Source organism: Sciurus carolinensis, chromosome 2, assembly GCF_902686445.1.
Source record: "Sciurus carolinensis chromosome 2, mSciCar1.2, whole genome shotgun sequence".
NCBI lineage: Eukaryota > Metazoa > Chordata > Mammalia > Rodentia > Sciuridae > Sciurus > Sciurus carolinensis.
Genome location: NC_062214.1, coordinates 3,751,593 through 3,822,259, shown reverse-complemented (window position 1 = coordinate 3,822,259; position 70,667 = coordinate 3,751,593). Strand labels below are relative to the sequence as shown.

Below are 70,667 nucleotides of genomic sequence, written 5' to 3'. Positions count from 1 at the left end.
TAGTCAGAATGGCAATTATCAAGAATACAAGTAACAATAAATGTTGGCAAGGATGTGGAGAAAAGGCACACTCACACTTTGCTGGTGTGACTGATTATTGGTGCAACCACTCTGGAAAGCAGTATGGAGATTCCTCAGAAAACGTGGAATGGAACCACCATTTGACCAGTTATCTCAGTCCTCAGTCTATACCCAAAGGACTTAAAATCAGCATACTGTTGTGATGTGGCCACATCAATGTTTATAGCAGCTCAATTCACAGTAGATAAGCTATGGAACCAGCCTAAGTGGCCTTCAACAGATGAACAGATAAAGAAAGTGTACACAATATACACAATAGAATATCACTTATCCACAGAGAAGAGTGAAATTATGGCATTTACTGGCAAATGGATGGATCTGGAGACTATCATGCTAGAGAAATAAGCCAGTACCCCAAAAAACCAAAGGCTGAATGTTCTTTCTGATATTTGGATGCTAACCCACAACAAGGAAGGGTGGGGAGAATGGAAGTCCATTAGATTAGACAAAGGGGGATGAAGGGAAGGGAAGGGGATGGAAATAGGAAAGACAGTAGAATGACTTGGATATCATTTCCTGTGCTCATGTATGAATACATGACCAGGGAAACTCCACTTCATGTGCAACCACAAGAATGGGGTCCTAATTAGAATAGGTTATATGCCACGTAGGTATGATATGTCAAAATAAGCTCTACTGTTACGTACATCTAAAAGGAACAGATCAAAAAAGAAGAGCAGCACATCTTATAAGAAGTTCTGCATCAAGGTTTGAAAATATCGATGAGTTTCTGGTTAATTGGAAATTACCTTGATAATCAAATTATCCAGACTCCTCCACCTGCTAAATGTTCCAGTTAATCAAGGTTTGATTGTGTTTGTTTTGCAAAAACAAAACTTTTCTCCTAAGACGTTTAGACTCAAATAGATGAGCACGGTTCCTATGTGGTCTCTTAATTTATGCACTGAAGTCGCTGTTCCACGGGCAATTTGGCAGGGATCACAGGCACAGACAAAGAAGACGTTAACAGCAAAAAGACATCACCAGAAAGCCTTTGGAAGACAGGCACTTCACATCTTCAATTATAAGACAACCTGATGCAGAAAGAGAATAAATTAATTTAAAAACCTCCTGCACAAAGAAAATAATGGAAAAATACATCACAAGTAGTTATCCCTTTTGTGCTAAAAACAAGTGATTTGGAGAAAATAACTGCATGGGGCTGAATGTGTTCATCTTATTATCTTTTTCTGGTTTTAAATTCTTATGGGAGAAACAGAGAACAAGAGAAAAGAAGCTTCATTGTCTCGGCAAACACTTATTGGATATTTGGTATGTCGCCAGGCACCAGCTATACTTTCTGTGACTTTTCCTGTTCTTAAAGTCACTTTCACTCATGTGAGAGAAACTTCTAGATGTCTCATTGCTAGTTCCAACAGTGGTCCCAGAAAGGCCATTTTCTTCGGTGCCCTTCCCAGAAGTGTTGTGGTTCAACTTAGGCACAGCCGGGAATGTCATGTGGAGCTTCCCCCTGAAACCTGACTTAGGGCCTGGGTTATCCCAGGCCTTGCGGAGCACCCATTTGTCAGGAGAGGGTCCAGCGTTGCTTGGGTTTATGAGTGTTTCTGGTTGGGTTCTCCTGCAAGCCGACGGAAGCAGAGGTCAGCATGCATGAGGTTACTTAGGGAGTACCACTGGTCTCCTGTGCAAAGGAGGGAGCCAGCAGCACGGAAGGAGGGCGAGGACAAGAGAGGCAGCGAGTCTGCCACTAAGGGGCCTGGGTGGCCCATTTCAGATTCACAACAGTGAGGAGCCACTGAAGGTCCTTCCCTTTCTTTCCCTCTTCCTTCCTCCATTTCTTTCCCCTTCCCTTCCTTCCTTCCCTCCTTCCTTCCTTCCTTCCTTCCTCCCTCCCTCCCTCCCTCCCTCCCTTCCTTCCTTCCTTTCTGGAATTCAACAAATATTTATTGAACATCTGCCGTCTGCCAAGCACAGCCTGGTAAAGAAGATGCCATTAAGCAGATATCACATGTGTTTATTTACAACTAGAAATAGAACATACTGGCTAAGAAGAGGGAACACCCCTGGGGAAACCACAGAACCAGGGAATCTTTAGGCTGAACACCAAAGCATGAGCTAGGATGAGGGGACGGGTTTCCCAGGTGGAACACACTCTGTGTTGGAGGAACGGAAAGGAGGATGGTGTGGCCCAGGTCTTGTGTAGGTGGGAGAGAAGCAGTAGGAGGTGGGCCTGAAGGGATGTCAGGTCAGGAGGACTTTGTGGGAGGAGCTGAGATGGGTTTATCTTATTAACTATGGCCAAGAAGTCTTCTGGGGATCCCAGAATAAGGTCCTTCTGAGACTGGAAAGTGAGAAATTGCCTTAAAATTTATTGTTATTACTATTCATGTTGCTGGGAATGGAACTCAGGGCTTTGGGTATTCTAGGCAAAGAGGTCCATCACTAAGTTACACCTTTGGCCTTGGTTTAAACCTAAATTCACAGTCGTGCCTGAAAGGTTGGTGTTGTTTCTGAAAATAGGAAGTAACTGATTAAAAAAAAAAATAAAAGGCTAGGTCCAATGCTGCTTGGGAGGCGGAGAGCTGTTCAGTATGACACAAAATTCCATACGACCATTGATGTGGACCCCTGTGATTTCACAGGAGCTGATCTTAATGGGATAACCTAGCTGTGAAAGAAATTCTGAGGGGCTCATTCCACTGCAAGATTTGAGACGTGGTCCATAACTCTCTGATAAAGAAGCAGACGGCATGAATTGACTTGTGATTTGCTTTTATCTGAATGGACAGATGAAAGAGGAAAGTCACCAACATCCAGAAGATTCCAAATGTCTGCTGCCTCCTGTGTCTTACAGGATTCATGGAGAAAGATGCTTCTCTTTTGGCATAAGAACAGAATCTAAGAGAATTGGGATCTGAGAAAACTCCAGAAGCTGAGACCTGCAGTCTTCGTTCCCGCCCCGCCCTGCTCTCTCTCCAGCGGAGGGTGGAGGAGCGCTAGGCTGGAGGGAAGCCGGCTGTGATGGTTGAGGTCTCGCTCAGGGGCCTCTCCTCACCCACTGGGTTGAGCCGCTTCATCGTGTTCTGTGCTCTCCATCCTTATTTAACATAGATTTAAAGTTTGAAAAGCTTAACCTTTTCAATTAGTAGCTGAGCTCTCCCCCATAGAGAGCGTCTAATTAAAAAACCAACTCATGGGTCAGTGTGTATTAGTTGTCTTTTATTTGGTACTTATAAAAACAGTCCACATCCGCCGAGAGCGCGTGGGGGAAAGCTCTTCAAAATGTGCTGTCTTCAAAGTGTCAGAGATGACACTTGAGGCCTCTGTGTCTGGGAGCGAGAGGTGCACACTGGTCTTTAATTAAGGAACCAAGAACGTTTAACAACGCAAACCACCAGCCGCTTAAAGGCAGCAGGAAGCCCTCGGGTAACCAGGATGGGCTTGCTATCCCAGCATCCTGCTACCTGCCTTGGCCTGCCCAGCTAACCCTCAGCTAGCTGCTGCATGGCCACTCTCATGCTGTGACAACTCAATTTTCACAAGTGGCAAAGAAAGTAAAACTGTGGTTCCCCCGCCCCATGGGACCTGTCTGCCACAGCACATTAACGGAGCTGGAGAAGAAGCAGCCCTCTGCCATGTGAGACCCGCAGACACGGGGACACATGAGCTGCCCTGAAGGATCAGACCCTCTCTGATCCTTCCGACTGGGGAAGAAAGAGCCTCTGGGAAGACAGAGAAGGAAACCTGCACAGATTGGACTCTGATTTTCTAACCAGAGTGTTGGAAATTACTGACAGATTGAATGAACTAATGTGCTCTGGAGCATCAGGGAACTTAAAGGTGGAGATTTAATTGACTTCTACCCCAAACCTAGGAATGGGGGTGGGGAAAGCTATATTATGAATTGCCACCGTGTCCACTGCTTGGTGGTTTCATGTGTCACAAGAGGGAATGTAGCTTTCGATTACATACAGATGGATTTCAGATGACGGCCTGGTGCACCCACGAGAAGCACGCAGACTGCAACTGCACCGCGTGGGGGTCACACGAGCACAGCCTTCTCACCCTGGGAAAGATGCAATCAGGGAACGTGGGGTGGTGCCATGGCGGGGCGAAGCCTCCATCCACATGGCCCGGCTTGTCAGGGCTCCGTGAAAGCACGTGCCAGTCCCCTCCTGGAAGGCCTTTGCGATAACCCTGACTGCAGTGGAGTTTAGACCTGCCCGGAATATGAAGTTCCTCTGGTTGCATTCTTCCACCCCGGAAGGCAGAGGGACAAAAGGTAGGTTGTGGCTGGCTTCAGGTGACATTCTCTAAATGTCAAGATAAGATTAGGGGTAGCATAGGGAGTCTCTTCCTGATTAATATGGACTCTTAGCAGATAGCCTTGCCGGAGTCTTCTCTGTGAAATGGCCCCAGTTTTCCTCAGGTATTCAAACAAAAGGCCAGACTTTTATGATGGGGTTGTCTATAAGAACTGGTGATGGCTTTCTTTAAAAAGAAAGGCTTCTGCTGTCAGGAAAAAGAGACACCCCGCTCTACCAAAAAATGAAAATAAATAAAATGCAAATCTAATGTTAAAAAAGAAAAAAATCTCCCCTGGGCTTGCTTAGTTGCATATTGAGTAGCTACTGCGAGTCCTACCTGTGCTGGGCTTGAAAGCCTCAGAGTCAGTAGAGAAGAGTCCCTATTCTCAGGAAGTGTATGTCAGCATAGCATAGAGCCTGTCTTGTGGTAGGCACACAAGGGTCTGCAGACTTATATTGAATTTCATCCACTTACTGATTCATTTAGCAAGCCTTCTCTGAGACCCTAACTCATGCAGGCTAATAGTCAGTTAGCCACCAGATGGAACAAGGTGTGGATTGAGAATAAACTCGATGTCTTGCTCAGCATGTGGGCTTTGGGCTTCACGGACCTGGGCTTGAGTCTGGCTCTTCTCTGAATCTCTGCCTGGCATTGAATCTTCTCCTTGCCTCAGTTTCTGCTTCTGTAAAATAAGGACAATACAAACACCCTCTCTAGGTTTATTGCTTTCAGTGAAAATCCAACAGCTCATGTTGGTACTCTTCTGAAATGCTTTGTTATTAAGTTGGTAGTTGTGATCCTCAACACTCTGAAAAATTATTGAGATTTCCCCAAAGCCTATGTTACAAAGTCTTGATGAATTCCTATTATAAATAGTCATCCATATTTGTTGTATTGTAAATTGGAAAAAAAAATTTAAACTTGTGTTTGTTAATTCATTTTGAAATAACAATAATAAACCGGTTACATATTTTTAAATAGAAAACAGTGGTTTTCAAAAGAAACATTTAGTGAAAAGAGCGTATTGTTTTCCCTGTATGCACAGCTCTCTTACTGTGTGTTGCAATGTCATTATCCAGGTTGTTTTGGAAACTCCACTGCGTGCTCCTTAGAGGCTCTGTCTAGAAAAGGCCAACTGCATCTTAGCATGGCCGTGGAAGTGGTGTGTCAGGAGTCCTGAAGGCGGTAGGCCTGACCACACCTGGAGGACCCACTGTGTCAGTCGCTCCTCTGCCACCCCCAGGCGAACCCCAGGCACAGGAAAGCTTAGGAACTTGCCGAGGTCATGCAATGAAGAGCAGCAGAGCTGGCATTTAACCTAGTTGTTGGCTCCAGGTCTGTGTCCCCATTTCCATGACTCTTGCAAGGAACCCAGAGGGGTGGCAATGGGGAAGCTCTGTGTTTGCATGAGCAACCAGGACCTCTGTGCAGCACTGTGACGTCCTTTTGTGAAGACCCTACCACCCCATCCTCCAACAGCCTCTTCATTTCCCACCAAGGCCCTGGGGCAGCCCTTAGGAATCAAGATCAGAGCTTTGCAAAATAGTCATGAAGATTCTGAACCTTTCTTTCATCACCTGGATCCTCACCCGGCAGCTTCTCCAGGGGCTAAAAGTCATTCACAGAGGAAGAGTGTGTCCATCTGATCCTCCAGAAAGCTTGAGAAACTCCTAGGCTTCGGGCGGCTCCCTCCTCAGATTGCAGAGTGGTGGGGCCCCTCCCACGCACACCGTGGGGAACAGAGCAGGTTTACTGAAAGGCTGGCCCGGAAGTGCTCCAGCAGCTGTCTCTTGCTTTGCCTCCTAGGACCAAAAAGGGCAGGGGGATTATTCAGATGACTCGGGTACACTGAGGCCACGCAAAACCAGGACTACGACTGGCTTCCTCTCTCTCTTAAATCTATAGGCCACTTACTGTTTTTGGCTCAAAGTATTCCACAGACTTTGCAAGTTACTATTCCCATTTGCCAGTTAAAAAGAAATTGGGAAAGGGAAAAAAAATTCCATTTGTATCATGGGAAGAAATGAGATTGTTTTTGAGACATAGACAACTGAATTTCTTTATTAGCATAGTGAATTATTAATTCAGCACAGATTTGTTACATAAAAAAATCATCAGTACCACCAGAGACCTTTGCACCCCAGGATGATGATAAAGCCATACTTGCATTTCATAGTGCTTGGTATTACGAGGCCCTGCCGTGGGCTCCTCGGCTTCAAGTTTGATAACTGTGTGGAATGGAGTTTTGCCCTGACTGGAACCAGCAAGAAAGCATGGGAATTTTACTTCATTGATTACCACCATGTCCCAAATCAGGGACAAACACTCCAGATTCAATCAGAAGCACCTTGGGGAACATCATTCTCACTATTTGACATTTTTTTCTTTTTGGCCTCCCACACTCAATCTAACTTTTCAGACAGGTCTTGGAGAATCAAGCCACACAGGATCAGCTTTGGGGATGTTGCATAAATGTCCTTGTTTTTAACCTCTGATTGGGTGGAGTCATTGATTAGGGTGACCACCATACGAATAAATGCATTAGCCATTTGTTGTATGATTGCTTTGTATGCCCCTCCCACACACTGTGGATGTATATCTTTTTAAAAATTTTTTTGTTTGTTCTAATTAGTTGTACATGACAGTAGAATGCATTTATATGTTTTGATAGATCATACATAAACGGAGTGTAATCTCTCATTTTTCTGATTGTACATATTGCAGGATCACATCAATCATGCAGTCATACATGTACATGAGGTAATAATGTCTGTTTCACTCCACTATCATTTCTTCCCCCATGCCCTTCCTTTCCCTTCCCTTCACTCCCCTCTACCTAACATAAAGCAACTCTATTCTTCCCTAGAGCCCCCTCACCCTATTGTGAATTAGCTCCTGCATATCAGAGAAAACATTCTGCCTTTAGTTTTTTGGGTTTGGCTTATTTCACTTAACATGATATTCTCTAACTCCATCCATTTGCCAGCTAAAGCAATCACCGGATGTGTACCTTGATGGACTTCACGGGGACTACACTCACAGCCCCCACTTGGTCGAGACACAGAAAGTTCTCAGAGCTGCAACGTGCTTGCTCTCAGTACGCTACTCTCTCCACCTGAACTAACCACTCTGACTTCCGTCACCCCAGATGAACTCCTGCATGCATTTACCATTCACATCCGTGGCCTTGTTCTGTATCTGTCCTTCTCCTCAATTGTTTCCTGTTAGGATCCAGCCACGGGGCCAGGTGTCTCCCTTGCTCATTGTAGCTCCAATGTGCCATTTCCCTGGGAGCTCCCACCTGCTTATACTCATCCACCCCAGGGGGTCTGGGCTCCTGTTGTGGCATGGCCATGTCCTGGGTTTGTGCAGGGCAATCTGCTAGATGTCTCGGTTTGCGGTTTAGGAGGTTCAGACTCAGCCTGGGAGAGGGTGACCGGGCCTTTCGTGTGTCGTATCCTAGGTTTTTGGTTTTGTCATGGAACCTCCTTGACCAAGCATTGACTGACTACATGGTGCAACCAGACTCTCTGCGCGCAGGACCATCCTCCCCACTCCTAATTTGGCTCACAAAGTCTCCCACTGCCTCCCAAGTGCCCCAGAGGACAGTGATGACTGCTGGAGTTGCTGTTGAAGCAGGATCTGGAGGTGCAGCCTTCATGCACAGAACGGGAAAGTGGAGTGTGTCTGTCAGTTATTCCCTTGAGGGACGGCTCCCTGCTGCCTCTCAGCAGCCCAGAAATGCTAAGAGAAGTTTTCAAAGGAAGACACAGGGAGGGGAGGCCGGGAGGGGAGCCCTCCAGCCCTGCAGTCTTTGGTTGTTCCTATTGTGTGTAACTGTCAGAACGTGTGACTGAGGACTAGGGCCACTGCCCGCAAGGACACAACGGGTCGTTACTGGCTTCAGGTGCATCTAGCCGTGAAAGAGTTCCTGGTGGCCTGCAGATGAGGGTGTCACAGAAAGGCGGCTTCCGCTTCCCACCCAGCCAACATCAGGGAGGAGGCAACGGAAAAGCAGACTCCTGCTGGCGGGGCCGCCGCCCCACCCCCGCAGAGACACTGCTTAGGAGACAGCAAATCCTCCGCATCCTGTGCAATTTCAGGACGATCAGGAAGGTTATGCTGAGGAGGATTTAGTAGCTGAAGTTGATAGAGAAAGAAAATAAATGAAAAAAGGAAAATAATCACTGTCTTCTAGTACAGTGGGAAAAATATCAACAGAATCCTGATTTCATGTAATTCAAACCAGATGAAGAGAACTTCACATCCCACCAAATCCTCCGTTTTCTAATTGATCCTTATGGGAATGACATTAACGGGGACGCTGGGGGTATAGTGGACTGTGGCAAGCCACCTGGCTCTCGGCACACAGCAATAGAGTTGGTGGTGACATGCCCAGGTTGAGGAGCCAGCAGAGCAAAATCCGCGTTTTTCCACATCAGTTGCATGATTTGGGATAAATTACTTACCGTCCCTGACCTTCGGTTTCCTCATCTGTAAAGTAGGGGTGATAGCTGCCCTGCGCCAGAGTGACGTAACCCCAAAGCCTTGTAGGACTCAGGCTGAGCCCGCCCAGCACACAGCAGGTCCCGCTAGACGCCAGCCCCTTGCTCTGATTTCACAGGGCCTGTCCCTCACCCTGCAGTGACCACTCTCAGGGGAGCAGTGCTGGAGTCTTCCAGGTTCATCCACAGTGATGTGGCCTACCTTTTCCCTTCCCTAAAGTGTCCGCTGCTGGACATCTGACCTAAGGAAATACTTTAAGGTACATGGAGACTTTCTTGCTGGAGTATGCACCGCTGGCGGCAGTGACGGAGAGGGAAGAATCTGAATGTCCCTGCAAAGGTCAGCGCCACACGAACCACAGTACCCCCATTCAGCAGGACAATCTGCAGCGTTTGAGAGAAGCAGCAGATTGACGAGTGTGGCAGGGAAGGGCCAAGACCTAAAAGGAGAGCGTGCAACAGCACTTGAGGACGTCTGTGTGCTTGGAGTGTGAAGAAGAAACAATCGCACGCTCAGCTGAGCACACAGCAGAGGCCAGGGCATCTGGGCACCAGCGGCTGTGAGCTGCTCAGGCCCCGTGGTCATGTGGCGGACAAGAGGGGCACCCCTGGGGGCAGAAGGGGCAGCAAGCACAGTCTGCCTTCTGCACAGGAGGTGCTGACCTGAACCCCGTGGCCATCTGGGACGCGTCACACGTTAGTGACAAATCCATGGCCAGCCTGCTCTGCTGATGCCCCTGTCCCTGAGGTCAGCACTCCCTGGGACTGAGGTGAACCAGGACTGGAGGGGAGGTGGGAGCCTGGGCCAGAACTTGGGACCCGAGCCAGCGCACGGGTGCCGAGTTGCCCCAACTCCAAGGGAGGGAAGACAGGGAACGCCTGGAAGACCACAAGTCTCCTGTGCAGCCCTGGACATTTGTAAGACTGGTTGTAGCTGGGGGCAGTCTGGTGGGCAGATGCCATTGCTGGTCGAGAAGCCTTCTGAGAAACCCCTGTGGATAAGGCCGGGGCGTGTGGGGACGCCACAGCGTCAGCGGGGGAGGCGGGAAGGAGGGCACTCAGGGATCTTGAAAGGGTATGTGTATTTTTCCTTGCGCTGGGCTGAGGGCGCTGGCTTTGAAGAGCCAGCGAGGGGATGTGTGAGAATGTGGGGCTCTGGACGGGAGTCGGCTTCCCTGATTGGAAGCAGCTGTGGGCCTTTGACTTTCTGGAGGAGCACAGAGTTTGGTGTCCTTATGGTGTTAGGGGTTATTCCAGATGATTCCCTGCCACCCGGCCCCGCTGATTGAAACCATTTCCTACCCACTCGGGCTCCAGGACTTGCGGGGGCTCTGCGATGGCGGTGGCACCACCTTCCACAGCAGCCTCCCAGCCTCCTCCCCGGAGCGCCGCGATGATTCAATCACAGGGGCTCAGCGCCCTGGCCTTGCAACCCCGCTTCTCCCCTCCCCTCTGAGCGATTTAGGTCACTCATGCTTCCGAGCAGAGAAATTACCTCTTTGAAATCTTCTTTCGTGATCTAATTCTCTGGAGCCCTGGGGTAAACAGGAGCTTGAGAGCAGGGTCTGAGAAATTGCTAGAATGATAAACGGGTTAGGAGGCAGTGATTGGAACTCCTCGGGACAGTCTCCTCACCCATCCATTAGGGCAAACGGTAGCATCTACTCAGAGGGTTATATTATTTAGCAAATGGATTTTATTGAAATTAATTTTTATTTTAAAATCCTTTTAGATATTCAGAAAAGATGTGAAGACAGTGCAGGGAATACCCATGAGCCTTTCGCCCAGTCTGTGCCCTCGCCAGCTCTTGTGCATTCGTGGTGTGGCCATGGCGGCCGTCACTGAGCTGGCCTTGGTACAGTCCTGTTGACCAGACTCCACGATTTAATCAGATCTCACTAGTTTCCTCCTAATGTCCCAGTTCCGCTCTCTGATCCCATCTGGACACCGCGTTATATTCAGTTGTCACATCCCCTCAGGCTCCTCTGGTCTGTGACAGTTTCTTAGACTCTCCTTGATTTTGATCACCCAGAGAGCCTGGGGGTGGGGTGCCATCAGGAAGTTCATGGAACATTCCTCATTGGGGTTCATCCGATGTTCTCATTAGACTGGGCTCTTGCGTTGGGGTAAGAAGATGGAGAGGTGACGCACCCCCATCACACCACAGTCAGGGTTCCTGCTGTCGGGGGATGTTGACCTTGACTCTACAGGGTCACTCTGAGGATTCGGTGATGTTGTGCAGGTAAGATGCTCAGAAGAGCAAGCCCAGGAAAATAGACCGACTCACTGTGGAGTAGGTGGTTAGGGAGGGTTTTTCCTGGGTCAGTTTCAGACGTGGGTGAATCAGATCAGACTCCTGGACAACCCCCCCCCCCAACACACACAGTTGGAGTGTCCGTGGCGCCCAGTGCTATGGTCACTCTGCTTTGTTCAGTTCAGAACTCTCCCCTGCAGAGACCGTGGCTCCATTGTTGGCAACAGGACATGTGGGAACCAGAGTCTGAGCTGACACGTCAATTTCTGCCCAGGGATGAACAGCCCAGGAGATGAAGAGACAGAGATTTACAGACGGCAGTGTGCCACAGGAAGGGAGAAGGGCCTTTCACAACAGCAGAACAGCTCTCTTGGGGACAGTGTGGCCAGGATAGACACCCACTGCAGTTGTTGCTAACTTTTGTGCAACCATGGAAGACTCCCTCCTCAGAGGCACATTCTTGGTTTTCTTGGGAGTAAAGTGGGGACAGCAGGGTTCAACTGGCCTTTCCCAGCAAGTCATTTTCAAACTAAGTTGATGTAAGACCTTTGGGAAAATGTGGGGACCAAGGCAAAGTCCCAGCCCCCTGGAAGCTCACAGTCTTCAGCTATAAGTCTTGAAGGGCTTTGCGGGAGTACAGACTTTAAAAAATAGAGGCTGGATACGCATGTAAGACATTTTGAATAAAAGGCAGAAAGGGCCTGCTTTTCTCACCAGGATGGCGATTCTTTTGTCAGTGTCATCTTTGAATATTAGACACTCAGCAGTGGAAGGTGTTCTGGGCCCGATGGCCGGAGAGGCAGAATGAGCAATCTTCACAGCCATCGATGATTTTTAAACGACCGCCCTCCCCAACCAAGATGCAGCATGGTCAGTGACTCTCTGAACCTTGGGTCCACCATGTCCTCCTTCTTCCCTGCTGAAATCTCCCAGGAAACAGTTCAGTGACTTTGTTCCAAACTAGCAAACTCTGTAGTTTCAAAGTGCCCCATACAGATGCTCCTGGACTTGTGATGGGCTGACACCCTGGGAAGTGCATGGTGAGCTGAAGACCGCTGTCACACCTGGAGGATGCACTGGACACCCTGAACCCCCAGAACATCCTTGCTCAGCTCAGCCTGACTGGAGTGTGCTCCCAGCTCTGACAAGAGCCTCCCGCGGAGCAAAGCCATCTGACACAGAGGCTGTTTTATAGGAAGGTGTCAAAGAGCTCACGGGACTTTTTGGATATTGTACTGAAGTGGAAACAGAATGACCCTCTGGGTACTTGAAGTACAGTACCCGCTGAATGCCTAAGTCAAAGTGTCCCCCTGGTGGGACCCCAGTGGGGAACCTGTCTGTGTTTTATCTCCTGGGTCCTTACTCCAGCTCAGAGGCCTTTCAGTTGTTTGGTGAGGAGCAGCCATGATGCCCACTCTTGCTCTTTGTAATGCTCTGAACGTTTTAGTCCCATTTCCTGATTGTTGAAGAGCTCTTGGCATATTTGGGACCATGGTGAAAAAAGATATTAGGAAAAACCAATTATTTTTTCTTCCAGGAGATGAGAGGAAAACGCTAGCTTAGCACTATGCTTGGCTTGGACTCTTAGGACTTAGAAACGGTTGAAAGCTCACCAGACACCCTCCCAGAGCTGTGCTGATCAGCGGGGCTGCAGGAAACATCTAGAAAGAGGATCACTTTGCATGTGCATGTGCTTTAGCACCAGGAGTTTTAAATTATGCCGTGTTTAAAGTGAATCTGTATTTGCCACGAGTTTTCAGGGACAAGTTCACACCCCAGAGGAATATTCACCAGTCCTAGAAATGGTCTACAAGACAATAGAAAAGCAAGGAGCCCCAATGCATTGTGTCCTCCCCATCTGTTGATGTGATGGGAGTTCTCTGCCTGGGGCACCTTCTTCCTCGGAAGGACAGTGCGCACAGACTGGAGATGCACCTGAGTTTTGGTTTGCAGTTATGGCGGTAGTCCCAGCAGAGTGCACACAAGCACGCAAGCTATGATTGGCTCATGGAGGCTGCCGCCATGCATGGGAGTTAGTGGGGCCAGTGGCCTTGCTGTTCTGCAGAGCCCCGGAGACTGGGGTTTAGTCTCTTGTAGCCCAGAACTCCCTCTGGCTAGTGTGCACAGAGCCTGGAGTGCAAACACTTGCTTAGTAAGGGTTTGTTGTCTGACCCTTTGACACCCTAAAACATATGGTCCTATGGGTCAGGGTCTCACAACTTGGGCAAATAAAATCCAAGTTGGGATGGAAGTCTTCATGTATGTATCTATTGGTGTTTAAAATTATAATTCCCCTCAAGAGACAGAACCTGGTCAAAGAGAGCTTGCTTCTGTTGAAAGGACAGAAAAGTTTAAAAATTATTATTTGAGTAATCCCCCTCCAAAAGGATGTGGAAACTGTTGAAAGAACCGCAGTTATGGGTTGTTACGAGTCCTTTTCCTTCCGAAAGTGAGGATGGACTGGGTAGCATCTTTTGTCACCACAGAGACTGGCCCCCAGGAGATCAGCCTCACTACACCCGCGAGGCCAATCTGACTCCGCGTCAATGTTCCCAGAGAGTGAGTTTATTCTGTAACGAAATTCCATGTGTTTGACAGTGAGGACCACAGCCACCCTGCACTGTCTCTGCTTCCAGTTCATGGAGAACCAAGGCCACTGAGCAGCACTGGATGGAGGAAAAGGAGTTGGCACCGGGTGTGCCCTCCCGTTACTAACCGAGGACCTCTTGGCTTTCCCCTTCCTCCTATTTTTAAGAGATTTGGAACGTTTGTTGCACTTGAAGGAGACTTGTCTCATACCTTCCTAAAACTCCACTGGACCCTGCAGCCGCGCTGCCACATTCACCAAACAGCACACGGACCAGATTCCAAGAGCCTCTGGGCTCAGCTGGCAAAAGGAACAAGGGTGGAATGTTAGGGGCATACCTGGGGTCACAGCTCAGTCTCCCCTCCCCTTTCAAGAGACAGCGGGAGGAAGATTTTGAGCAGATCACCACCAACCACTTACGCCTTGTGGGGAGGAAGTCATGAGTTGCTGTCTTATTTCAAGGCTCACAAAACCTCCCTGGACACCATCTGGCTCTGGACCATTAAAAACCACCTCAGCCATCACCGCCATTCAGAATTTTTTCCTTTTTTTGTTTTGAGAAATGGGGAGCTTCCCACTTTCCTCCTTTTAAAACTTCGGTTTTTAAAATTGTAAAAATGTGGTAAAACGCAGGAAACACAGAGCTTATCACGGAGCCATTTCCAAGCGTGCAGTGCAGCAGCATTGAGTCCACCCCTACTGTTGTTCCCCCCAGAGATTTTCATCTGAAAATCTGTCTCCATTAAGCGCCAGCTCCCCTTTCTCCTCCCGCCTCAGCACCTGACACCCACCAGGCTCCTTTCTGTCGCTACGAATTTGCTCTCAGTGCCTCCTGTGAGTGGAGCCATACAGTACTTGTCCTTTTGGGACTGGCTATTTCACCTGAGGTCTGCTTATGCCAGAATCTCCTTTGTGGTATTTTATGCATGTGGCACATTTGGTCCATACCCCTGTCCAGGGACATTGGGTTGCTTCTACCTTTGGGCTCTGGAGGAAGAATGTTATTATAAACATGGGTGCATGTCCCTCAGTGCTTTGGGGTTTAGAGTCAGAAGTGGAACTGCTGCACCACTGGACAATTCTATTTTTATTTTTCTAAGGAACTAGTAGACTGTTACCCACAGTAGCCACACCTTGTACGTCCCACCAGCTGTGCATAAGGGCTCCAGCTTATCCAGATCCTCACCCACACTTTTTTCCCTCCATTCCTCCCTCCCTCCCTTCCTTCTGGCTTTCCTTCCTCTGCATGAAGGATAGGAAGGGATATTTCATTGTGGTTCTGATTTGCATCTTCCTAATGCTTAGTAATATTGGGCATCTTCTCGTGTTTATCGGCCACTTGTTTATCTTCGAATAAAAGTCTATTCCAGGTGTTTGCAGCTGTTGGTGGGTTTCAGGAGTTCTTCGTATATTCTGGATATTAATCCCTTGGCAGATAACTGACCTGCAAACACTCACTCCCATTTTGGGCTCTGCCCTGTTACTCTGGGGATAGTGTCTACGATGCATAAATATATTTAATTCTGATGAGGGTCAAGTTGCCATTTGCTTTTTCGCCTGTTTTTGGTACTATAATCAGGAAGTCACTGCCAGATCCATGTTGTGAAGCTCTCCCTGTGTTTTTTTTTTTTTAAGAGTTTATAGTTTTAGCTCTTATGTTCAGGTCTCCAATCCATTTGAGTTACTTTTTGCATGTAGTATTAGTAAAGGTCCAGTTTCATTCTTTTGCACCTGGAGACCCAGCCCAATGTTTTGAAAAGACTGTCCTTTTCCCATGGAATGATCTGGGTACCTTGATGAAAATAATTTGCCCAGCTATGTGAGGGCTTAATTTTTGGTTTGCTATTAGTGACTTTTGTGGTACTCAGGCATTCTTTGGATTTGCAATGTTTTAACGGAGTCTACATCATTTCTGTGCCTGTCTACTTGCTTCACTATATTACAAACACTTTGAGAATGGTGCCCAGATTTTCTCATTACTTTGTATCTTGGTGTTACCTAGGGGCTTTCTTTTTCATTTGCTAGGATTAATCTGATCAATGTAATCAGGCAGGTCTTATTGACTCATGTGACCTGTTAAGTGAATTTACATTGATTCCTGTTTGGTATTTGCCACCCCGGGCATGTCGTAGGCAAACTATGAGTACCTACAAAGATTGGCTCCAAGACTCCCCTCACCTCTGAGACCACCAAACTCTGGATGTCCAAGTCCCTTATATAAAACCATGTGTATTTGCATATACTTATGTAATTTATCCTCCTATATACATTAAATTCTCTCTAGATGATGTATGATACCTGTTACAACATAAATGCTGCATAAAAATCCATTACACTCTATTGCTTAGGGAACAACGACAGGAAAAGAGCCTGTATATGTTCAGCATGGATGCATTTTTTTTCCCAAAATATTTTTCATCTATATTTGGTTGAACCTGTGGATATGGAACCAGGAATTTGAAGGTCCAACTCCACTGTAATGACTCTGTTCTTCCATCTCCTCCTCTAGCAAGTGAGCAGCTTGGTGGTGCTGGGCCCATTGCTCACTTCTCAACAGGAAAACAGGTGTGGCCACTGGTACCAGGATATGTAAGCCCCCATTGTCAGGGGAGCAGTGACCCAGTGGGGTTGGATCACAGCAGAATTCTCTCTTTCGGTCCCATTTTCTGGATCTTTATTCTCCTTCCAGTCTAAACTCTGGATCGGTACAGATCTTAGCCTCAGCTTGCCCCTGGTCCCATGTTCTTGCCAGGTGAGCATATTCTGCAGCTCTGAGTGGAACTCACCTCTAAGGGTGCCCGAGGGAACATCTTGAGACCCAGGTGATCAAGTCGTGGGGCCCTTCTGAGCCTCAGCTTCCACATCTGTGAGCCGGGGATAAAGTGCCCTTCCTCGTGGCTCTGCATGGTTGATAGTGGGTGTGGATGCCTGGCTCCCAGGAAGGAAGCATCATTTCAGTGTGCATTGTTAACAGTGAGCTGAGGAAGCCCATCAAGACCACTCACGCCATCGGGCTTTCCTTACTGAAAGACTTTTCGAAAAATCAGAGCGAGAATTAGAGGAGGGTAGAGCCCAGCATCTCATGGCTTTTCTTAAAATCTGTAAGCCGAGTAGGCAGCTCAAAGCCACCCCAGGCCCCTCCAAGTGTGGGGAGTGTGCACCATTTGTGCACTTTCACAATCATCTATTCTTCTGAAGGATTCGATTTTCACTTCCTTTGGATTCAATCAGTTCTGAGCAGGAAGTCAGTGTATGTTAAGATGACTTCAAAGCATGATGACATGTGACTAGAGACGAGTGGCCTGGTGTTCCTAACCAATGCCCAGCCCATCTGGGGGCTGGAATGGCATTTCCAGGGAGTGGGTGCCAGGAGGGGTGCAGCCGTCTGCAGCAGCTGGAGAGAGCGCCCGGGCGATGGGCTAGGCCTCCCAAACTAGCTCTCTTTATCCCTGAAGCTCTTCTATGTGAACTGGGCTCTGCGCGTTTGAAGTGGAGAAGGTCAGAATAAAAGAGAGGAAGTGGTTGGGTGCTGGCGAAAGGCCTTCGGGACATGACCTTCTGACCTTGCTTACCCAGGCCCCTACTCTGTAGTAACAGTGGCCATAAGAATGTGGCAGATTCCCTGCACTCACACAAAACGTTCACTTGAAAACGCTTCTCACATGCCTGACTCACAACTTTCCACCCCAAATCCTAGAAGGCATTTCGATTCCTTTCTAACACTCCTCTCTGCCTCCCGGCATCAATCCATCACAAAACCCAGTTGGCTCCACCCCTTAAATAGTTTCTGAATCTGATCTGACTATGATCCTTTGTTCCTGCCACAGCGCCCCCCACAACACCACTGCCAGCTGCTGTTTGGTCTACATGGGCATCTCAAGTGGCTTTCTGTGTTTGTTCTCCATCGATACAGTCCATTCTCCACGCCCACAGAGGGCTGAGGAGGTGGAGCTGAGAGCCAGGAGGACCAGCCCTGGCCCTTAGGGTGGAGCCCCAAACCAGAGGATTATCTGCAGGCCTCTAAACCTAACAGAATTCACCCTACTGGATTTCTAAGTTCCCTGGGGACTAAGTGTCCCCTTTCCTTAGCACGGGTGTTTCCCCTTTGGATTGCCGCTGTCTATCTTTGCCTTCTCCGTTGTATTTTGGAAGCGGACACTTTGTTTTCTAGGTTTGCAAGTCCACAGCTAGAGGGAAGTTTGGTCCAGGATGGATGACACCCAGGGGCACGAGATTTGTGATGGTATTTGGATGAGATTTGGGACATAATGTTGATGCTGTAATGGTTTGAGGCTTTGGGGATGCTGGCATGGGTGAATGTGTTTTGTACCCAAGATGACCATGAATTTGGGGGAGCCAGAAGTCAGACCGTAGTGAATTGAATGGTAGTCTCCCCAGAGATATGTCCACCAGGAACCTATAAACGTGACCTTATTTGGAAAAACTACCTTTGCAGATGTAGTTCAGTAAAGAGATAAAATCAATCTGGATTAGAGTGGGTCTTAAACCCAGAGACAAAAATTCTTACAAGAAAAGGGAAGAGAAAGGACAGTGGGGACGGGAGCCCAGAGTGATACTGGCCCACGCCTGGAATGGCCAGCCTTCTCCCCTGGGACCTTCAGAGCAAGAGCAGTCCTGCTGAATCCTGGGCTTCAGGGTTCCAGCTGTGAGAGAGCAAGTTTCTGACTTAAAGTACCAATTCTGTGGTACTTAGTTATGGTGGCCCCCAACACTGACATTAGCTTTCACCTTCTGCCCCTCTTTCTGTCTCACTGCTGAGCTTGATTCGCCCCTGCTGGGTCTCTGCCCTTGCTGTCTCCTTTGCTGGGAACACCTCTCCTGGATGCCTGGCTCCTTCCCATGTTCTGGATCTGCTGGAGTATCTGCTGCTGAGGGAGGTCTCTGCTGACCACCCAAGGTAGATGGCCTCCCCCAGCGGCTCTCCATTGCCTCATCTGTCCCTTCCTTTGTCACACCGTCACAGCTCATGGCTTCGTCTTCCATGTCACTTGCAGGTTTGCTGTCTGTGTTCCCCACTAGGACTGCGAGCAGCTGGAAGGCTGGGGCCAGCTCCCTTGTGGCTTGAGTGCCTGGCTCATGGTGTCTCCACTGAGTGAATGGGAAGCAGGAGAGCGCTGTCTTTCCCTGGACTTGGTGCACAGAGGAAGAGATGGTGTGAGGTGTCAGCTCAATGAAGGCGGAGCTTTTCATGTGTCCTGGAGGCACTTGGGAGCTGGCGGGGCCTCTGCCCCCTCACTGGACTGTGCTCTTTTCTCTTCTGACTGGGGATTCTTTTTCAAGGACCTGGGTGTCCCATCTTGCCTTCTACCTGTTTTCCTTTGCCCCTGTGACCTGCAAACTCCCCTGGACTCTGGCTGTAGGGTCTGTTGAGGTCATGCACCTGCCACTTGCTTTCACCCGCTGCCCCCTCCCAGTTTCTTTGTTCATCTTCTCTTTCTTCTCCTCTCCAGGAACAGGACCCCTCCCCACAATGCCATAGGCCTGATCACCCTGTTCGTTCTCACAAGTAGGAGACAACTGAGGGCTAAGGCCATACGACTCCGTGTTGGGAGACCGTTGCCCGGCACCTGCGTTGAGCTCATGTGTGAGTGAATGAATGAGTCCAGAGTTCCACAAGAACCAGAGTGCCAAATCCCACAGCCGTTCACCAAGGGAGTGAGTGTGTTCTAGAGCCAAGCTGTGCTTCATGCTCCCGCCCGTCTCCTAGGAAGGCTCAGGCTGCAGGAGGTTGAGGAGCCCAGAGACGCCAGCTGCACTGTGGCTGTGCCCTCAGCTCCCGGCGTGTGGGGCTGCTCTCTGGGAGGTCTGCCTTGCTTCTGAGCAAATGCACTTGGGGGCACTAGCAGGGAGGGTGACGAGAGACCCTGACATCATCGCAGCATTGCCAGGAGTCTTCCTGTCCCACCCGAGTGGTCCTGGCCTTTGCTCCTGAGATGGTGCCTGTGATGAGTCAGCTCCAGGTGGAGAGAGGGATGCAGGTCCCAGGGCCAGAGTTCTCCTACCTACAGGAAGGGATGGATTCCCTTCCAGCGAAGAGGCACCAAGGCCTTAGAGTGCGTCTTGCCCCCAGCCACTCCTGGCTCAGTTCGGCAGACCCATTTGAAGAACTTCGATTGAGTACCAACACCTGCAGGTGCTGTAAGATGCTGGGGACATGAAGGTGACAGTGTCATGCACCTGACCCTCTTGGATCTCCCCTCCCATCAGAGGGGACATGGTGGGACAAAGCTGTGTGACCATGGAGGAGGACATATGAGAGAGGCATGAAATGGCTGGATTTGGCATCAGGAAGACCCCAGCCCTGGCCCCGCATTTCATTAACTTTATGACTTAATTCCCGTGCCTCAGTTTCCAACACAGGGACAGGGGACATAAAAGTCCCTACCCCGTGGGGCGGACATGAAGTGACATGGGATGAAGCACAGGCGCGCTCAGTGGAATCGGGCTATGACTCCTCTATGCCTTGGCAGAAGCCCACCGTCCCCACCTGGCGGAGAAGGGAAGGTCAGACGCTGCTTTCCGTGCTGCCGTCCGTCACCCTCAGTAGCACTCAGGTGGAAAGCTGCTCCTCAGAGCTCTGTCCGGAGCCACAGTCGACTTCTTTGAGATGGTTTGGAGGAGACTGTCTTCTAGGGCTGCCTGCAGATGCCTCCAGTCTCCTTGAAGCAGATTTTAACATAGTAAATAGTTTTTCGACTTGGCAAAAGGACGAATTTATTGACTAATTTAGTCAAACTAGTAGCTGTAGACACACAGGGTGTCTGTGGAGCCCGAGGGCAGCTCTGCTGCTGTGGCCAGCAGGTCAGCAGGGAGTGCTTGCTTGAGGAGCGATGTCCCCTGGGTGATGGGAACAGGGTTGGTGGCACTGCACTGGGGCAACTGCGAGGCACACCCAGACGGCCCTTTGGAACCAGCACAAGGCAGGCCTGCGCGGCCACACCCTCATCTGGTGAGTCCTGCTTGGCCTTCGCCCAGAGTGGAAGGGCGCTGGGTGGAGAGCCCAGCCTGAGACCTGCCTGGGGGCAGCCCCACTGGAAAGCCTCGCGTCTGGGGCTGCTCTCCCTGGGCTGCTCGGCCCTGCTCACTTGCAAGGCAGGATGTTCCCTCTTCCTGGCTCGCTCCATCTTTGGGCACCAGGTGGACTTGTCAGGGCTTCTCTGAGTAGGTTGGGTCGTCCTAAGTCCCTGGACTTGGCCTTCCAGCCATTGGCACCTTTGTCATTTTGCTTTGGCTGACGAATGCTGCCTTCCGGCTAAAGTCTAAGCTCTTTGAAGGCAGAGACAATGTCTAATCACACTCTCACCGACGCCAAGGAGCAACTCCTAAGAGTTTGTGGATAAACACGGAATGAAGCGAGGGCCCTCCACTCGATCGTCAGCACCGTTACCACAGTCATCGTATCAAAAATGGCAGCTTATATTTGTACAGGTATTTTGAGGTGTATACCATTGTACACAAAATCCTCCCAACAATGCTGTGAACCAGTGAGGGTGTCGTTATTGTGACCCTATTCCTAGGAAGAAGCTGTGACTTGGAGAGCGAGGCCACGTGCTCCCAGCCCACACTGGAGTGGCATCTGAAGCCAGGCTGTGCGCTGAGCCCTCTCTCACAGCTGCCCTGCAGGCGTGCTCAGAGTGGCGCATGGCGTCTGCCTCAGGCTCGTGGGCCTTACCCAGCACTGCAGCCTGTGAAGTCCAGGCCGCTCTCTCCTGTCCTGGTCACCGCGGGGACAGTCTCCCTCTGTGAACACGGTGTCTTTAACCCCTCCAAGCAAAAAAGGAGAATTTCAGTCAAGAGCTGAGAGTTTTTGGCAGACAAAGTATCCAGGTAGATGGCTGATGACGGTCTGCGTGTTTTCACCACCTTTAATTCTATGATCACTTTCTATTTACCCCACGTGAGCCTGGCTTCCACCTGTGTAACTGCTACTGTCTCTTCCTATGGCAAAAACTTCAAGACAAAACGTCATGGAGTAAAAGATAAACAGAGAGTGGATAGTGGTAGGGGAAGTGCCCAGTGGGGCAGGAGCCCTGGGGCAGGAGTGAGCCACAGCAGTGGAAGGCCCAGGGTCCCAGGACTGCCCTGAGCATGGGCTTTCCCTCCCCTGAATGGTGCCTCTGTCTCGCATTGTTCTCTGACAACTCCCTACCTTTCCCTTTATTAGCCTGGAAACACACAGGCTTTTAAAGTGCAAAGAGTATGTCACACTGGGGCCGGGCACAGTGCTGGGAGTTGCTGGTGACTGATGGGTTCCTCTCTCCTTGTCTCGAGTGGTCCCTGGCAGCACCTCGGCCACAGCAGCTGGCAGGAAGGAATCACTGGTTCACAGCAGTGAGGAAAGGCTCAGAACTTGCTCATTACAAGTGTCACCAGGCACCTCTATCCCTTCTGTCTGACTTGGACCGTGGTGACCACAGCAGGGAGAGAGGCTGGTCAGGCTAACCAGGGCACAGAGCTGCTGAGAACTGTTGAGATGGCTAGAGAGCGAGAGGAGGGGATGAACCCAGGAGGGAGCTTTCCAGGAGGGAAAAGGTGTGTGCCGGGGGGGGCTATGGTAAGGGCTGTACATCTGTAATCTAACTTACTGTGCATCTTCACTGCTTCTGTTGAAACAATGACCCTAGGAATGGTGGGGGCAGCCACATGAGCATGGCGCACTATTTCAACATAATGATGCTGCAAGCATCCCATGTCTGAAAGTGCTCAGACGTAAGGATTGGGGTGTCCCACACACATCCGGTGAGGGCCTTAGTCAGGAATGCTCTCTGGGTGTGGCCTCCTCTCTTCCTCTTGGGGTCTCCATTCAAATGGCATTCAGATCGGTGCCCTCCCGGCCTGCTGGGCTTCCTCGACCCCTTCGTTCCTGTCTCTCCTCCATAGCACTTACCCAGACCTGCCGCCATGTTGACTCTTCATTCACTTTGTCTTCTTGTCTTTGTGGCAATAGGCACAGAGGCGCCATCTTGCTGAGTCTCAGTATCTAGAACAGTGCTCAGCTCCAGTAGGTGCTCAGTGAATAGTGAACAAATAAAGGGGCAAATGTAGGACCCCTTCAGATATATTTTCATGGAGACTCCATCTGACATCTCTGCAAACTTAAAGAAAAAAAAAAAAAAAAAAACCAAACCATTTCCATTTCCTCCCCGATCCATCACTGTGCTCCGGCAGGAGATTGCTGTCTCAGTGTTCCACGTCCCTGAAAAGGTGTCAGGTCAAACCCTGCCCTCCCTGGGCTTCTGAACTTGAGTTATGACTTCCCGACTCTTTTGCATTACTCCTTTGTTTGACTTGCATCCTGCTGAGGCGGTTCCTCTAGTCTTTTTGAAGGAAATTGTTTTCACACGAGAAAATGTGGAGCTCATTAAAAACCCGATTGTGAAATTTCTTTCAGAAGACAAAAATGTTTGTGCCACTGCTTGAGAAATTCTGGAGTCCAGTGTCCAGGCCACGTTTGAGCAGGAGGTTAGGCTGCTGCTTCCAGGTGGTGCGCCCCCACCCCTCCTGCATCCAGAGGGCTTCCAGGTCCCTGTGGCCCTTCCTTTCCTTGCCTCTCTTCCGAGTCTGAGCCGTCCACCAGGTGTGAGGGAGACCTAGTGAGGAGGAAAGGAGGGAGGTGGGCACGTTCGGTATCTTTTCGCTCCTATCCTGGGAACACAAGTTTGAATAGATCCAATGTAAGGAGATAAAGGTAGCTGTTTGGGAACCCACAGACTTCAACAACAATGAATCACCTAAGGACTCCATAAACGCCTGTGTTTTAACCACAGACTCTGAAGTTTGATACCAGCAATTTAGGTGTGGAGCGCGAGTCCATGTTTGACTCAGCCAACATTTATTTACGAATGGATTCTTCGAGTTCATTTTAGGCATGTTGTCGGACCTCTTCCCACCTGTGCTGGATTACAAGTGGTCCCAATTCTTCAAACCTCCCTTTCCCTGCCCTTTACCTCATGACCTATGTGCCCTCCTGAGTCACAAGGGCTGGGTCAAATGATGGCCACAGACATGGCGCTCAGACAGGCTTATGAAGGGCCGTGCATGGGACTTTCTGACTCTGGAGTCCCTTCTACTGCCGTGGGAAGGACATCCTGGCTGGCCTCCTGGATAACGAGGGAGACACGGAGCAGAGCATCCCTCGCTCTATCAAGGCCACCCTGGATCCTCCGGCAGCCAGTCCCCAGACAGGTGAGTGAGCCCAGGACATCACAGGGCTGCCCAGCCAGCAGGTGCCTTGTTGACCCTGTGAACTGAGGGGTGTGTGCAGTGCCCATGGTTGTGGCAATGGATGACTAACACACCTCCCTGAGAGGACTTCCAACCTACAGGGAGAAGAACGCCAGCACGCTGCTGTGACGACCGCAGCTGCCACCATGGCTGGGTGACGTTGATCAAATGCTTGTTTTGTTTCAGGTCCTACATTCAATGCTACATCTCTCATTTAGTCTGCATACCACCCTCCTAGGTACATAACTACCATTACTTCCATTTCACAGATGCAAAAACTGAGAGAGGTGAGGCCTTGGCCAGGGTCACACAGCTCGGCAAGCCGGGGTGGGGGTGAAGATTTGAATCCAAGTCTGGTTGACTTCAAAGGCCACCAGCGTTACCATTATGCTTTGCCCCATGTCTCAATGTTTGAGCAGCAATGAGGGTCATGACATATTCCTTTGAAACAGGCAAATCAGGTAGAACTTGCTAGAAGGGGCAGCGTTTGAACTGGCCTCTGAAGTGGCTTTAGGCAGGATTCCATTCTGTGTGGTAGGAATGGAGAAGTCCTTGAATGGATGTATTTTTTTTTTCCCCCCGCAAACAGAGCAAGGTGTTCAATAGCTGCTGAAGTCAACTTTCCAAATCTAGTCAACGGTCACATTTGGTGACCTCAGGAACCCATTGCCAGAGGAATGTTACGAAGATGCAGTTAGTGAAAAATTCCTCTGATAACAGTTGAGGCTACTTCAAGGAGGTCAAACAGGCAGGTGCATTTGTAGCATGTTGACTTAACTTACTCAAAAGCATCCTCCCACGAATCTGCTTGGATGCCTGACCTTCATTCCCACCTTGAGCCCAGGCACTGGAGGTGCCGGTTAAAATGCACACATGCTCTTTGAGATAAGTTGAGAGGAGGGCCGGTCTGTGCGCCTCTGCAGGGAGGCACGTTGTCTGGGGGCTCTCTGCAGGGTGGGGAGAGACACTGGAGGCATTGCTGAGGAAAATGGGCACCAAACACTGGCCAGAAATTCCAAAAGCAAATCTCAAGACGATTCCCCAGGGTCGATGCTGATGGGAGATGGATTCTCCGTGCCCTTCCATCAGGCGACAGCCCTGTCCAGGCCTGTCGCTCCTGCCAGGCAGCCTCGGGGCTCTGGTGAGCACCGCGTCTGATGGGTACAGAACAATGGCTCCAGGGCTCAGGGAGACCCTGTCCCCAAACTCCTGTGTCGTTTCTACTCCCACAAGATGAGGTTTTGGACAAGCTTTTGTCTCACCTGCTAGAAATGTAGAACCTCAGACTTTCTCGACATACTTCAAGTACTCGTGTGGGTAGCTCTTCTCACAACGCACGACTGCTTTGCTGTCTCCCTGAGGACTGCCATCAGGGCAGCCACTGTGTGTGGCACCTGCACCCAGCACGGCTTTCTCCACAACCAGTGTCACGACAGGTCGAGATCAAAACCACGTCAGGATGGTTTTGAGTGCAAATGGGAGAAACTTAATGTGTGAGCAAGGACTGGCCGACCGGGAGCAGTCCAGCAGAGCCATATCCCATCCAGGGACTCATGACGTGGTCCCACCTCCCTCCCCACTTTTCCCTTCCAAGTCTTCTCTCTGTGTCAGGTCCACTGGGGACAGTCTGTTCACCTCATGACCTCAGTGGCTGCTCGCATTTCCAGGTTCCCACCCAGCTGATCCTCCCAGAAACTCCACAGGGAGGCAGAAGGTCCCCTCTTCTAAGTCCCACAACCAGATCTCACTGGCTGGCAGGGCTTGGTCGTATGGCTGCGGCCTATCCCTGGACCAATCACCACATTTAAGGAGGTATTAATTTCCCATTGCTGCTCTAACAAATGACCACCAACTAGTTTAAACAATGCAAATGTATTATCTTACAATCTGGAGGTCAGAAGTCTGGTAAGCAGGTGACTGGACCGTGTTCCTTCTGGAGGCTGTGGGCGAGGATTCGTTTCTGTGTCTTTTCTGGTTTCCAATGGCCGCTGCTCTCCTTGGGTGAGAGTCCCTGTCACTCTGACCTGCACCTAGTTGTCACATGTCCTGCTCTGACCAGTTTCCAGTCTCTCTTATGAGGACATTTGTGATGACATTGGGGCCCCCTGAATAATACAGTAAAATCTTGCATCTCAAGGTCCTTCATCACAGCTGCAAAGTCCCTTCTGCCACATAAGGTGACATTTTCACAGGTTCTAAGAATTAGGACGCAGACACTTTTAGGGGACCATTATTCTGCCTATCTCAGAGGTGATCTGATGCTCCAATTGGTTAGTCCAGATTCACAGGCCTGGCCCTGGAGCCCCACCCAAACAGTGTGGGCAAAGGATCGGAGGGGGTGGCTCTCCAGGAGAGGAGGAGGTCCATCACCAGACATGCAGGGACGGGATACTGAAGAGCCAACAGTGACTGTCCAGAACAGAAAGCAGGGGAAAACTTGGGGACTCTCTTGAATGATTATTGCTAGATTTGCTGCCAGGTTTCTCTTGGGGTGAGCTGGTTTCTTTTAGGCCTTGACAGGTAGTTAGCAGAGCCTAAGCTCAGAATGCATCATGATCACTTTATTTCACCAGAAACTTTCATTACAATTAGTGTCATTTTTAAAGCAATGAATTTGGAGCGTGGTGCCTCCTCCTGTGACTCATAGTGAGCCACGTGCTGATCCGGGGTGCATTGCTAAGACAGGAGAAAAGTGGAAAAGCACTTAATTGTTCTTGTTTCTGAGGAAGTTCAGAGCGTCTGCTGGTCAGGGTGGGCAGGAGGAAGAATTCTGGGGTAATGGAAAACTACGTCATGTATTGTTTCTGCCCCTTAAATCCCCTAAACTTAAGAGAAAACAATCTTCAAAAGAGTCATAAAGCACATGAAGGGACGACTTGAGGGGATGCTTAGCTGAGCTCAACTGCAGCGGTCGGTCTTCGTGGCTGGGTTTTGAATCAAAATATCAGTGCGAGGTGCTGTCTTGAAGCAACAGACGCACATCTGCTGACTTGGAAAAAGTGGATGAAAAATAAACATGGTGACCAAGCCATGCACTTGGTGGGGGCTCACAAGGTCCTCCTGTCTGGCTCCTCTTAGGGCATATTTGACAGCAGATGCAGCGAAGGAGATCAAGGAATATCGGTGGGCTTCGGTGGGGAGGAAAGGCCATAGTTAGTGTTCTCTGCAGGAGGAACCCGGGTCCTGGCTCCTCTGCATGTCCTTCCATCAGGGACGGTGGAACAGTGAGATGGACAGGCGATGACCCAGGAACCGCACCCAGGAGAAAACGGGAACCACTGTGGACGCGGATCCGATCTCGAGGGGCAGCGCCACCTGATGGTTTCCAACTCTGTCCCTGGAATGAGGCAGAGATGAATTTGAATCCACTGAATAGCTCTGCCATAGCAGGTCGGTTCCTTTAAGCTTTTTGAGCCAAACAATGATTAAGCCCCGCGTTACCAACTGGCCACCGAATCATGAGAATCGTGTTTCCTTTGCAGGCAGCTTCGCCTGGAGTCCATGAGAATGGGTGTGTTCTGAAAGTCACTTTTCCAGTGGGAAGGACGGAATCTCACATAAGCTTAAACAAACGAAATTATGAGCTGCTAGAAACGATGCATCAGGAAGCCAAGCCAGGCTGCATCTCCTGACCCCACTTCTCCTATCTTCCGGTCATCCTCAGCCAGGGCCTTTCTCTCAGGGTGGCAAGGTGGCCCTCAGTAGTTTTGGCCATATTTCCTCTCCCCTCAACAATTCTAGTAATTAGAGAACCTCTTTCTCAAGGGTTGCAGCTCAAGTCCTGAGACTGACTTTGATTGGTCCAATCTGGTCATGTGCTCAGCCTTGGTGCTAAGCCAGTAGCCAGGAGGGCGGAATGTGTCCCCTGGTTAAATGTCAGTCACGAGCCTACCGTGAAATCCCAGACTCCAGAGGCACTGAGGTCCCACCCGAATTGTGGCTGTGTGGGCAAAGGGTGGGCAAATCCTCAAAGAAGAAGCCAAGAAGGTCTTTGCTATAGGCTGGGAGTGGGCACCAGGTGCAAAAGCAGCCCGCACCTTCCTCTGTGGCTTCAAGGTGATGGCTGACAATTCAGAAAACGCAGAGCTGGAGGAGGGAGCTGCCCAGGGGCTGAACCATCTGCTTCCCTGCCCACAGCCCGCCAGGTAGATCTGCCATGGCAGAACTGGGCCAATTCTCTGAATCCTCAATCGACAAGGTGGAGAGGGATGGCCGTCTGTTTCCTCTGGGCCTATTTCCACACTACAGTGGAAGTCACCAAAAGCCATCCCTGATTTAGAATTGTGAAGTTCCTCTGTACCTCTAATTTGCCAAAATATATCCCATGTGTCTTATTAATTTCCACAGGCTCTGAAGGTTATCCTCAAGAACAATGTGACTTCCCTCCTGGTGCCCATTCTCCTCTGCCTTAGGGATGTTGCTATCAAAACAATCACTCCCCACCCCCGGCTTAGTTCAAAGCCCCCACCCTTCAAATCTTTACTCTCCAGGTTTAAGTCATGGGAAAACCGCTTTTGTGATTTTTCTTAGTCTGCAATCACCTTTACGACGAATTTTCATATTTTAATTCAGGCTACTTTTTTGATGTAAGAAAATTAATTTAGAAAGGAATTTTCTATCTCTACCACATGAGGAAAGTCAGTATTACTTTCCACAAATAAAAGATAAACATGAAAGTAAGTGCAATGAAAACAACACTACAAAACCCTGGCTCGTCCCCAGCCTGCTGAGGGCTCTAAGCCTGTGGCCTGTGGCCCCACTTATGGTAGGAGCTCATGGGCCTGACTGTTATGGCCTGAATGTCCCTCTCACGTTTATCTGATGAACTCCTAACCCAAGGGTGAGGCGTTAGGCATCGAGGGCTTTGGGAGGTGATGAGGTCACGGAGTGGAGCCCCTCCCTGTGGTATTAGTGCCCTCACCCCTTCCACTCTGGGAGGGCACCATGAAGAAGCAAGCAGAAGGTGACCCTCACCAGGAGCCAAGCCTGCAGCTCCGGGACTCGGAATACCAAGACCCCAGAGCTGCTGGGTGCTAGCCACCCCTGTTATAGCATTGTGTTGTCACTGCCCAAACACATGAATCCTCAGTTGGAGTTCTTGAAGGCTGAGCGTCCGATCTTCTCACCTGTCCCCAGTGGCTGGCCTTGGCTGCTGGCTGCCAGGCTGCTTCTCTCTGTGCAGGTTGCTCTGAGTGGTCTCTCTGCAGGGCTGGTCTGGGCTTCCTAATGGCCTGATACAGTGCTTCCAGGTGGGGCCAGCTGGGCAGAATTTGTAGCACCTTTTAGGACTCACCTTGAAAGTCCCTCAGGTCACTGCTGGCTTAGAGCTTTTCAGAAGCTGGTCATTGGATCTGAGGGCAGGGCAGGGTTGGTATTCAACTCCACCTTGTATCAGAGGAGGTCAAAAGATTTGCAAATGTTTTAAATCTACTCCAAGCGCCTTGAAATGAGAGACTCTGGGGTGCCAGATGTGGGCATCTGAGATGGAGCTGGGGAGAGGCTCGGCTAGTGGGCCTTGGATAGCCAGGAAGGAAGGAAGGGGCTTCTCTGGGCCCCCATGCTGGGCGAGCATGACCTGTGGGGAGGAACCTGCAGCTCACTGAAGCCCCCCACTGTGCGGGGGCTGTGAGGAGTGGGGCTCCCTAGGACCGCTAACTAACCTGGAGTGTTGTGACTTTGCTCCTGAACCAGGCCGCACCTACCACTCTGAACTGCCGAGGTAGGGAGCCAGCTGCGGTGACTCGGTGCACATGAGTCACGAGTGTAAAGTACGCCCAGCCCCTTGGCAAGGCCACCCCTGTGCAAGGGTAGGGAGTCATTAGGTGAACATTGAGAAATGTTTCCCTTAGACCCTGAGATAAAAGATAACAGCCTTTATACGCAGCCTTTTTATCCCCTTATTGCTCTTGGGGCGGGGGGCTGCGGGTCTCGGGACAGCAGGCCGGCGGGGAGGGCGAGTGTGAATGTATGCGCGCGGGCGCGTGGCCTTCCGGCAGCTGTCCCGGCCCCCGGCCCAGCCCACCCCACCCACTGAATCGCGCCGCCCCTGCCCCTCTCTGATTAGGGTGCGCTGGGGCCGCTGCGCTCCAAGCAGACTCCCCCAGTGCCTGCGAGGAGACCCCCGGTGCGCCCCGGGTTCAAAGGCTCCGCGCCGCAGCTCCAGCCCCCTCCGGGGGGCGGGGAGGCGAAAGGGGTGGTGCGGGAGCCAGAAAAGCCCGAGCCCACAGCGGCCAGCCCTGCGCAGGGATGGGCAGCGCGCTCTGAAAGTTCGTGACCGCCGCAGCCAACTGTTGGCCCGAGCCTGGGACGCAGACAGTGATCCGCCCGACTTGGAAGCGGTGCCCGGCCCCAGTTCCCTTTCTAGGCCTCAGGCGGCCCTCCTCCAGGCAAGGTGCTCCGGTACCTGATGGGGTTCATGGAGCCCGGGCTGTGGCTCCTTTTCGGGCTCACAGTGACCTCAGCTGCAGGTAAGCAGGCGGGGCGGCGCGCCTCTCCTGGCGCGAGCACACACAAAAGGAGCAGGGGGCGGGGTAGGGGGTTCTGTGTTGCAGAGAGCTAGCTGCATCCCTGGGAGGTGCCTGGGAGCAGGCTGGAGGGCAAAAGAGGAACGCAAGGACTACCTCACAGGCTCTGGGGGTTGCAACTCGGGATGAATTGGTCAATTTTTCATGAAGTGGGGAACTTTTCATAAAGTTTGCAAACTACTCAGAGACTGTAACAGAATGTTTGCAAAGTTTTCAGAAAGTGCAAAAATGCGTGCAAGTTTTCAACCAGTGAAAATAACTTGCAGATTTTGCAGAGTGAAAATAGCTTGCAAGCTTTTCATGAAGCATGCACGTAACTTGCAAACTTTTCAGAAACTGTGCGTGTAGCTTTGCAAACTTTTCAGAACGTTTGGTGTAGCACGGACACCACAGAAAATGTAACTAGCCTCTGTACCTGCAGCTCAGGAGCCCCTCAATCTGCCTTCCGCAGGATTCACTCCTTGCCTCCAGCCTGGGGGCTCTGGCAGGACCAGTGTGCCCCAGGCTCCCCCTGCAACCAGATCTGAGGGGGACTGTGAAGAGAATGTGGCAGAGCCCAGTGAAGGGACAAGTCCTGGAAGTCCTGGGCAGAAGCAGGGGCCCAGTTGGTCTGGAGAGCAGGCAGAGGGGGTCTCTGTGCACCACCGCTCCCGGCGCTGCACATGCTTCACGTACAAGGACAAGGAGTGTGTCTACTATTGCCACCTGGACATCATCTGGATCAACACTCCTGAGTGAGTTGCCCTGAGGTGGGGGGCACAGCCCTGGCTCAGCACACATTGCACTTTCCCAGGAGGACCTTGTCCGACCACAGCCAGGGCCCAGAGGCTATTCTAGCACAGCCTTCAGCGCCTGCTGAGGTCCCCAGCAGCCCCGGGCCTGTCTGCAGGTCAGAGGACTGAACCACATCCTTTCTGAGGGCTGGCCGGGAGAAACCTAATCCTGGGTTTGTGATCCTATAGATGGCCAGTCTATCTCCCAGGGAAATGAGTGAGACAGGGGGATTAGATACCTGAGAAGTCTCTCTGAGCCTCTTTTCTGAGCCAAAGAAATCCCTGAAATTTTGTTTCCTGCCCCAGAGGTTAAGGGAGCTGTCCCTGCTCCTGCACCCACTGAGCTCCAAGGAGCTGACAGTTCCTTGAGAGCTGCCTGATGCTCCCTGGGGAGAGCCGGGTGGGCTTGGCGGAGCCTGGCAGAATTGCCCTTCCAGGCGGAATGGGTTCCTGTACTCCCTGCCCTCCTGGATGCCGAGGCCGTTGGAGGCTGGACTGCTGACTGCTGGCCACCTCCTGTCCATCTGGGCCTCCTCTCCTCAGCCCTTAAGATCCCTTTTAGCTAGCCCCCAGCAGCACCTTGCTGAGGTGGGACCACCCCGCAGGGAGGTCCAGCCTCCCCCGGGATAGGGGAGGATTTGACTTCCCCCCCCATTCTCTCATTGAACACAGGCTTTGGGGAGCCCCTGCTATAGACAACATCATGCAAACAATAGAGGGAGCTTGAACCTGACTTTGCTCTGGTCACCACCTCCTGGACATGGCTCTCCAAATCTGTAGAAACTGGACCCTGGACTAGATGCTGCTAAGGCCCATTCCCCTGGTGTTCTGGGGGCCTCCGGGGTCCTGCTTGCACCCTGCTGAGAACCTGGACTTGGTTGTACACACAGACTCTTGGCTGCAAAGATGACTTTGCACTAAGTTTGGAGGCATCTTCATTCCTGTCCCTCATGGTTTCCTTTGTTCCCAAGCCAGCCTTGATGCCCTCTGGGTGGTGTTTTGAGGGGCTCACTTACCCACCCGGACGCCTCAGGGATGGAGTGCAAGTGTGGGTAACCTTGAGTGTTCCGGTGGCATTCAGCCAGGTAGCAAGACTTCTAAGCATATCCAGGTAGGTCTGAGAAGCACCCCACTACGCCAGAATGGCAGATAGGGCTGGCTCCACTGGTGAGCTACCTGGCTGCTGGCATGACCGGAGCTCAGAAGGGCCCCACCCACACTGAGGCCCTGCTGTGGTTCTCACAAAATTCCTCATCCTCTCGGATCAAGGGGTGCACACTCACCTTTGATTCTGGTTCCCATAGATACTGTGGCTGATAAGCTGTGCGGCTGACAGCATGGTTCTCTTGTCCAGCTGTGTCTGCTGAGGCTCCCTGAACTGTCAGCCCACAACAGGGAGATGGGAGGATAACAGTGATGTGTGTCGGGCTGTCATCGACCACCTTCTATCTTCAGACAGTGCTGGGGTCTCCTTTCCTTCTAGCCTCCGTCGTCACCCTGACACTTGTCTTTTCTGATTCTGATCTGACTGGTGTCATGGTCCAACCAGAATCAAAAGCACTGGTAGTTGGTGGTGGGCCTGAGTCCTGGTTTGACTGGAATCCCAAGCTCTGAATCTAGAAGGAAAAAGAAGAAAGTCAACGGAGAGAGAGGGGTGGAGCAGGGGAGAGCACCCAGTTCTCTCCCATCCTCCAAACCCGATTCCTTGACACACGTGTAAGGGGCTCTACCAACACCTACTGCAGTTTGAAATCCTGTCCCAGAATTTTGAGTGGCCTTTTGTAGCCTGAAACCAGCCGTGGATCCTTGACTTTTCTCAGGACAGCCAATTTGATAACCTTCTCCCAAAGTTTGATTTACCTCTTCCCCCTTCCCTTCCTCTGATTCATTCTAAACATCGCGAGAGCAGGGTTAAAGCCAGCGTCTCGGTGTCCGCGAGCTGTCCAGGGAACAAAAATGACAGTAGCCAGACATGAGCGCTTTGAAATTAGACAAAACGAAATGTTGTAGGGAAGCTTTTTCTGTAGGCCTTCCTCCTCCTGCCTTTTCTTTTTTGCTTCTTCCCTCCCTCCCTCCCTCCTTGAAACGCTGTTGATGTGTACACAGGTCCATTAGCTGTATCTTAGTCAAGACTGCAGTTTGAGAAAATGGGCTCCAGTGATGGGGGGATATTGGCCTCTGGGGAAGTAGAAGAATCCGAAAGATCACTGGAAGGTGCTGAGGGTGGGGGCCTGCACGCAATGGGGTCTTTCCCAGAGCTGCTGTCCCAGCCCTGCCTCTCCAGGGTGCCCGTGCCCCTCGCCTAGCAGACATCCTGGTCTGGCCCTCTAGACTTCTCTGCCAGGATGTGGCCTGCATCCCTGCAGCTGCTCTGGGACTGGGAGGAGCCTCCATCTTTGGGCCTAACCAAGAACCTCAAAGGTTGGGTGTCTTTGCCTTTGGGGCCCTTGCTCCTACCCCTTGGATTGTGTGGGACAGAGTCTGCTGTGTCTTTGGAGGATGTTTGTGTGGACCTCAGAGAGGGACTGATGAATTGGTTATCTGTGCCCTGGCAGGGGTGTGCTGAGAATCACCACGGAGGCCCATTCTGCATCTCCCCGTGGAGAGTCAACTCTAAGTTGTCCTGAAGAGACTCTTAAAAATCTTACAGACAAAAGAGCCAAGTGAGCCCCCTGGTTCTCCTATTTCCTGCCGCGGCCTTGGTGTGGTCAGCGCTTTCCATCAGCTCTCAGCCTGCAGAGGGACTCAATTAATGCTGGCTGACGTGGGTCCAGCCCTGCCCACGGCGTCCTTGCTGTTTGTGCTGCCACTGGTTCTGGTGTGCAGCACTGTCTTCCCTGGCGAGCATTCCCTGTCCAGGGCGTGTGGCTCTCTTCTGAAAGCCTGCCTGTCGCTGAGATATGTGTGGGAAGGTGTGTTTTTCTGGGACGCGTTTCCCATAACTTCCATCATATTCTCCCCAATAACCATGGCCCCAAAGAGGAAGCAATTTTGTCCCTTGGCAACTGCACTTTGTGGCCCTGCAGAGGCGACTGAGATCACACCTAAGCAGTGGGGACAGTGTCGCTTTCATAAGACTTTCCTTGGCCACGTTAGGGACCCCAGCTCCCTACAAAAATAAAACCAAAAGCCAAAATTTGAGAAAAACACATGCCATCTTATTGTCATGGAGCATTTGTGAAGAATAAGGTGACACAGGCAGAGGCAGCGAGCAAGACCCTGTGCTTAGTGTAAGCTTCTGTCCTTAGGAGTGTGCTTGGAACACGAACATCTTGCCAGGGAACTCAGGACTGTGTTAGGCAAGTCCTCAACAAGACCTATGTGTGTGCACGTACACACACAGAGACAGAAAATTGGCTTATGTGATCATGAGGCCAGCAGGTCTGAATTCCACAGACCAGAAGCTGGAAGTTCTAGCAGGAGCTGATGGAGTGGTGTTGGGACCAAAAGCAACCTGGAGGCAGAATTCCCTCTTCAGGGGCCCTCAATCTTTGCTTTGAAGGCCTTCGACTGATTGAATGAGGCTCACCCATGTGGCGGAGGGTGAGCTACTTTGCTCAGTCTACTGAGTTTAGTGTTTATGATGTTTGAAAAAAAACTTTGCCTGCCGGCCATGGTGGTGCACACCTATAATTCCAGCAGCTCCTGAGGCTAAGACAGGAGAGCACAAGTTCAAAGCCAGCCTCAGCAACTCAGCAAGGTCCTGAGCAACTTGGTGAGACCTGGTCCCAAGAGAAAATATAAAAAAAAGGGCTGGGGATGTGGGGATGTGGCTCAGTGATTAAGCACCCCAGGGTGCAATCTCTGATACCAAAAAAAAAAAAAAAAAAAAAAAAAAAGAAAGAGAGAAAGAAAGAAAAAGACCTTCACAGTAACATCTTGATTGGTGTTTAACCTAACTATTGGGCACCATAACCCAGTCAAGTTGACACATAAAATTAACCATCATGGGAACATAGATCTTAACCATGCCCTATAGCACCTAGCCCCTTGGATCCCCTGAAGGGTGAAAACTAGTCAATCAAATGATGACTGAGGTTCAGAGTACCCAAGAAAGAACCTGCTGTGCTGCTGTGTGCCTTGAAGGGCCGTCCAGGTCCCTCCCTGAGGTTGTCTTTGGTTATAACATGAGGGTGGCACGGTGAAGCTGTGTTGGGGACCATGTTTTCCCAACAAAAATCAGAGCCACCTGGTTGGCAAATAGGAATGCATTTGTGAAAGAAGCAGGGCAGGATGTTCAAAATCACGACTTCGGTAGGACCCTGGATCTGCAGTCTCCTTCGTAGGGCTGACTCTCATTCAGGAGCTCTGCCCTTGAGACCTGGCTGTGATCGTGTCCTTGGGGTGGGGGGCACCATCAACTCTGTGTCTCCTCTGTAAGGTGCAGACACCAGTCCAGCTATAGGACAGTGACCCTCTGGTCTCCTTGAGTTCCTTGGCCTGGCCATTTCCTGTAGGATATCTACCTGGCTGTCCCAGCTGCTCTGAAGCATGCAGCACGTCCCAGTTCTGCAAGAGTGATATTTGTTTTGCATTGTTTCCTCCCCAAAGAAGTAAAGAACGAAATAATAACAGTAGTAATTAACTAAACAGTTAAATTTACAGTTTTATGTATTCTACCACAAAAAGGCAACTTCACCACAAATTCTGGTCTTGACTCCAGTGTTATCCGAAAAAGACATTTAACACATTTCCAAGAAAAGACGTTACAGATTTTACAACTTCCCAGTGGAGTGGTTGGATCTGGGACCCCATTATTCTGCATATTAGATTCCAATAAAAGTCACCCTGGGGTGGAGCACTTGTCTAGCATGCATAAGGCACTGCTTTCAATTCCCACCACTACATTAAAATAACTAAATAAACAAAATAAGGGTATTGTGTCCATCTACAACTAAAAATATTAAAAGCAAAAAGTCATCCTGTCCTGTGTGCCAGGCCTGGTAGGATCCCTGCAGGAGATAGGGACAGAGTGGCCAGGACAGTTTGGGCAGTGTCTTGAATGCTCTGATCCTGGTAACAGCAGTGATGTGAATGTTGAGCACACATCTCTCAAGCCATCTGCAAGACAATCCCTTGGCAGTGGGCTGGTGTCCTGCCCAGTTTGCAGAGGGCTGAGTCCCTTGGCCAGTGCTACACAGCCCTGAGCCTGGCAGTCTGGCTCTGAGATCTGACCTCCATGGCTCCTGTGTACCTTTCTCAGCCTGGGCCTTGTCCTAAGTGACCTCCTCATCCATGCATGCAGCATGTTTTCATAGAGTGCCTTGTCGGGGTGGCACTGGACCAATGATGGATCAAAGACACAGTCTTCTATCATCCAGATCCAGCCACGGTGCAGACCCATCTGTCAAGGCTCAGAGCTCAGACTCTGGTTTCAGGTCTGGTGTGGGGTCCTGGGTCTGACACTTAGGAGCCGCAGTCTCCCTGCCTCTGCAGCAGGGGGATTGGTGGTCTCCTACAAGTGAAGAGGTGCAGGTGACACTCAAAAGTGCCCAGGAAGTGGTCAGCATGATGCTTTCAATCTGGTCAGCACTCAGGGTATGGAAGACGCTGACCGTGACAATCCAGCACAACCCCAGTTGGCAGTGGCCCTCTGGGTGCAGCCAGTCCTCCTGCCCATCCTGTTCTGCACTTGGAGGGTGCCAACAAGCAGAACATTCTCTCTCAAGTGCCGCGAAGCTGGCCTTGGAGGGCCGTCCAACCCAGTCCTCCTGGAGCACCCCAGACCAACCCTGCACACTGTCGCCACGGTCCTCCGGCCTACTCTAGGGCCCGGTGCATAGCTTATGGCTTGCAGACCCTGGAGAGGGACGCCTGGCTGGCTCTACTGCTGATAAGCAGCTTGATAAAGGCACCTGAGGCCAAAGGTGGTTCCAGGCAGGATGGGATTAGTCCTGACCCTCCTGTCTGACTTCCCACTGCGTCCCTCTGGCCTTGGTAAATAATTGGAAGTTTGAAGAAGGGGACATGGTGTTCCCTGAGGTTACTGGCCCAGGCACCCTCTGCCAAATCCAGGAGGTGAGGGGGAGTGACATGGGTAATTCCAGGATGTGCATCTAGGCACTGGGAGCGACCTGCATAGTCTTCTCTGTTTAAACTTCTGTGGGGACATCTTTGGGAGGACTGTCCTCCTTCGCACATGGGCTGAGCCTCGCAGAGTAAATATGAGGCTGTGATTTGTAGCTGAGGACCCCAGGGGGCCCAGGACCCTATGTCCCCACTTGTCCATCATTGCCTGAAGTGGGAACCGCAGACAAGGCGTCACTGGGAGGTGCTCCAGGAAGTGCCGTGAACAGAGGTGCATGAGAAAGGGTTCCGCGTTGCGCTTTGGAAGACGGTGTTGTCCTGCTGCCCTGCTGTGCCGAGCCCAGGGCCCCGGCTGATGGTGCTTCTGCCCTGCTCAGGACTTTATGGACTTGTTCGTTCTCCGGTGACTATGTCTGTGTCCTCCTTGGAAACAGAGCACCCTTTTGGATCTTAGTTTTGAGTTCAAGAAGCATAGTTCTTAGAACATTTGATGGCAAGGTGCTTTAAGAGGTGAGGGCTTGGGGCTAAACTTCAGAGTTTGTTGGAAAGGTCCGACCTCACACAGTGACCTCTCTGTTGGATTCCCACGGATCGAAAGCCCCAGAGTGGGCATGAGATGTGTAAGAGCAGAGACAGGCTTGCCTGGAATGCGGCTGAGCCCCACTTGAGACTGGAAGGCAGTTCGCATTGAAGCAAGAGAGCTGGGTAGGAAGAGGTGGTGACCCTGCGTGACCCTGCGAGAGCGTTTGGATTTCTGCTAGATGAAAGGGATGTTGCAGTTAGGAACTTGGCCTTAAATCTGAAGGCAGATGAAAGTCCCTGGTGTGGCTTATTCCTGCAAGAATTTAAAACAAAGGGAGCGGGAGGCCAACAATGCTTTCCTAACGGAGGCTCCACAGCGGTGGCTGGAACCACCTGGCTTCAGGATCCAGCTCTCCCTTCTGCGTGGACCTGCAGAGTCTCAGCACATCTGGCCCATCTCAGACTCCAGCAGACAGGGCATGCAGCGGCTCTGCTTCCTGTGAGGAAGCGACCAGTTCTCATTCCATCACATTTTGGTGGAATCGGAGGGTCCCTGAAGATGAGAAGCAGACGCGCCCACCCTGCCCAGGCGTACACGCATACCTGAGCCTGCATTTTTGCCCCCTCTGGGATAGGAGTCAGTTGTACTTAGAAGGAAAATAAATACAGAGGATGGCTGAGTGCCGTGGACGAAGGCCACGGTGTGGAGGAAATGCTTGGCCGGTCATAGTTTGGGGTGCTTCTAGATCCCAACCACTTGCCAAGTATCCCAGGAGCAGACAGGCAGGAGGAGGTGTCTGGTTATGCCCTCCACTGCCCTTGCTTGGTGACTTGAAGCCAAGAACTTCTGAAGAACTTGGCGGCTCTCTAGATTGGAGGATTTCTTTTATGTTCCTCTCAGGCAACTTAGTGGGAGCCCCTGACACACAGTGACTCTGGAACATGGCAGCCGGCACCCAGCCCATTAAGTTAAAAACCAGAACAGATTTGCTTCATGAGTCAGTGAGAATCATGTAGAGACAGAGGTGACTCGCAGGTGGACAAAGGGGATTTTGCCCCATAGCCTGGGGTGTGTGGCATAGCTTTGCCAGAAGTCAGAAGCAAGTAATTGAGAAACAGGGGCCTTTGTACCTTTTCTGGAGTTGTATAAATCTGATTCCCACAGGTTTAAGAATTGGCGAGCAAGGGACCCTCCAGGACAAACTCTCAGGGGACCCCAAAACCTCTTTGGGAAAATAAGGACAGTAAAGGACAGTATTTCCGAAATACCAAAATGATTGCAAAGAATAATCTTCAGAATCTCACATTTATAGCAAGACCTTGAGTTTTGCCCTAATCCCGGCCCTGGCTTCTTGGGGAGAGAGGCTGGTAGTGGGCAGCCAAGATGGCCTTGCACACAATTAGACAGCAGATGAGAATATCTTGCTACCGTTGTGGTGGCAAAAGCCAGTCTGAGTGCCAAGACTTTTTATCCCAGCCATGGACTTTCCTGGAAGCTCACCGCCGGCCTGGCTGCTCTTGCTTCTTGCCGATTACCTGGAGGGATATGGGATGGTGTCCGTATTTTTTTTTTTTATCTTTTAATACCCCATCCTTACAAAAATACCTGCTCCCTGTAAACCCTCCTGTTTCCACCGCTGGCAGCTGTGTTGAGCCCCATCTGTCTGCAGCTTTGCATAAAGTCGTAATGAGCTGGGCTGGCCAAGGGGGCCCTTGTGTCCACATTCATCCATCCTGGACCTCCTCAGGGTCACAGGGGCCTGGGGAGAGAAACCCGAGCCCAGCTCGTTGCTGCATTTGGATTGTGCAGATGGAGGGGCAGCCAGCCTGGAGGAGTCCGTGGATGGTTTTGTTTCTGCCTGTTGGAGTTTGTTTCTCTAATTTGCTTTTCCTTCGGGCTGTCGCTCCAGGAGATGCCATAGCACAGACAAAACCAGGTGTTTTTTTGAGCTTTCCTTCTGCCCCTGGTGCTCCTCCCAACATTCCTCCGTGTGTGCTTGTGCTCAGAAGGACTGTGTTCCAGTGAGCCTGAGGACCATGAATTCTGTGGCTTTGGGGTTATTTTAGAGCCCAGTCACATGGTAATTGGCACAGAAGAGTGTAAACAGTTGGTTCAGGCCACGCTTTCGCTCTCCTACTGGACTGAAGGTCTAGGCCCTCCTGTAGTGTCTGTGTTGCCTGGAGATACTGGTGATAGTGAGGGTGATTGGATTCTCCAGTTGGACTCCTCCAGGGACCTGGCCAGCCTGTCACCTGCGTACCTGGGACTGCCAGAGAGCAAGTCTTCAGTTTGGATAGGAGCTGGTGCTGCTGACTGAGGGCAGCCTCTGGTTTTACCCTGTGGCTCACCCGTCTGTGCTGCCTGCTCTGTTCACTGCTGTGTGCATGGGGCTGCACATGGTTCCTCCTCTCCCAGGGAGCTAGGTAAACTTCCCAGAATGGGCCAACTGGGGGTGGACAGGTAGAAACCCATCCAATCAGCCAAGAACTCTGTGCACTTGGGAGAGGGGACCACCTAGCAATGGTGGCAGTTCTTCCTTCATTTAGCAGGTGTGTGTGGCCCACCCTGGAGGTTTTCCTGGAAGGAGTGTGACCTCTAAGTAACCAGGGTGGAGGGATTGTGTTGGCCAGGACTGGTAGAGCCATTCACAGAAACAGTGGCCTTCAGTTCTGGATCTGAAGTCTAAGGGCCAGTGCTCGACAGTCTCTTTGAAAATGTATATGATTCTATTAAAATTCCCAAATAGTCAAGTCCTGGATATTCTCACAGTTTTTGAGGGGCATGAGGGGGTTGCTACAGCATGTAGCTCATAGCTTCTGATATTTCAGAGTACTCTGGAATCCTTGGCTCCTTCTGAGGCTGCTGGAGAGGACTCTCCCCATTGTGGGTGGCTGGGTGAACACTGGCCTTGGCTTTTCCACCCTCCAGCTACAAGGGTGTCTGCAGTAGAAGTCAAGCTGCAGACGGCCAGCGTGCTGCTCTGAGGCACAAGCCCACGTGTGTGCTTTCTGCTTGTGCACCGAGTTCACTGAGGAGCCCGATTCCCGGCCCATTTCCTTTCCTGGAGGTTGGAGGGGTACCCAATACCTGGCATCAGCATTTGATGAGGGGCATGGAGTATGCTCAGTGGAGCACAGGATGTCTGCGCTGGCCACCAAGTGTCCAGGAGCTGGGATCAGAGCACCTTGGGATGGAGGAGGGTGGCATGCTTGCTGAAGGACAGCATGAGCCAAACTGGACATTTCACAGTGGGCACAGTTGGAAGGAGAGGGCTCCAGCCAGCCTGGTTCACTGAGTCTTATCCTGACTCTGAACAGCCCTTTTGTGTCTTGTTTGCAGTAAAGAAAATTCTCTGCAGGCCCAAGAGGCCACAGTTGCCTTCTCATGATAGTGGGGTCCAGGGGCAGTTAGAGCTCACTGTCCACAAGCAACCGACACCTCATCTGGCTAATAACACATGAAAAGAGTTTAATGGAAGGTTACAGGATGTCCTCAGGCTGGAAGAAAGAAGCCCCAGGCTCAGGGAGGAGGGGTCTTGGGACAGGACTAGAGGTTTGAAGAGTTCAATCCAATGGATCAGGCTGGATGGGACCACCTGGCAAATAGCACCTTGAGTGTTATCTGACCTTGAGTCTCTTCATTTGGGAATCTTGGGAGATAGGACCTGACTGGCCCAGCTTGAGTCACCTGACTAGTCCTTAGGTGGTGCTGGTGGGGGAGGGGTGAGGCAAGTTGGTGGTCAGTCTCAGGGACCTCACACGATGAAGGAGGGCTAATTCCCCAAAAGAAAATGGGAGACTGGACTCTAAGAGAGAACATTAGCCTCAGACTGTAGAAAAGCCCTACTGTGAGTCTTTAAGAGTGGTTTCTTTACCACCTGAGCATTTCCTGACCCTCGTGCACTCACGGTGGTTGGGCACCAGGTGCGTGCTGAAGTGGGGCCTGGGGTCCCCGGGCTGTGATCATGCAGCCACTGGCACTAACCGCCTGGTTCATGTTTCAGAGATGGTGAATGACGGTGAGAGGCAGGACCCTCCTCGCCCAGAAGGACTGCACTTGGGACAGTTAGTGATTGGTGGCTTCTAAAGAAGAACCTTGATACAATCTGAAATCGAGCCATTGTCAGAAAGCATGTTAGGGTCTCTGAGCTGCTTCTCCAGGGAGTGGTGGGAGTTGGAGTCCAGTGACCACTGTGCCAGGCAGCTGGAGTTGTCTCCTGACCGTCTGCCACGGGGAGATGGTTGCTTCTCCTCCTCTGGGCCAGACAGTCAGTGGAACCTGCCTTCTGCCTACAGTGTCTCCTTATCACCTTGCTTTTACATTTCAGAAGGAAAAATGTGCACCAAAGGAGATAGATCATCAACTTGACCTATGTTCTAAGCGTGGGGTGAACTTGCCCTACCTGCTGCAGAGACGGTAGCATCAGGTACCAATGTTGTCATCAATAGGTCATCAATAGGTCCTGTCACCTGTCTGATTTGCCTTATGGGACAAACCACTAGCCCCCAGCTTGTAAACCTAGATACCCATGAGGACTAGACACATAACAAAATGAGTGGAGGAGGCCAGGAATAAGCCATTGGGAATGGTGGGGATGGGGCAGAATGGGGGCTCTGTCATTGGCGCCAGACCTTTGCTGCCGTGTTGGGATCTGGGACTGCGTTCAGCATGGTTTCTAGCTATCCAAGAGAAGTTGGAGATTGGGATGTTTGTGTGAAATTTCCAGTTTTAACAGCACACTTTCGTGATTGGATGAAGCTGAAAAACTGCTAGCTTGCTAGGCTCTGTACCGGAAGAGGTTGTGTGTGCACAGGGCCCGGGTCTGTCTGGTTTGTTGTGATATTCACCTGGACTACTCCAGTCTGCACATTGAAACTTTCAGCAGATATTTGTTAGATGCCATTTAGTGAAAGTGGGAAGAAATGGAAATTGGCTTTTTCCGGAGGAATGACAGTTGGATACACTTTGTTAAGGATTTAAACTTTGGCAGGTGAAACCCCTCTGCCACCTCCTACCTAGCCTTTGTGAATGCATGTCTGTTCTGTGAACTGCAGGCACAGCAGGCAGTGTCCCGATCAGAAATATGGAGATCGATAAGTCCTTTAGGAAAGAACAAAATAGAGCTTACTGATGGAAAGTGACTTTTTTGAAAAAGTCAGTTTGCTTATTTAAAAACTTGGAGAGACAAAGTGCTTTCCATGTGTTGCTACAGATGAAAAATGAATGTGGGAGCTTTGGGAGTTTGATATTTAATAGCATTTGTATGCAATGTTTGGGGACACTTGACAAGTGAGGAACACCGTGACTAATGACTCCGAAACCACCACTAATCAAATGATGAATGTTTCAGGTACATAAGCGGAGGGACAGCGTTGCACAAACACACAGGGCACTAGACACTGAATGCATGGGTGCACTGAGGGTTGGTAGTTTTCTCATCTCATCATCTGCTTCCCTTTTGCATGGAGCTCTGTGTTATACCTGAAGCACTAATGGATGGAAAAGCTGCCTGTCTCTTTAAAGAATTGTATTCTCAAACCCAGTTGCAAACAGTAGGCTAACTTAGCTAGGTAGAGATGCTGGTCCAAGATTCTCAGCCAATTTAACTTCATCTTCATGGTTTCACCATTAGGTCTTTCCTGCTCTCTGTTCAGGAAATGGCTCTCCAACTGAAAAGCAGGTGCTTCAGCCAGGCAGTAGTGAGGGACGGCACTGCCAGGAGTGTGGCAGAATGGCATTGCTGAGCCAGGTGGCCTCTGGTTCCTTACTACCCTTCTTTATTGCTTAGTCACACATCTCAAATGCAGGCCTAGTACATGGAACTTTCCTGCTTGATGAAACTCATGATTTCCCAGGCCAAATAAAGAGCAACAGCAACTAAGTTTCATGTACTGTTAAACCTTTACTAAGCATTTTTCACCTAGCATCTCACTTCATTTGCCCAACAACCCTTTTGTGAATCAGGAAACTATTGAGAGGGTGGAGTGATCATCACCCAAGTACTTTACAACTTAATAATGGACTTACCAGGGAATCTGTCTGCACTCTGTGTACCTTGCGTGTACCTGTACATACTGGCTTGACATTTTTCCTCTACCTGTTTTCATACCCCAGTAGCATGTGAAATCCTGGAGGCACAACCCAAGTGTGCCTTTCACACTTAAAATAACACTAGGTGTGCAGTGGTTACTTAACAGATGGTGGAGATTCTTTGTAATGATGTTTATGGTTATTGAACTCATTCAGATGGAAAGAATCCAGTCTTGCCAGACTAGAGTTGTGCCACAATTGGCTATCAGTTGCTCAGGCAATAGTTTTTATTTCCTGACCTTGTGGTAGGTCCCTGGCTGGTGTAAAAGAAGTGAAAGACCTGCCTTTCCTTCTGGAGGAACTGGTAATTGGCTCTTAGACCTGGGTAAGAAACATCCCTGACCTGGTTCTCTGAGTTAGAGAACCACCTGGGACCCTCCTTTGGTCACAGATCCCCCATCTCATTTCAAGGAGTCTGTGGGACTGAAAGCCTTATACCCCTTCTTCCAGACTCTGTCCCCAAGCTCACTTCCAGGATCCGAGTAGGTGTCTTCTAGGGTCTGACAGTCAGGACAGAACAGGGCTCAGGCACACATCCCTATGCCTTTAATCTTGTAAGTTTGTGCATGGATGGGAGGTGGGCCTCCATTTTGAACTGATTCCAAACTCCAAGTGTTCACTCAGGTGGGCCCCACTGAGATTTGGCCATGTGGGGAGGGGGCGGTGCTTCTCTGTAAACATTCTTTGAAATTGCCACGGTGTTTGCCTATCAGCCATTGGCCTGGGCTGCTGGGGACGTGCTGAGCACATACCGTGTTGCTTTGTTTCCTTACTTAAAACACTTCGGAGTGTTCTGCAGCTGAGTGGCTCTACAGCCGCAAGTGCATAATCAGCTGACAGCAATTTCAAAATTGCAGGTCTCGCTGTTGATGGGAAAATGGGAGCGTTGTTATTCCTTGTGTGCAGTTTTCACCAAGAAATGGGGGACTGGATTTAATGTCAATACTGAAGAGATTTAATGTGGCCCTGTTACTGGAAAAACATACCTTTAACCAGATCTGGACTCACGACAAAAGCCACGCTGTTGTGTCCCCCCTCCCCCGCCCCCCAGGTTTTGAGAGAAGTTCAGAAGTTTCCGCATGGACCCTGCCCTCCTCCTCTGCTCCACAGCTGGGCTGCCTCGGTCAGCAGGGAGCTGCTGCTGTGCTGTTTCTCAAGGAACTTGGGTGGGAAGGAGTTGGGGTGAGAACAGAAGAATAGGGTTGCCAGATGCCTCTGCTCTGGTCTCCAGCCTGGCGGGGGGAGGGGGCTGCTCTGAGCATCTGGTCACAGTGGGGTAGCCCTGCTGTTTGTCCTCCCCATCCAAAAAGCCTCCATGGCATGCATTTTTAATAAAAAGAAATTCAATTTGACTTTACTTTTATTTGCAGGGAGGATGTCAGGCCACCCTTTGAGGTGGATGCCACGGGGCTCATAGAAACCAAGGTGGCTGCCCTCTGGGGATGGGCAGGAAAACCAAGACTGTTGGAAAAGAGGCTTTGGCCGCATTTGTTTCTTTGAGTCCCTAGTAGCTGGTCCCAGGATCACAGGGCTGGTAGTTCTGATGAATTGTGCATGTTTTGACTTCCCCCACCGAGCTCTGGAACTAGGCTTGAGGTTTGTTGCTCTGAATGCTGCCCACCACAAAGCTGACCGTGGGCAGAAGTGGTTGACAATTCTTTGCTTCATAATAAGACTCTGCCAAGGCCAGTTCCACCCTCATCTGCCTTGTCAAGGCCTCTCAGAGGGCAGGGAGCAGCTCTTCTGATGTTGGTCTCTTTGAGGACGAGTGTTCAGAGACTCGGCTGTTCTTGTTCCTTTGAGGCCCCTGAGCACTCAGGAGAAGCTGTCAGTAGTTCAGCCTCCAGGGAAGGCCCTGGGCGGACAGTTAGGCCAGGGCATTACAGGTATGGAGGCCTTACGGCTGCTGGTGTCCATGCCCAGCAGCAGGTGAAGGGCACAGATGGGGACCAACATGTGGCTCAACCCCAGTGTTCTGGTCAGACACAGAAGAGCAGCCTCCAGGCAGGGAGCTCCAGCTGTCTTAATCACTTCTCAGTCTTCCCTGGGGAACTGGAGGCCCAGGCTGAGCTTTCACAGGTAGCGGGCAGAAGTCACCTGCATGTCAGTCTGGAAAAGACTGAAGCCCCCCAGTGAGGCTGCAGGCTCCCCCACGTGCCTGTGTCCATGCTGACTCCGTGGCTCCAGCGACTGGGCTGCTGGGACAGTTGGCCTTTCCCCTGACCCTATTGGCTTTCTGTCCCCTTGGCCCTCCTTCCTGGGGGCAGGGGCAGCCCTGTTGTTTCCCACGAGCAGGCCGCAGCTCATGCTGCACACTGGGGGGCCCTGGTACACCCTCCTGACCCTCCTCTGTGCTTTGCAGACGGACGGTGCCCTATGGACTGTCTAACTACAGAAGAAGCTCCCGGGGAAAGAGATCCTTGGGACGGGTCCCAGGGAGCTCACAGCCCTCGGTGGGGACGCACTTGCGCTGTGCTTGTGCGGGCAGAGATGATGAGGCCTGCCTACGCTTCTGCATGTCGACCCTGGACGTCAGCAGGTACGACTCCCTCTGATTCCACTCAGGCACAGGTCACTGAGGGGTGAGGCCAGGCCAGGCGCTTCCTGAAGGCAGTTGGAGGTTAACTCAGCCCACGGTCCTGGGACCAGGGAAAGAGGGTGCTGAGCCCAGAGGCTATGGGAACTCAGCTCCTGGAGGGCAGGAGGTGGGCATCCCCAGCCCTCGCTGCCCTTCAGAACTGTGCCCTTCCGGCCATGGCTTGTTCCAGTTTCCAGGTGTCTGTCTTCCGTCCTGAGCAGCACTTTAGACAAATCTGAATGATTTGTCAACATTAAAGATGGAAGAGTGGACCGCCCACCCACACATATTCTTGCTTCCTCACAAACGGCCCACGTGACTTCCGGTCTCCCCGCTCCGCTTTCCGAGCAGGGTGTGAAGGCTTGATTCATTTGCCTGGTTGCTCGTTTGTTTTCTGGAGGCCCTTGAGTTTGAGGCCCTGTGGTCTGCTCTGTCCTCTTAGAGAAGCTTAAAAATCCACTCTGACGGGGTGAGTGGGCAGACCCGGGATTTGCCCCAGGTGTTCACAAAACAGGCATTCCTGTTCATGGGCTTTGCTACTCTTTCTCTTCACGTGGGGCCAAGACTCAACCCAGGCGCGCAAAGCAGCCCTTCACCAACCCTGCCCATAGCCTGTGAGGGGGGTGTGACTCAGGGCAGGGCAGGCGCCATAGCAGGCAGTTCCCAGGATCTGCTCTCCAGGCTTGACGCTGATTCTACTTCCTTTCCCCTTTCTGAGTTTTTGAACTCAGTGAGTAACAGGGCTGAGTGGGTGCTGTGCCCGGGTAGGAGTGCTCAGCCTCCAGAGATGTGCTCCTTGGGGCACATGCTAAGATGCTCCTGCTGGTTGGCAGGAAGAGATCATCATCAAGAAACCAGCCACTTGGAAATGCCAGTTGATTCCTTCAAACCAGCTCTCTCCCCACAGAAACTCCAGGACAGCAGAAAACCCAGACAAAGAAGAGAAGCAGAGGGCCAGAGGGACCCGTGGAGGCCTGCGTCAAAGGTGAAGATGGGGGCCCTGCCCTTCGTGGAGGAGACGGTGTGTCGGGGGCAGCCAGTGGGACCCAGAACTTGGGAGGGCTCCATCCACAGATGATGTGATTTTGGGTTGGTCAGCTCTGGGGGTGGAGCAGGCTGGAGCTGTGGACGGTCATCATTCTCCAGGGCCTCGGCCACCCAGCTGTCTTAGGCACCAGCTCCTGGGCAGTGATGTCCAGTGCAGGTTTTTCTAGACCTGACAAAGCCAGCAGATAGCTGCTTCTCAGGGATCCCGCAGGCTGACCTGCCCGGCCCATGTCTTGTCTCCGCTTCTGTAGCAGTACGACCCCCACCCCCTCCATAAAGCACGTCTCCTTTGCAGCAGCTGATCTTGAACAAAGGTGAAGTTGGTGCTTGGCAGCAGCTCCAGGGTCCCCGGTTCGTTTTACTATTATTTTTCAGCTGAGGGTTTCCCGCAGCCAGACCAGGTTTATTTGCCATTCTATCAATCAGAAATCATTATTAATGACTTGCCTGCACATCTGCAATGGATGGTAATTTATGTTCATAATAATAGCCTGGAGGTGGCTTCGGTTCCTGCCGGGACTGATCAAGGGAAGTTAAGCCGTGCTCAGTGTATAGGAGACTTTCTAAATTGGTGGCAGATCACTTCCAGTTGCTGGGAGAGGGATCTGTCAGCATCCATAATAAGAATGGCAAGGAAGGAGGAGGGCTGAGGTGGCAGGGAAGTCCCAGGAGAGTGAGTCTCACCCCTCGGTTCCTCCCTGGCCTCTTTGTTCTTTGTCCTCTTTTTCTCTTCCTCCCTGCAAACCAGAACTTGCGTCAGTGGGGATGGGTGTGATCAGCATCACCGCCTGTTAAGTTGTTATTCTTTCACTCATGCGTTTGTTCTGCAGAGACTTGCTGGACACTGTTCTAGATGTGGGGACACAGTGAGGGGACCGAGGAAAGGGTCTTCTTTAAGAAACTAGGATGCTGGTGAAAACAGATGGAAAAGAAGCACATGCAGCAGGGAGTGTGGGTGCAAGGGGGGTGGGAGAGTCAGTAGGAGGTGTTGGGGCAGAGTCAGCAGGTGTTGGGGCGGATGCAAGTTCTGATTGGTGGACAGGCGCATGCTCACCAACCAGGTGACTTTGGAACAGAACCCTGAAGGAAGTGAGGGATGAGCCAAAGGGATGAGTGAGGGAGCTGTGTTTTGGGCAGGTGGAACAGGAAGTGCAAAGGTCCTGGGGACAGCCAGCAAGGGAGCCCTATAAGAAACTTTCCTGGGGAAGAAGGGCAGGTACTAATCTGGGCTGGTGATGGGACCAGGCCATGGGCCCAGGCTGGGGAAGGGCTCCTGGTTGCCACCCTGCTGTGCTGTTCCCTCCACACCTTCCCAAGAAGCCCTGGTGAGGGGGATGGTTCCTGTCAGGGAGCAGCTGGAGATGGGGCAGGAGGAAGCCACCTTTTCCAGCTTGAGAAAGCTAGGACTCTTTTGCAATAAACTTCTGTTTTCTTTGTCCCCTTTGCTCAGGATAGGTTGAAGTCCAGGACAGACAGAACACGCAGCGCTTAGGCGGCAGCCGCGGATGCCTGCTCTCCGCATGGACTTCCTCCCTGCCCTCCCCGCCTGCTCGCTATCTTCCCGGAAGGAGCCACTGCTCTCTATGGTCACATTCCCACCCCTTTAGGGACAAGGGGTGAATTTGTCGGGGGCAGAAAACCCACCCAAAGAGTCCCCACTTAACAATACACCCCTACTCCAAGAATGCCCCAATCCAAATGACCCCGCTTCCCCTAATGGGTAAAATGATCCCAGATGTGCCCAGGCCCAGACGCCCGCGGCTCCGGTTTCACGCAGGAAATTGTTTTTGGAGAGGTATGGCAAGCTGGAAAGCCACTTACTGGCTTTTGACACGACTTCTCTTGGAGAGTAAGTGGATGCCAGGCAGGCTCTTTGCAAATGTAAACACATGTCCATCTTGTCCTAGATGTGCAAGGCCGGCGTGGCCAGGGCACGTCGGCCTCTGCAGGCTGCATGCTGAAATCAGCGAGGTGAGGGCCTGCGCGAGCCCGAATGCACAGTAGTTTGAGTCTGAAGCCTGAGACCAAAATTTGTAGCCATGCTTGGTTCCCATCAAAGAAATGTATCGAGAAAGAAAGGAAGAAAAAAAATGAAGAAAGGAAGAAAGAAAGAGGCTCTGATGTTTGTGACGAGGAAAGGAGAAATTGACATCTGATAGATTTGAACTCTGGGCTCCATAGCGCTCATCCCTGGTCCGTGGACTGGCCGGTTGTGTCCCTCGTAGACACCAGGCCCGTGCGCAGCGGAGCTCTCCAGCCTCGTTGACCAGAAGCTTGCTGTGAGTCAGCCCCGGCTCCAGGTTATTAGCAGGAACATTTGCTTTCTTTGGAGAGTAGCTTCAAAATAAGCCATGAACACAAACTCTGCAAATTATGTAAATTCCTATTTATCTGTATGATTGGCAGTGACAGGGAACGGCGATGCTGCTGGGCCTCCTCGCGGTGCCGTACTCGCAGTGAGTGTGGGGCTGTGGCTGGGCCACCCCAAGCCCTCTACTGGGGGGTGTGGGGAGAGCGCCACCCCCCACTGGGCCGCAGGGCCAGCAGAGCATCTTGGGAGCAGTGGCAAGGGCACCCTCCAGGGTATTTCAGAGGGTGCGTGGTGGAGCTCGGGCCTTGTCTGCACGCAGGACTCGGGGACGCATCGTTCTACCCCTGACTCCAGGAGTAAGGTGCGTACCTATCGTGAGCGAATTCTGTACAGGTTAAGAGAAGTGATTATTTATTGGGAAAGTGTCCTCTACTTCAGCTCTTTTATGGGATCTGTTAAAAGTGAAGTCACTGCACACATACAGATTTTAAATTGTGTTCTGAATCCAAACTCATATTCCTTAGAGCTTGAATTACATTTTTAAATGTGGATGTGCTGTCTGGCATGGTGCGAGGTGGTGTCTCAGAGAGGAATTTGCTCATGGCGTGAACACTCAGAAAATACTGTCAAATGCATAATAAAAAACCTGAAAGTTTGTTCTGATTTGTGGGTTTTTCCTCACTGTTGTTATATGCATGGTTACACATCAACTTTTCATGGACCTCTAGAGAGGCTGGGAGGGAATTATAGTTCGGGAAGTAGAATTCATCTAAAGTCAATTATGGAGAAGATGAGGGGCTGCTTGGATATTAAGGAAGAAGCGGGGTTTGGAGACTGTCCCCAGAAGATTAAACATTCGAGGCAGCCAGGAAGAGGCAGACTTGGGGAGAGCTCTGGCGCCTTCCCGGGCACCACTGTGTCTTCATTGCAAGGAGAACTTTTTCCTCTGGCCCTGCAGGATGCCAGCGGGGCATGTGAATCCTTGCTCAGAGCTCCTGGGTATTAGCTGGAATTGACCACTCTGGGCAACATGTTTAAGCCTTCGAGATTATAAAACATCTCCGGGGTTGGGCTGTGAGGAAGGAGTAGGGGTTTCTTCCTTTTCCCTTCTTCTTTTTCTCTCTTCCTTTCCTCCATCTCCCTGTTCCGCTTCTGGATCCAGACTTAAAGACCCTCGGGGAAGGAATGGGCCTAAGACACAGACCCAGACCAAGAGCAAAGAGAAATCCACTGTTCTGAGTACTTTGATCACTATCTAGTCTGAGAAAGCCCAAGAACCTCTTATTTTAATTAAACACATAGACGTGGGTACTCATTTATTCAGCAGGATGTGGAGTCTCACCCAGGAGTCATGGTGCTCATGTGAGGTAACTCCCGCCTACTGAGATACTGTGGAGGCCGAGAGCCCAGGAGTCCCAGAGGCTGGTGGAAGCAGCCTGAGTCCCAAATGTGATGGGCTTCCCTGGCATCTGGGTAGAGCAGTAGAGGAACAGTCCATAGAATCATGAGCAGGACCAGCTGTAGAAATTGCAGGCCCCAGCTCAAAAAGGATGGAGAATTTCAAGATGGTGGCAGCAGAGGAGTACCAAGAGGGGTTCTTCTGAGCCTGCATCCCATTCACCAGCCCAGATGACCAGTCAAGGAAGCTTAGCAAAAAAAGGTTGTAGGTTGCGGAGTCTAGAGACCTGGCTTTGTCACCAGTTCCCATGGGGAACTGAGACTCTCCCAGTCTGTTTCCTCATTTACAACAGGTGTGATCCTGGCCTGGCTGCTTCACTGCTTTCTCAAGAAAGGTCAAATCAAGTCTCCACGGCTTCAAGTTTTGCCCCCAATCCTGTTCTTACTAGAAATTTCTCATGGAAGTACACGTTGGAGTTTAGAAAGTACCCCAAAGTAATGAAAGTACTTTTGATTTATAGAAACCATTAGGATAGTTGATTCCCCATCCCCCGCAAAAGACATAAGTTCTCCAAATCCCAAAATTCGTATCTGTGGCTTCTTAAGTATCCTAAAGCTCAAGCAAATCAAGTTACCTGCTATTCAGAACATCATCAATGCACTTGGGTCCTTCTGTTCCTGAACATGCAATTTCCTTTTTCTTTGCTGGCAGAATGCTCAGAATCATTGAGATCTGGGAGGTATTTAGTGCAGGGAAATGATAAGAATTAGTAGCTGTCAGGGGCCGAGTAAATGAACACAACCACCCTTCTGCTAGATGTGCCTCCCTCCTTCTGGCACTCAAGGACAAAGTACTGCATAAATGACAAGAGCAGGTGATAAACAGAGGAGGCAGGGGTATTAGGAATTCATGGCAGAGAAAAAGAATCCTGTGGGAGAGGGAGACACTCAACAAAGGTGAACTCAGAGTTCCCTTCTCTCTGCCTTCCTCTTTCTCTTTTCCTTCCTCCTTCTCTCTTCCTCCATGTTTACTTGAGCTGTTCTCCATCGGGAAGCTGTATAAATCCCCACTTCTCTGTGTGATTGGCAGGTGCCTCCAGGATCGAGTTTGGCTCTGGGCATTGGCTCAGCCTCCAACACCATGTGCAGGGCACGGGTGCCCTCTGTGAGACCACTGCCCCCTTCCACAAGCTTCCTTTTTCTCTCAGGAAGGAGTATTCTCAACAAGGGCTCTCTGCCTCACACTCGAATTTGAATGGCATAGCGAATGTCCCCTCTGGCCATCCTGGTTTTGAAGGTGTGCCTTCACTGGAAAGGGGATGGAGATGGACACCAGATCAGATCGGTGTCTGGTACGTACCCTGTGCTCAGTAGTAGGGTTATCTTGCAGTAAGGAGGGTACTGGCCCAGTCTGGGGCTGGGAAAGACTTCTCAGGGAGGGGAGCGAGAGCTAGCCAAGCCAAGCCACGAGGGAAGGAGACCCAGATGGAGCTGCCTAAAGACGTGGAGACCACAGCAGAGCCGGGAGAGGCAGGTGGAAAGCAGGGCATGGCTGGTTTCACAGCAGCGAGAGGGTGAGGAGCATGACTGTGGCTGAGACAGGGGAACCCTAAGCTGACCCTGTGACCTGGAACCACCTGGAAATGCTTGAAGTGGGCAGGGCTCACCTGGCTCCCTGTCTGCATCTGAGGAGAATCAGGGTGGCTGATGGTCTGCAGAAGGGTTCTTTGTTTCTAGACCTGCCCCTGGGCCAAGCCTCCAGGCACGCCTCACACAGCGGTCGGTGGGTGTAGAGTGCCCGCAGGCACCTGAGCCTTCCCCTGGCAGACTCACCCTGTGTCTGCCGGGCTGCCCGTCCCCCCACCCCACTTACTGTTAATCAAATGTAGGCTGAATGATTGACAGACACATCCACCCTGAATCCTATAGAGCAGGAATCAGTGAATTTTTATCTAAATAGTAAATATTTAGCTTATATTAAAATATTTTACTATACTGTGTTACTGAGTAAACATTTCACTGCTTTTGTGCACAGTCAACATTTTTGACACTTTGTGCCACCTGGTGCCTATGTGACTACCCTGCCCTTTCCGATGGAGAGCAGCCATTGCCGAGGTATGTGACAGGATGGCCGTGTCCCATCCCAACTGGCTTACCGTGGTCGCTGGATAAGTCTGGCTAGTGGGTGGCAGATTTCCAGCCCCCGGTGCAGAGCACTCCCTGGGTAGTGAATTTTTTACATCTTAGTCTGTCTACAAGTATTTTCACTTTGAAATTTGTCAGTGATAGTTTTGCTGGTGACAGAATTGGAAGCTGACAGCTGTTATCCTCCATTCTTTGAGAATGTCGTTTTGTTCTCCTCTGCGTCCGTTAGAAAACTTCTCCAAGACCAGTTGCTCTTTCTCGGTGGATCATTTGTCTTTTCTCTTTGGTGACCCCCCCCCCGCCCCCTTTATCCTCGATGCTCTGCAGTTTCAGTGGAAAGTGATCAGTCAGAGATTTTTTCCCCCCTTAATTTGTACCAATTAGAACTTGGTATGATTTTTCAGTTGAGGGGACCCCCCCCTCTTTTATTTCTGAAAGACTTTTGGTCTTCTCACCCAACATTCTACTCTGCCCCTCTCTGGGCTCTCTCAGTGCCTTTAGTTGAATTTCACTTAAAGTACGTATTTTCTTAATTTCTCCCTTGCCTGCGTATTTTAATTTTGTACCCCTTATTGTGAGTATGAGTTCGATATTGAAAATCCAGGCTGCCATTCGGAGATGTTTTAGGTTACCTGGGGAGCAAGTTTTCCCATAGAGAAGCTGGCCCTTGGGTGACCCACGAGTGTTCATTCCCAGGAGCTTTCTGTGTGGGGGTGTGTGCAAGGAGCCCAGGACATAGGTGAGGCACTCTGTCAATCAAAATGTGTGCCCTCTTTGTGATCTCTCAAGGTAACCCCACGACTTCAGTGCGGTCACAGGCCTCACTGTTCCAATTATCCAGAGCGCTGAGAGTCCTAGGGACGGCCAGCCCCTAGCACAGAATGGTTTGTCCTCACTGCACTGCTGGACATGTTAGCTAATGCAAGTGACAGTAAGAATCAAGGCTGGTAATACGTTTGTGAAGATGTTTTGGATTACAATATTCAACAAGTAAAGACTTTACATGACTCAAAAGTTAAAACTACCTATAGGTGGACGTCTTCCCCCACCCCATCTCCACCTGCCCATTCACTTCTGTCCCCGGAGGGTCACTGTGTTGCTCTCAGTTGATGCTTTCCTGTTTCATGTCCAAATAGGAGCAAGTGCCAGCGCCTGGTCCAGCTTCTTACCACTGTTCTACACAAAAGTTAGCAGGTGACACTGTTTTTTTCCTGATACCGCTTCTGTCATTAAAGATGTGTAAGTGTTCTTTTTTTCTTTTCCTTCCTGACACCAAATCCATGCTGTTTTTCCACACCAATTCTCCAACACCACTGGGTGTCCAGAAATTCAATTTAATTCTGATGTTACCTGCCTGGAGTTAGCATCTGTCCCCACAAATTAAAGTTTCACACCCATAACGCTGCTCCCACTCAGACAACAACCCAAGTGAGGGCCCATGTGATCCAACTTTTTGCCCAGTTGACTACAAATTTGGGAGTTTCACGAGCCACCCCCCAGCACGTGGAAAAATTCACAGAACGGCTCCCAAGTCTCAGGAAAGTGCTGGGTGTGAGTGCAGCACTTTATGAGAAAGGGCAGAACTCAGGAACAGCCACATGGATGAGACAGCAAAGATGGGCTGTGGGGGGCTTCCCAGCGCCTCAGCACATTCCCCAGCAGGGAAGCTGCTGGGACCCCGATGTTTCTGGGGTTTCTGGGGTGTCGATTACACGGGCCTGATTGATGAGATCGGTGCTCAGTGGTGATTGAACCCATCCCAGAGGGCCTGGAATGGAACAGAAAGTTCTCACTCTCTAATCAAGGCCTCTCTAGTGACCAGTCCCCTCCTAAAGATGACTGTCCCACCTGGAGTCATTTCATGAGCATACGAGATTGAAACTCCAAGAGTTGCAGGAACTCTTTTTCAGGAGCCCAGGACAAAGAGCAAATGTTTATTCTTTATGAAACCACAAATACACACTAGTTAGAGTATCTTGCTCTTTCCCCCTTAATGCTTCCAGGAGGTTCTCCCTGCCAGTGAGGATTTAGCACTTTAATTTTATGATCATATGGGGTTTTTTGGGGTGGATATGCCATAGTTCATTTGACTGGTCCCCTCTGATGACAATGAGGTTACTTCCAATATTTCTCTATGAAAAATAATACGACAGTGACTAATCCTACAATGGTCATTTCTTACCTGTGTGGGTCTGTCTGAAGGACAGTTCCTGGGAGCAGCTCTGTATGTTGGTGGGTGAATACCTCTATGATGTCCCTTTTAAAAACCTACTCACCCCAGGTAGAATCTCTGATGAAGCTTACATTATATGATGTCATTGCTCTGGCCATATCTGACTGAACCAGGGCTGCACCTGGAAAGGCTGTCCCCTAGGAGTTTAGAAGTACAACTCTTGAGTGAAGTGGGACTGAGGGAGCATCTCAGGAGGGGGACCTTTCTCTGCCTCCTACATGGAAGGAGACTGGTCCTTGGAGATAGAGCAAGGAAGAGAGACAAGACAGCATGCATCCAAGGAGGGCTTGGAAGGGGACTTCCTTAGTTCTTGGTGACATTTTGTCTCTGGCTAAACTTTCTGCACACTTGGATTTGATGCAATAATACAATTTCCTCTCAGCAAAGTCCTCCTGGCTACTCGAGTTCATGTAATTGGGTAATGACGCTGGCAGGGCCACTTTGTAACTCACTAGAAAATCCACTAATTACCAGCTCTTATTGCTCTAAGTCCAATTGCAAAGAGAAAAGCTGTCCCCAGCTGCTTCTGTGCAATCCTGGCTCCTGTGCAGTCGGGCCCACCTGGGCCATGTGTCCCATACCAACCCTCGGGCTAGGAAGTTACAGTGCGAGGGCCAGTCTGGGCTCTGATGCTTCCTCATCCCTTGGACCCAAAAGAAGTCCACATGCTCTTCCCAGAAGGGAAAGTGAAGGACAGAGTCCACCGAAGTCCCAGTGCAAGTCCTGATGAAGACATCAGTCCTGTCTTGAGTTAAGGGGATCCAGTGATCCTTGAAAGAGGACCCTGAGTCTCATCAGTTTGCAGTCTTCCTGCAGGAGATGCATCCTGACCAGCCTCTCCAGACACTTCCTTCCAAGTGCACATCTCATTAGAGCGGACTCAGGCCCTTCATGTCCTGAGGTCCAAGAAACAGCCTAATGCTGAAAGTGGGACCAAGAGAGAGTGGGGAAAGTTGCCTTCTTTGGATAGTGTTGGAGGAGGCTGACTCCTACATCACAAGGCAGTGCGTGTCAGCAGCCAGTGTGTGTGACGTCGCCACAGGGATGCCCAAAGACGGTCCTCTGGGATCATAGTCCTGTCATTCCCAGGGTCACAGGTCTGGAATTTCAAAGTTGAACCTTAACTGTCTTAAGTATTCATTCACTCAGTTGCTTGGATCAAACACCAGGGGAAACATTTTCTGAGTACTTAGCTGATTAACCTTGGTACGTGGGATTAAGGAGCCCTGCTTAGAGATATAAGTTAGAGATAAGGAACCATCAGTGTACACTGGAATTGCTATTGAGTATTCTCCAAAGTTATCTGATAACAGAGGTACTTCCTCTTGGCTCAGGCAGTTTTAAACATGACCTTTGCTTAGAATGAGGGTGGATGAGGTCTAAGAATTTCTCCTTCTCTCTTGGTAAATATGAAGTCAGAGTTCAAAAACAAAAGCCAAGACTAGAGGGTGTAGCTTAGTGGTTGAGCGCTGGGTTCATCCCCAGCACGGAGGGAAGAGAAACAGTGAGAGAAATAAAGGCCATTTGTAGAATCTGCTATTAACCGGGTACTCTTGAGATACAGTGTGTCTGACTCCTTTGGTGGCCTTGAGGCCCCATGTAATCTGGTCTTTGCCCATCTGTCCAGCCTCACCTTAGTGGACTAAGACAATTCCTCACGATGGGCCAGTCGCAGACGCCTCGCTGCTTCTTGAATTCTGGTCCATCTCATGACCTTCACTTAGACCCCTTTCTTGTCTAGACCGTCCTTGCCGCACATCCCCAACTCTCCTGGCCGGCATCTGTGCCATCTCTGCTTTGAGAACAGCAGCTCAGAGCCCTGCTGTTCTGTGGTCCATAATCCACAGCACAATCATGCCCATAGAGCGGTCCAGCCTCAGAGCAGAACCATAACTAAGCAGGCACCGGCCAGCGGCCATTGGGTAACTGGAATTTCCCATGGTGTGCGGGTCAGCTGTGCTGGGCAAATGTTCTTGCAGACACCCGGGTTTCTGCCTGTGCTTCTGTCCAACACCTCCTAAAGGACCCCTCCCACCTCCTACCCAGGGTCCCCAGAAGTCTTTGTCCTCAGCAACTTGCCCCAGTTGGGCCTCACAGAGGAGCCAGAGAATCGGCTGGGGAGGTTCACTCGGGGCAGGGGGCGAAGGGGGAGAATGAAGCCAGGGGGAGGAGGGCCAGGCTGCAGTCCTCACTGCTCACTCACCCGTAGTCCTCTTGTGCATGCTGACCTCGTCGTTTTTGCTTGCTACTTGTCCCCTCTGCTGCTCTCTCCCGAGAATGAAGCTGGCGTCCGTTGTTTGCTGCTAGAGCTTGGCCCTTGGCTGCCCCCCATGAACAACTATTGAATGAGCAGACACAAAGATGAGCCCCACATGGTCCCTGCCTTGAGGGACCCAGAGTCTCACGGAATGGCAAGTCAATGGACCTTGGTAATTCCAGAGGTTTGGTGACTGATGGGTGCCGTGCAGCCCAGAGAAGGAAGAGCTCCTTGGCTGGACAAATAGCACCTGCCCCTGACCAGGCTGTGCTCCCGGCCTTGTGGAGACTGGCCACACTCGCCCATCTGGTGAGGGCCTCCTCACACAGACCAGCCCTGCTGTCTCCCCCCGGGGCACTGCTAGCCCGCAGGATCTCAGCCCCTCCATGTGAAAAGGGGACTTTCCCAGGGCTATTGCAAGACTCTTGAAGGCCCTGGGTGCTGTCATTTTCAGAGGTCACAGGCCATGAAACCTTGAACACCTGAAAATCCATGCATAACCCATGCTAGACTATTACTTATTGGGAGCAGGCTTGTGAAATTCTGTGAAAAGTTCATTAATCTTTTTAAGAAAATTATGGGAGTAGGACTCCATACACGGGATAAAGATAATGATTTGAATTTTTTATGGTTTTTAAATTCTGGTATTTATTAAGGATAAACTAATCGTTTGGATTGTATGTGTTAAATTTTACTCAACCCATATGATGACAAATGAATAGAGTTGCAATTGACTCCTTGCCATGATCCTGGGTTTTGAAGGGATTTAACGAGGCATTTATTAATGTGGTTGTTTTGCTTCACTTTGTTTTATACTTCAGAGCCAATAGACTCCATGTGTTTCAGTCCTCAAATACAGGCCCTTGAAAGGCTCCTAAGCTATTGCCATTTTCCTACAAGGACACATCAGAGCAGTAAAATAGTCCTGGACCACCAGTACTGTTCCTTATCACCATGGATCCAAGTGTTGCCTAAATTCTCACAGTCTTGAGAAAGAAAGCAAAATGCTCCAAGTTTTGTTAGCTTTTGTATATTAGCTAGTGCTTTGTGGTAGATAATCCCCAAATTCAGTTACTTATAGAAATAATACCATCTCCCTCAACCCAGGGGTCTTTGCAGTGGTTCTGCTTGGCTGACCTCCTCTGGGATTGCTTGTACATCTGCAGGCAACTGGTGGCTTGACTTAGGACTGGCTCACCTAGCCTGGCCGTGGCCAGGGTGACGAGGCTGTGCTCCATGGTCGCTCATCTTCCAGTAGGTCAGACTGGGCTCACACTCGTGGTGGAATCAGGGAAAGGAGTGAGAGAAACACGTGGCGTCTCTGTGGCCTGGGTTCTCCCACCCTCCATCATTCAAAGCAAGTCACAAAGCAGCCCAGATTCAAAGGGCCATCTAGATAGCAGAAGCCACAGAAATCACCTTACGAGGGTTGCAGATATAGAAAGAGAATTGGTGTTGACATCTTTGTGTTTATCATAGATGAGTAGCAACCCTGACATTTGTGTTTCCTGTTTCAAAGAAACGTTTAGGCCTAGCTGGAAACCTTATTGGGCTATACTGAAATTTTGTCTATCCTGTACAATGCAGTCAATGTTCAATGTTGCCTTGACCTTACCTCAAATGAAAAATGCAAAATACACATTTGCTAAGATTGTGTTTCCCAGTCTCGGGCTGTGTGGGATCAGTGTGCACACACTGCCCCTGGTGTTTCAGTAGGTGCCCTGAAGGCTCCGGGTCAGTGGCTCTGAGGTTCACCAGTTCTCGTATGGTGGTCATCTGAGTAGGTGAACTAACTTCTGTGTGCTCCAGTTTCTTTAATGGGTCCTTCAGCAATGCGATCTTCACCACCGAGATGGTGAACCCAGGGCTGACCCTGGTGCTGGACACATGGAGCACACACAGTACACATCAGCCATCTTACGCTCTTGTCCAGGGCCCAGAGCCAAGTTGGTATTGAGAGAAAATGAGCTAATTGATGATGCTAGGCCAGCCTTTCCAAGAGAGAGGAGTGAAGAGGAGGTGAAGACAAGAAGGCAAGGAATCTCAGCCAGCATTTGGGGGTCTCTTTAGGAATCAAATCGTTCCCTGATCCCCTGCTGGTGTCGAATGACTGAGTTGTTCTGTAGGTAACAGGTGAGTAACCCAAGGCAGTCCAAGGAAGAGGGCTTCCCCAGAACTTAGAAAGGCTTCTTTCCACTGTTTGAATAATAAAGTCCTGATGACAGCCAGGGGCAATGGGATATTCCTGGAGGGGTGCCAAGCTCTTTTTGAACCAGGTTGGACGAAGGGGCTGGATAAAGCCCCTTTTCTGATGGACAGTCATTTCTGGAAGACAGATGGGACATAATTGCCGGAGGAGGTGGGGGCCTCGGTGGGAGAGGATTAGACTGTCTCAGGGAAAGAATGGGCCGTGAAGCTGTCCTCTGAGGACAGTGGCAACATTTGAAATGGGACCCTGGCTCATGAGGAAGCTTTCAGGCATGGGAATTCCTGGGCCCAGATGGTGGGAAAATTCTCAGGAAACCTTAGGATTTGGGTCTCTGCAGCTGGGCAACAGCTGTGGCCCTGGAATTGGAGCTGGCCACAGGTGGTACCACCTGCTCGTTACCAAGTTTCTCCCAGAGTGGTCACGGAGGCGCAGTGCTTTCCCCCTCTGAGCTCTGGGGAATGCGAGAGAGGAATGGAAGGAGACCATTTGTTGGAAGGATTAGGGAGGCAGCCTTCTGCCTGGAAGCCTCCCAGAGGCTCAGGGTTAATAACCAAGAGGCCTGGAGCAGCAGATTCTGTGCTGCTCTCACCGATGCCTCAATTAAATCACTCTCTGACGTCACCTTTTCTGCACCTGCAGCGCCAAGTGGGCAGCAGTGGGTGATGTGGACTCCATAAATTCAGAGTTTGTAATTGTTCTGACAGAGCATAGATTGGATCTTCTTTTTGAATTATCTATGAAAAAGCCAATTAAGAGCATGATACCGAGACCAGGGGACATGCCAACCCCTCTCCTGCCCTTCCGGACCATCTGCTTTATGTAATGGATTAACAGGGTCATTGCCAGCGATTCTTCAGGGAGGTGCGGTGCTCTTGGTTTTCCTGTGTGGAGTGACATGAGGTCACTCTCAGAAGCACGTGGCGTAGACGTGAGGGGTTGTTCTGAAGGGGAGTGACTCCTGCAGAGAGAGGGTCTGGACCAGCCTGAGCAACTGGTGAAGCACATTTGGCGACTGTGCAATAATAACGTGCCAGACATTTCAAAAAGCTAGAAGAAAGGATTTTCAACACTTTTCATAAAGAAATGATAAATGTTTGAGGAGAGAGAGATGTTCAACCTGAGTTAAACATTGCACAATGTTGGCATGCATTGAAAAGCCACATGCTACCCTCTTCATAGGTACAAGTTTGGGGTTTTATGTATGAGCTTAAAAATAAGTGAATGACAAAAAAAAAAAAAGCCAGAAAGGAAGATCTTACCAAAATCTGAACTCCGTTGAAACTGAAGCTTAGACTTTCCAGCCTCCAAAATTTAAGCAAAGGAATTCCTGTTGTTTAAGTTAAAAAAAAAATAAAAGTAGACAATGACTGGGATGGGCTTGCTAGATTTCATAAATAAAAGTACAGGAAACCAAAAGAAGTTTAAATTTCAGATAAATAATGAATAAAATTTTAGTATAAGTATATTCCATGCAATAAACAAGACACATACTGAGAAATTATTCACTGTTTCTCTGAAATTCAAGTCTGCAGTGTCCTATATTTTGTCTGGTGATTCTAAATTGTGGGGATTCAGTTCCTTGCAGCACCACAGACACCTGTCTCTGGCATGGCTCAGCCCTTTATTTCCTAATTGAAAAAAATATCAATTTTTGAGTACTAAAATTTATTTTGGCATTTTCTAAACTTGGCAACAATACAAGGGAATGGTCATGCTCATAGTGCGCGGGTAGAAGTGCGAGCTGGAAAGATTCTTATGTAAACAGTTTGTCAAAATGATTGAAGAACTTGAAAATATTCATACTCCAAACTTTTGATTACCAAGATATTCATTGCAATGTTACTGAAAATAGCAAAATACATGGAAAAAAACAGCATTGCTTAAATGATAGTCGTAGTCTAATATTTCCCTAAGTTTTCCAGCTAGAAGTGAGATGTCCTCTGATCACTGTCAAGGAAGCTCACTTGGAATCTGTCAGGTTAGCCTTTTCTTGACAGTCTGGCCTGAGGGGATATGGAGGTGGCTGTTCCCTCCAGTCTGTCTGTATGTCCTGGCCTCCCTGCAGACCCTCAACACCAATACAGGGTCTAAGGAGCTAAGAAACCAGAGGTGAGAATGTTCTTTTGAAATCAGAAGAGAAAATGCACATTGTAATAACAGTGAATATCTACTAGCAAGTCTGTCCTGGATCATGTCCGTCTTCCTACCTTTGTAGTCCTCCTCACGGAGGACAGTAATGGAGACGTAGAAGTTCCGGCCTGATGACCACTGCCACATGGCCCCTGGGTGGCTGCGGCCGCCTCTTCAGTCGCTGGGTCACTTGGGTCATCTTTTTCTCAAGGATGTTTGGGAAGCAGAGGGAAAAGTCCTGCAAAGTTTGTGGGGGCTGGAGGATGACTGAACAGATCAAAATGGCCTCAGGGACCCCAGGTATCCTGCCTGTGCTGGTGCGGGCAGGAGCAGACCCGTGGTTTTGTTAGACCCTCTCCTTCCATTTCGCATGCGTGCCAGGGGCATTCAGAAGATACAGGGAGATTTGGGAGCAGTGTTGTAGCGTTCTGGTGAGGCAGTTTAAGTCACATGCAACCCAAAGCTGGGCTTCTGGGGAAGAGCCCCAGAGGCTTGTGAGCGCCATCTCGCCAGGGACCCCCAGAGAGCGAGGCCTGAGTGCAGCAGGCGGAGGCTTGGCCCCACTCCTCCGAGTGACCGTGGCAAGTTCTTTGACTGCTCTCTGCCTTGGTTTCCCTGTCTGTGAGACCCCGAGTGTGAGTGTGAGGCACTCAGGGCACTGGAACAGTACCCCAGCCAGGCAAGAGGTGACAGAGGCTAGAGGCAGGGCTGGAATCACCCCAGAAGAGCGCTGCTGTCCCAACTGCCAGCATGCTGATAGGAAAGTTCTACTGAGAAGAGATTTATGGCTGGTGCTGACTCTCCCGTCTCCTGCAGGGAGAGTTTGGCTGCTACTGAGCTCTGGTGAGCGCAGAGTGGTCTGTCCCAGAAGGTTCCAGAGCTTCCGCTGCACAGAGCCTCGGAGTTCCTTTGTTGAATAAAGTGTGGCTGGACATCCTTGCACACCAGACCCACCACCTAAGGGGGTGACTGTGGTTTAGGACAAGTGGCTGGCATCCTGCAGCTGGCCTGGACTCTGTCATATGGCCTCCTGGGCTGGTTATGCCTTGGCAAAAGGATGCAGTGTGAGCGAAGCCCACGAGCACAGGGTGCCTTGGAGTGTCATTGGGTTGCAGTAGAAGAATCTGTTCTGCCTTGAGGCCCAGTTGTCCCTGAGAAGGCGGCTGTGCCTGTGGGGAGCAGACACAGGCTGCGTGCTTGGAGACACCGTCCTCCATGTGGTGGGTGTCCATTGTGCCGTTAGCTCGCCAGGTCTGACTGAAGTTCACTACGTCCTACAGGGACTACAGCTATCTGCATAGCACACATGAGGATGCCAAGGACAGGAGAGGAATTCAGTTCCGGAGGGAGTGGTTGAGGCCACTTTGGTCCTGCAGTGTGAGAGCACACAAGCTCGGCCTCCTCCCTGTCTGCTGACCAGGGCCTTAGCATCACGGACACTGAGGGTGGGGGCATTCCCTGTGGGGCCATTCTGGGCACCGAGGGTGTTTGGCATCATCCCTGAACTTCACCCACTAGATGCCAGTAATGCCTACCAGTTGCGACACCCAAATGCCCCCAGACATCACCTCAAGCCCCCTGGGGGCAATACCAGTGCTGGTTGACAGCCACTTCGAAGTCGCCTCTGAGCCTCAGGGTAAACTCTAAGCATGGGTTCCTGTAAAAATCAAAAGCAAGTTCCATGTGTCCAATATACAAAGACACAGGGTAACCATTTCCAAGTGAAGAAGAGGGGATGGAACAAAAGCAAGTCTGAAATACGTCCCAGCTCTATGTTCAGCATCTGGGGCACATGGCTTCCTGGTGGTGTCTCTGAAGGGCTTGTGTGGCTCACCCCTGTGACTTTGCTGGTTGTAACCCAGTGACCTCTCACTTGGCTTGTCTCTGTTCAATTCCTGCAACTTCTTTTGGTGGACATTCCATGTTACTGGCATTTCTTAATCTTGGGGGCCCACTGCAATGTCAGCCTCCTCCTCTCATCTCATTCTTCACCCTCTCAGGGGGAGCCTACAGGGCCTCTGACCCTGCTGCACCTTGCCTGACCTCCCAGGCCATGAGGTTGATGCCCAGGTCTGCCACCATCTCCAGCAGTAGCCAAGCCTCCAGGGACCCTGACTGCAGCAGCCTCTGAGTTCCTGGGCCGCCGACCATATTGAAAAAACTTCCCAGGCCCACCCCCGTGCAAACAGGGTGGCCCACTGGTCTCTTCTTAAGTGAATTTTTACTTTTGGACCCATGAGCCTGATATGGGTGTGGTCTTGCCAATTCCTGATGCCCTCTGTAATGGGGAGGAGTAAATGCCCTTAGCCATGAGGCGAGGAAACAAGAGACTGTTCCAGAGAGATGAAGACCATGAATTTGCGGTCAAAGGCAGTTCTTGTCCCTTTTTCTCTCTGTGCTGGGGATGGACCCCAGGGTCTCACGCACACTAGGCGTGCCTTCACCACGGAGCCATACCTGAGCCACCGTGCTGCCTCTTACAGCTGTGTGACCTTGGGCACCTCACTCATTTTCCTCATTGTAGAAGGAAGACACTTGACTGTGAACTTGAAGGTCAGAGGCTACCGTGTGCCTTTACAACTCGGAGGCCCTCCCCAGTGCCACTCACGGGTCCTGCCACATAACAGCTCTTGTTCAACCCCATCTGAACTCACTGAAAAGTGCACAGAGTCAACCACCACTGAGAACCCACCACGTATGAGCCCGGGGCTTTACATGGGTGTCAGTGAGGGCTTCCCAGAAAGACCCAGAAGGATACACACGCACACACATGCTGAGAGGGATTTATTCTGAGGAACTGGCAAGTCTGAAACCTGCAGGACAGGCCAGTGGCCTGGAGACCTGGGCAGGACTTTCCTGCTGTGGTCTTGAGGCAGAATTCCTTTTCATCTGGGAAACCGCAGTTTTTGTTCTTAGGCTTTCGGGGAGGGTGGGGGAGAATGAGGCCCATTCACAGTAGCAAGTGTGACTCCTTCAAGTGGTCGTGGGTGTCGATCATTTCCCCAAAATACCTCCACACCGCATGTGGACAGAGTCGGACAGACAACCAGCACCACAGCATTGTCAGGTGGACAGGAGGACAAAGCTCACACACGTTGCCCTGAACTTTACAAAACAAAACCCCAGTAAGTTAGACCTGACGGGCCAGGGTCTTCCCCTCCTGTGGACTCCTCCTCTGGGACATGAGCCCTGTGAAGTCCCCTTCCTTGGAGGGCGGCAGTGCTGACTAAGACGGGAAGTCACTCTGAGATTAGGTTCCATTACTCGGCCGAAGGATTTGTGGACGAACTGAGGATATTAATCGGTTAAGAGAGATTATCTGCAGGCTTGACCTCATCCCATGAGCCCTGTAAGTCTGGGTCGGAGGTCAGAGGCAGAAGTGGGAGCGATTTCAAGCGTGAAGAAGATCGGATGCAAGAGAACCTCAGTGGCTGGCTTTGGAGATGAGGTCTGGACAGGCTGGGGGAGCTCAGGTGCCCAACAGACCATCGGCACAGAAGTGAGAACGTAGCCCAGCACCATGGGACCCAGAAGGAGCTAGGAATCAGGTTCATCCCCAGAGCCGACAGAAAGGGACGTCGGCCTAACCTGGGCAGAGAACCCACCGCCCACCTGGACTTCTGGGCTCGGGAACCGTGGGTTTTCCTCTCGGTGTTGTTTCAAGTCACTAAGTCTTCTTCAGTTCATCCTGTAAGCACAGAGAGCTAACACAGGGCCCAACTCGCAGGTGGGGACAGGACTCTCCGAGGGCAGAGCGCTGGTCCAAGGACACTCATTCTGTGAGGAACAGGGCGTCCAGTGGTCCGTTTTCAGAATGCAGTGTTCAGTCTTGAGTGTAAATCGGGATGTCAGGAAGGCAGCCGGTGGGACGCGGAGCAGACGGAGAGCTCAGCAACAGGACCGCGGCCTGGGCGCGGCGGCTGCAAAGCCCACCCTGAACAGCCCTTCCCCGGAGGTGAGGAGGTCGGCTGGCCACCAGGGAAGCCTTCTGGGGAGAAAGAGAAGCTTGGTGGAGACAGAAGAGCTGCTGCGTCAGAACGCGTTCAGCCCAGACGATGTTCCCACCTCCAGAGAGCAAAGGAGGTGGGGCAGCTCCAGGTAGGTTTCTCTAAACAACCTGAAGGGGACAGCAAGGCCCACATGCTGGCTGGGAAGAGCGCACCACACAGCACTCCGCAGAGGAGGACCGGGATGGACCCTGCAGTCAGCTGCTTCCAGCTGCTCTGGGTGCTGACCACGGGGCACCCCATCTTTCCCTGTGCCTTTTGTCTCAGTCCGTTCTTTGGGTTTGGACAGGTGAGTGTGTTCCTCACAATTCTAGCAAGAGCAGCTTTAGGGGCAGGTACCCTGTGCTCCTCACGTGGGGCCCCGCACTCACAAGTCCCTACGCTGCCCTGTCACTGTTTGGAAACCCTTCGTCATTTTTCAGCTAAGTGCCCTCATTTTTTGCTTTGCACTGGGTCCTGCAAATTCAGAAGCTGGCCCTGTGTCCCTGAGAAAACCCAGGCTCGGCTCAGCAGGGAGTGTGAAGGATGAAGTCCCCGTCCTGGCTAGGAGGTGTCCAGTCTGATCAGGAGATAGCCATCACCAGAAGTGACCACTATGCAGAGGACTGTCACAGGGCACTGTGTCCCTCCTCTAGACCTGCAGGAGGGAGAAGCTGGAACCTGAGGCTGGGACGGAGGCAGCCCAGCAGGGGGTGGGGTGCACCAGGCAGAGGCAACAGCAGGACAAGGTCCTGCGACAGGCAGGTGTGAGGCACCTGAGGAAGAAGAGCGGAGGCCTATGTGGCCAGGGCCAATGGGGGCTGCCTGGCACAGGCCGTGCAGCTGAGGTGCAGCTGTGGGTGGAGGGGGTGAGACGATTGCAGACGGGCTGCCGGGGAGCCAGTGGGGGGGCCAGGAAGGACAGGTGACTGGACCAGGAACAGCACTGGGATGCGGGTGCAGCAGGCCAGGGGCACCCAGGGAGCCCACCGAGGTCGGGAATGAATGGTGGACATGCGGCCAGGATGGGGGTTTCCAGGGCACTGTGGTGCTGGACGATGGCGGAGGCCGCGGTTGTGGGCGCCAGGAGGAGCCAGCTTGGTGTCGCCGCACCACCAACTCCACATCACCGCAAAGGGTTTTACTAACGGCACACTTTGTGCCCAGTGACGCCTGGGGCTGGCTCCTCGGACCTAAGAGAACGCAGCGTCAGCCTCCCCAGGCCCCATCTCGGCTGGGCGCTGGGTGCTTGCCCTGCTCCTTCCTTTGCAAGTCAAGGAGGCGCATCTTTGGAAATGAGCTCGCAAGTGTGACCCCCCCGCAGAGAAGTGCTTCCCCGCCATCGTTACCTCAAGATTAATGAGATCAGATTGGGGTGGGGGACTGGTAAGGTGGCACAGAGATGTCACCTGTGCGAGGTGGCACCAAGACGTGGGTTGGGAGCCCAGTTCCATCCCAGGGCCAGGAAATTTCTACCCATGCTGAGCCTCTCCTGACAGAACCAAACCAAATGGCAAAATCCCAGACAGGGTGTCAGATTCCTCCACTCCTGAGCCTCCCGGCCAGTGCAGCCCAAGGCTGTGGGGCCCACAGCCTGAGTCTCCCCGGTGCTGGTATGTGTGATTCTGGAAAGTCCAGGGTCCAGGCCAGAGTGGAGAGGGCCTGAGGCCTACACTCTGGGCTTGTCCCCGAAGTTCCACTCTAGGGTCCCCATGGCCTTTGGTCTAAGAGTCCAACTCTCTGATAAACCTCTGAGCCTGGAAAACAAATCAAAAGAAGAACAATCATATTTGCAACACAAGCCACGATGCGAACGCAAACCTCAGAGTCCAAAAATGAAGCTTCACGCTCAGCTGCTCCGTGGTCTCGATGTGGCTTAGAGTCGTGTGGTGGCACCAGAGACCACATGGCACACAGAGTTTAAAGCATGCTTTCTGTGGAAGGCACTTGCTTCCCTGTTGGTTGTTAAAGCTTCCACCCGAGCTCCCCAGCAATAAAGCTGGACTGTCTAGGAGTGTGACAGTCATGCAGAGGGCTGTTTCTGTGATGGTGCCCACTATTCCACCCGGCTTCCCGGTGTGAACACCGTCCCTGTCCTCTGGCCGCTCTGCCTACAGGTCCTGCTTCCTCCTTGCTCAGTCTTAACTTGTCTGTTCCAGTGCCTGCCATGCTTTTCCCTGCTTCTCTACTGACACACAGAGCCAGCCAGCTCCTCATCCCCTGGGGTGGTGGCTGAAGCATTAGTAGTGCCTGCTGTCCCCCAGACTAGGCCAGGGCCCCCATTGCCCCCTTGTGAGAAGGAGGCAGTCAGTCTCCACTTCCCTGAGGGTGGGTTGGCTGTATAAACTGTCTGGAGAATTCTTCTGCCCAACAGACTCCTCTCCTCCCCCCAATTTATTTATTTATTCAATTCTTTAATCGGCGTTGTCCCATGGATATTTGTTTTCACTCCAGGTGACGATCTTCTCGTGCATCTCCAGCTGTGGCCACTGGGAACTCTCTCCTTGGCTTCCATGTCCCTTGATGTGCTCTCCACACGCAGGCGGTTACTGTCCTCATGCTCTGCACGCGGATGTCCCAAGGTGGTCCTATACATCCTGTACCAGCTCTGCAATAAGTTACCTCCCCAAGGAGCCTTGGCTCTGAGACAGGCGGGGGCCGTCCTGGTGGGACAAAGGCTGGGACAGTGAGGTAAGCCCAGGGCGCGGTCAACGATGGCCCTTGGCAGCCGGGCTTGCTGGCGCCCTTCCCTGGCGCTCTTCTCCACAGAGCAGGCGCGGGACCCTGAGCAAACCACAGATGCAGAATGTGTGCTCAGGATGAGACCGTCACGGGCAAAACCCCTCGAGCCCTCTGGCTTCACTTGATCTTCCTCAATTTAGAAATCGCTAATGTCTCGGGTGGTGTAACTGGCCCACATTCCTAGTCGCCGCCCACTTTTCGGGAGTGACAGCTCTGATGTGTGGGTCCTCCTGGTGGCCGTGGTCTAGGTCCCTCCTCGAGGACCTGAAGGCCGCTGGGGCTGAAAACCCCAAGTCTGCGCTGGAGGCTGCAGGTGTCTGGTGGGTAACTGGATCTCTGTCGTCACGTTATGTCCGTCCCCTTGGCGGCCTTGACTTTAGGGTCGGGCTTGCTCGGCCACGTGCAGGTGTGTGACTGCATGGGAGCTGGCGCCTGCCATCTTCTCCCCACCTGTGCGGGTTTTCAGCACCTACGGCAGCCCAAGGACCCAAGTCCTTCAATCCCACCGGAAGGCCCAGAGCGAGCCGTGAGGCCAGGGAGCTCGCCCAGGACGCCTCGCCGCTCGAGCAAGGAAGCCGAGACTCTTCTGAACTCCAGCAGAAACAATCCTTCAATTTTTTACTGAGATTTTTTTTCTTTTTACTTTTCTCTGTTTGATTGTGACCCTAATGGTTCATGGACATTTATACATATTCATACTTGTTTTTCCTCATTTCTAGCACTTTTGGAGCTTGTTATTTTTCAAGGATCAGTATTTTGAGGACAAGGATTTTTTCATTAGTATATTTCAATTTTCTTTTCTATTCACTTATTTTTTTGATCTTTTTTTATTTTTACAGACTGCATTTTGATTCTTTATACACAAATGAGATACAACTTTTGTTTCTATGGTTGTGCCCCATGTAGGATCATGCCATCTGTGTAATCATACATGTACATAGGTAATGATGTCTGTCTCATCCCACCATCTTTCATACCCCTGCCCCCTCCTCCTTCTCATTTTCCTCTGTATTCAGTTATTTTTTATAAATTTTTACTATATATATATTTTTCCTCTCACTTATCTGTTTTCCTTGATTCTCTTTCTCTCTTTTCTTCTGCTAACAATCTCTATTTTTCTCTCTTTCACTTTTCCTTTAATTTTTTACTTTTATCTTCTTTCCTCTTCCCTCTTAGTCACTACATCCTACATCACTTCTATTCTCTCCCAGTTCACCATTTGAAATTATAAGCCCTTTTGTTAGCTACTGTTTTTACTGTAGGCAATAACTGGTCATATCATTTCTGTTTATTGTGATAATTAACATTGCAGACACCATAGCAGGAAGTATGTGGTTTAATGTTGTACATTGTTTGTGTTGGTGGTTGTTATTATTGGTCTCCCCCTAAACAGCAAGGTACTGGAAACCTTCAGGGACATGATAACTACACAGGGTAGAAACTCTGACCCACACTGTTAGATGGGTAGACACAGAAACAACATGGAAAACAAAAGGAACAAATTGCCACCAACAAACCAAGATACTTCAGTAACAGAATCCATCAACACCAGAGTGGAAGAAATGTCAGAGAAGGAGTTTAGAAAGTACATAGTTGAATTGATCTTTGAGGTGAGGAATGATGTAAGGAGTAAAATCAGAGATTAAATACAGGAAGTGAAAAATTACTTAAATTAAGAGAGCTTCTGAAAAAAAAATCAAGCAGAAATTCCTGAAATGAAGGAAAAACTCAATGGAAAGCATTACCAACAGAC

General features: G+C 50.9%; 1 protein-coding gene across 2 annotated transcripts; it reads left to right on the top strand.

Moving 5' to 3' along the window:
* Positions 1-29,980: 29,980 nt before the first annotated feature.
* On the top strand, positions 29,981-50,477 carry Edn3 (endothelin 3). Of its 2 annotated transcripts, none has more exons than XM_047540732.1 (5): positions 29,981-30,408; positions 30,917-31,199; positions 46,241-46,417; positions 47,364-47,441; positions 48,959-50,477. In XM_047540732.1, exons 1-5 carry the CDS (start codon positions 30,348-30,350, stop codon positions 48,993-48,995), a joined length of 636 nt encoding a protein of 211 aa, XP_047396688.1. In that variant the 5' UTR covers positions 29,981-30,347; the 3' UTR covers positions 48,996-50,477. The 2 variants fall into 2 exon arrangements, with proteins under 2 accessions (XP_047396688.1, XP_047396689.1); XM_047540733.1 differs by having other exon boundaries at positions 29,984-30,408; positions 48,954-50,477.
* Positions 50,478-70,667: the final 20,190 nt, after the last annotated feature.

Excerpts from the sequence above, each read along its gene's own strand:
- Edn3 (XM_047540732.1), top strand. The coding sequence starts at position 30,348 with ATGGGGTTCATGGAGCCCGGGCTGTGGCTCCTTTTCGGGCTCACAGTG. Across the intron at positions 31,200-46,240 it reads ATCTGGATCAACACTCCTGA|ACGGACGGTGCCCTATGGAC; the intron begins GTGAGTTGCCCT and ends TGTGCTTTGCAG. Across the intron at positions 47,442-48,958 it reads CGTGGAGGCCTGCGTCAAAG|GTTGAAGTCCAGGACAGACA; the intron begins GTGAAGATGGGG and ends TGCTCAGGATAG.